Raw genomic sequence first — 68,282 nt, 5'->3', positions numbered from 1 at the left:
CATAATGAGGCCGGTGATTCTGGAACTGCTCCAAAAAGGTTTGAAGGATAAAGAGGATAACAGCCCGGGCACTCACATCGGTAATGTTGAGGTAACGCGGGTCCCCCAGTCTGCTCCTCTTGGCATAAGCAAAGCGAAATGCCTCCACAATGCGGTGATACGTCAGAGTTTTCTTCTCGGCTGTCGACACACTCGTGTCTGTGAAGTTGTACCCTGTGAAATAAGGAGTATTTACAATTCATTGATCTGATTTGTTTTGCAAGTCGTGTGAAGGCGATTGAACCCTAAGTGAATCTCGCAGCAACTTGTTTAAAAAGATATACACATTAATTGTTATCCTTATAACTAAAAGAAGCCCTTCTTGTCTGAAGCATGGCTCTTAACTGAACAGATGGCGAGTTAAACTTGGCAAGCAGAACCGAGCACAGACTCTGTTTTCAGCCTCCAAAAGCAGGCGGAGGAGTATTCCAGGGACGACCTGGGGAAACCTGATATCCTCCCTTCTGCATGACTGCACAGGCACTCGGCGAGGCCGCTCACCATCCACAATGTTGAGTATGAGTGCCAGCACAGGGCCGCTGGAGGGGGCGTCTGGGACGTGCATGGTGTATTCCCCGACGTTCAGCTTCAGAGGGCTCTCGTTCAGCACTGGCTGGTACTCCAACAAATCATCCAGGGTGATAATGCCGCCTGGAACCGGTTCAAAAGTGTCACAGCGAAGTTGAAACGAGGGATAATGATCCCATCACTGTATATCATTTCTAGTGGGATTTTCAGGGCATCCTAACTTCAGTTCTACTATATCCAATTTTTTTTTTTTTTATATATATATATATATAGGTCCCACTATTTATTCATTATTACATCGCTAAATATAAAAGTATGGAAGAAAACAGCACCACACCTGCCGCCTGGATGTCCTCAACGATGCTGCGAGCCATTGTCCCGTTATAAAACACATCAGGGCCTTCCTCTGCTATTCTTTGGTATGTTTCGGCCAGCTTTGGGAATCTAACAATGTCGTTTTCTTTCAGGATGTTTCTTTCAGAATCACAAAACACCTCACTGAAAGAAGAAAATAACTTCATTGAAAGTGAATATTGTTAATACTGCTGCCATGTTTGACCAGTAAACACGCAGCCTGAATGTGTCAAGAGAGGCAAAAATGACAAAGTTATTCAGCATCACACTTTTTCCACAATATGTTTTGCCCACAACTAAGAGGCCCAGCATAATACTGATTTTCAAATCCCATCAAAAACAATACTTAAGTTTTTAATTTTCCTCTCTCAAATATTTGAATAAGTGACTTATCAACATTTACTAACATATTAAGCTCTTGTTTGTAATGATACAAAAGTTTACAGTGTGAAAAACCTGCTGCAGCACTAGAATTTCATGTTCCACTGGTGCAACACTCTTCATACCTCAGTGCATTCATAAAGCTCCTTTCAGCAGTTTACTCTTGTTTTTCTTACATGTTACTTGGTTTTATGAACTCATTTTATCACTTGAATCATTTTTGTTCTTTTTCTATCGCTTCCACTCACATTTCTGCATTACTCTTTCTATGAAAGTGCCAACAATATTTCAACGTGATTTGAAATTTTATCTCAGTATTTTTAGAGGCTTCACATGCAGTGAACATTGAAGTGTAGAAAAGGGAATCGCCCTCACCACATGTTGGCGTCTCCTTGAATGGATTCCTTACTCTTGAAGAGGGCGTGAGCCAAGGCTTTTCCTATAGGAAAGCCATCGCGAGCCAAGGCAATGCTGGGCTCAAACAGCTCCTTCCATGGCAGCCGGCCATGTCTTTTGTGCGCCATCTCATAACCACGAATCTCCCCTGGAATCGCGATGGACAATCCACCTGTTGTGGAGCAACGGCAGTGGAAACAGCAATGGATTACCACGGTAACGTCAGCATTACCATCCCTTATCTGAAGCCGATAAGACACTATGAGGCACTCTGGATGCTGTGTTCTGACAAAAATAAAAGTGCTGCATAGAATGACTGAACAGCCTTCTAATCTAAATCCTTCCTCAGAACTGATAGCACAGTTGCAGCAACAGCTTTACCGAGTGCAAGGTCAGATCTGAATCTCTGGGGGGGGGTTCTTCATCTCACTGTGAGGTACCTGTACGAGAAAGCTTGGTATTGTTGCCAAACATGTCTTCAGTGGCGTTCATGGGTGCTGTCTCTCTCGCATCGATGGTTTCCACCTTCCCTGTAGAGCAGACACTGATGGATCCTTCTTTTTCGAAACACTGACAGGATTTAGAGGGCGGCACACACTCACCTGTAGAAGCGTTATAGATGACAAAGAAGAGCCCTCCTCCGATGCCCATGCTGTGAGCATTTAAGAGGCCGACACATAACAAGGCAGCGATGGAGGCATCCACAGCTGATCCATTTTTCTTCAGGATGTCCCTGGAAACACAGGAATGCTTTTAACCACTGGAAAGCTGACGTGCAGGTCCCAGTATGCACCTTGTTTCTCCGTCTTACCTCCCCACTTCTGAACACTTCCCGGCATCGGCAGCCACAGCGGCCTTGGAGAAGAAGTAATCTGAAGGGGGAGGCGGGTTTTTCTTCCCCAAGCCCATGAACACCCCCAGGAACAGGCTCACTGCAGCCACCAGAAGGACCACCACACCAGCAATCATGGACTTCCCAACCATTTTCCTGTCAGAGAACAACAACAACAACAAAAACCCTCGTCTTCAGACGGGAGCATTCATCTCAACAACCGAAACTCTCTTTATTGGCAATATCCCAATGAACAGCAAACACTTTCACTAAAGGCAACTTAAAATCACCTAATTTAATGCATTTTTTTTCTTCAAAGAAAGTTTTCTTACCTTGGGCTGTGATTCTTTTGACAGACTGAGAGAAAAAAACTGTGTTCGACTACACGACTGAATAAGGCAGCTGAATGTCCCACTGTTCCCTGTTCCTCAGTGTGGCCGTGAAGCTGAGGTGCTTCGTATGACAAACCTCGGTCATCAGCGATGTTTGCTCTGTGGTGGCTGACTTTCAGGTGTGACATAGAGATGTTGCACTGCTGGTGAGCAGTGCTTTCTGGATAATAAGCATGTGCGGCCTTTGCACGTGTTTTTGAAGGCAACGGGGAGAAAAACAGATGCATATTTATAGAAAAAAGAACATAAAAAAGGCAAAGATCAGGGAAGCTTTCTTCTTAGATCTTCTGTGTTGCAGCTCTTGAGAACACGAGCTACAACTTTTATTATTTGTGGTTTAATCTATCATGTTTAAAGCTAAATGTCACTTTTAAAATGATGGATGCCTCCCTCTTCTTTTTTCAGTACATTGGAGAGAAACTCTCGAGCTCGTCTTCAATAACCTTCAGTTTGACTCTGATATCTATCTGCCAGTCTTGCCAAAGTGAAGGTGCGAGTGATCTGTTTACAGATGCGGGCAGCAGTCGGCCTTCACCCAGGGCTCTGTGTGATTGGCTCAGCCGACGGCGTTGCCACGCTCAGTAACCGTGTCACAGTCTATTTGGATTATTCTGCAGACGCCCTCAGACCGATTGAGATGCCCGAGCCTTCACTCAGGAGCACAGGCCCCGGCTGGCAGTGTCGACGGCGCCGGTTTTCACAGCAGCAGATGCCGTTCGGTGGTAACTGGGCTAATCCGGCGTACAGTCCTGTTGCTGGGCCACGCTGATAAAGGAGCCCTGTGGTCTGCTGCTCCTGCTGCTGCGATCACTGTGTCCAAATCTAATCACCGCTATCCTGTTCTCCATCTCCCAGGTTCAGAGCCACCCAGCAGAGGGGAGCGTATTCAGAGGATAGAGCTGATTTATGAAAGGAGAGGACAATTATATTTCTGTTTTCTTGCAGATTACAAAAGCTTTCCGTCAGTTTTATACGTGTGTCGGCGGCTGTTTTTATGAAATATCAGCAGCAGTTTATTCTCCATCCCTCGGCGGACGGCTTGCAGGTTTCATTTTGAGTTAGCTGTGAGGGGTACTCTCACACTATCTTCAACATTTCCCTTCAATTGTTTTTGCCAAATAAAGATCCCAGCGTCTGTGTACGCATGCTGCAGCAAATCAAATCACCCGCTGCAGTTGTTCCTCAGCGTCAGGTAAACTGCAGCCTGCAGACACAGAGACGGTCACAGTGGAAACGGAGGTGACGTCATGTGTTTTCATGGGTGGCTGTGGTCCCGTTTAATGACAGGGCCTCCAAAAAAATAGGCTCTGTTAAGGGTGATGCAATGATGAGTTTGTGGCTCAGGTTAGCGGTGGGAAAATACGCCTCTGCCTTTACGTTATGGACGGCCAAATCAGGGGCGTCACTATGGAAAGGGCTTAGCCCCCAGGACATGTACAGGATGTGAGCGATCGCACGAGGGCAAAACTCCACAAACAGCTAACAAAGACTGAGAAATTATTCATTATTATTTCAGTTTGTTTTTTTCTTATACCGCACAGCGACAAATAAAGGTTTGCAGAGTAACGGTCTGTTTACAGCTGCAGTTCTCAAACTGGGGCCCCTTTACCCCCCCAGTAGTTAGCAACCCAGAGCTTGGGGGTCCATGAAAAAATGTCAAATAAACTGATAATAAATTAACAACATGCTATATTAGTTAAAAAAATGTATATCTACATGTAGGTACAAATGCACCAATAAACAAACTAATTACTCCCACAGCTATGGACTAATAAAAACTCTGGCATGATGGTTACATATCACTAAATCTGCGAATAAGCCTCTGCATCAAGTGGTGCTGAGTCTAAACCAGCAGAACTGAGGAGATATTATCTGGAGTTTGGTTTCACTGAGAACAGAGACAGAAGACCAGGATGTGTGGAGAGTCTTCAGCTGGTAGCAAATGAAGCCACCAAGTTAAAGAAGCTCCTGATTACCAAGACCCAGAGTTCAGAGACTAAACAAAGGAAAGACTGAGGAGAACATTAGTCTGAAAACAGGAATGGTGAATTTGGCTGTAACTTCAGAAAAAAGCCCAGAGGGCTTCTCGTTTAGTGGTGGAGGAGGATCTAAGTCTATTTGTCATCCATCACTCCAAGAACAGAGAAACTGTTGTGAGAAACAGACTCACCTTCTCACTAATTTAACCTGTTATGATGTGAGTGACTGAGATATGTGTGATAAGTCTAGTTACCTATATTTACTGGATGACTAGAAGTAATTATGATGTTTGTCAGTTTTCCGCCAATGATTCAAAGAAGCAATTCGAGTTGAACCACTTCAGAAGGTTTTGAGCTGTTTGTTCAGCAAACTTCACTGGGACTGTGTCGGTGTCGGTGTAACTTGAAGATGAAGGAAAGAATCTTCAGAACTCCACATTTATTTACCAAGTGCTGCAACAGAACGTCTGACTGGACACACTACCTGGTTAACTCCTTAACTTCCTGCAGCCTGCTGTAACTCCAGGACGCCACTGGAACATGTGAGCTGACCCCCGACCTGGCTGACTAGAACATAAGATCCACATTATAGCACTGGTCATGTTCTGAAAGCTGTACATTTACAATTCTAAATGCTGTGAAATGAAAATGTAGCTTCAATAAGACTTTACCTGTGTTTAAGAATAAAGAAATTGTACTGACAATACTCCAATTTGATTTAGTTAAGTTCATTTCTGCTACACACATCTTAAATATTTAGGATTGAACATTTAAAAAGGAGATAATTCACATGGCATTTGGGGTTACAAATGACAGATTGTGTTTAATTAACACGAGGATGATGAGAAGTCCTTGAAAAATGTTCTCCCCTATAAGAGGGCCCTGGGTTAAAAAAGCTTTGGGAATCCTGGTGCATAATGTTAAAACCAGGTTTTTATTTGTCAGAAAAGAAGCATTTGGTTTAATAACATGGGGCTTTCTGTTGTTAGCTCGAGCTAACTAGCTTTGACTACCAGCAGTGATCAATACTTACTTTCTTGGAAAACATTCTTATATCCATCTTTCCTCTATCCGTCCAGCTCTCCTGTTTTATTGAACTCTGTGTTTCAGCCTGCAGGTAAGGTCACTGGAAAAACCTGGACTGGATTTTCAATGATGCGCTCGTTCTCTATATGAACAAGTGGAATGGATTCACGGAAGGGCTCTCTCAGCTATGAAGTGAGGGGAAACTGACAGATTATTGATCATGTTTAAGCAAATAATCAACGCTTGTATGATTGTTCACTTAAAATCATATTCCAGCCGCTTTATGCAGAAAATGAATTTTGTAAAAAAATAAATAAATAAATAAAAAAAAAATTTTTTTTCTTAAAGAGCACCAAATTATTTGGGGGGCTTAAGAATGTTTTAGGGTGGCTTCAGACCCCTAAAATAAGCCTAACAACGCCACTGGGCCAAATAAACAAACAATTCCAAACCTCTGGGTTTATTAACTGCTGCTCTAAACGTGTACATGTTACCTTCCATCCTTTCATATTGCACAGCGGGGATGGGAAACGATCATCATTGTGAGGGCGACTAAAATCTCATCCTCACTTTCGAGCCGCAACCAAGCACACCCACCACAGGAAACATCAGAGTTATGGCTGAAAACTTCATCAGAATTTAATTCTAATATAAATAACTTCTGGTGGAATCTGTTAAAAACACAGAGCGATTGGTGGCGTACACCACTGCGAGGTCTCCAGCCCACCACAGGGCAAGTACAGGCACACAGGGTCAGCATAGGACTTTATATGTTTTCTTTGTGTGTGTTTAGGTTTTCTTCAGGTCACTCCTGTTTAATCCCATTAGCTGCTCATGTCTTTATTCAATTCAGGGTTGTGGGACACAGAAAATTGGCAAGCACAGGGTACACTCTGTACAAGTCATCACAGGCCAAAACACACACACACACACACACACACACACACAGGTAAATAACCGCAAACACAGGCTCTTTGACTGTTGGAGAGAGTTGAAAAAAAAAAAAAGCAACACAGGGAGAACATTCAAACTTCATACAAAAAAATGTCCCAGACTGGGATTCACAAACCGTTCCATACCCCTGTACCACTAAATCTCAAGGATAGAAAGAAGAGAGATCAATTTAAATAATGCAGGGCATAGAAAACAGGACTGGAGGAGCTTGAAAACAGTAATTGTGATGGCTGTAACTCTGTGTCTCATCTGTTTTGTTGAACTCTCTTGTCCTCCTTCGGCTGCCCACGCATCAGAAATCCCAGTAGAGGCGGTTTGTTGGGCACAAACTCTAACCCTCGCCACATCAAAGGTTACTGCGGTCAGCCGCAGTGGACATTATGCAGATGTTCAAAGCACACTGTAATCTATAAAGTGAGCATCATCCGTAAAAGCAATTTACCTCGCTCATCTCTAAACCGAGTGATCCCTCCTGAGGTTAAGCCCAAGGGCAAGGCTGAAATTTAATTTACATGTGATAAACAAAAAAGATTGGTCCCACAGATTTGTTCGCCTAACGTGAATACGTGCTCAAAAGATGGAGTTATATTAGCACGCAGTAGGAGAAGGAGGTTATTTTATCAGCATAGCTTGGAGAGTACAAGATCTGACTCAACCAATTAGTGGCCTGGGAGTGATGCATTAAATCAGGGATGTCACTCAATCATCGTTACAACCTCCAGGAGAATATGCAACAGGACCTGTCCAGGGAGGGCGTGCGGCCAGGGGGAGTCATTATTAGAGAGCAGATCAACTGTTGCACATCACTAAACAAGGATAAGCCCGAATCATACCAGAAAATAAGGTCAAATAAGGATCAAAGCCCTTAAACCCACACTGATGGGACTTACTAATAGGATGTGTGAGGAGGCGAGGGAGAGAAATATCAGTGAGCTGCAGTCTGGGGCTGAATGCACCCATGGCTGACCCTTTATTGACCCCCCAATGTGCCCCTTGAACGAGGTCCATGTGACAGGAAGGTACACTGGTATATTGATGCTCTTCACCAATCAATTTAGAGTTGTGACAGATGCAAACATGATTTGATGGCTCATGCATGAATGATGTAAGAGGGGTTTGTGTTTATTCGGAGTCGGTGGCAAAGTGTCACATCTGTGCAGCTTATAAAGATGGCAATCTTTTGTTTTTTAAAGATGTATTTAAAAGCTATTTCTGTCACCATTTATTCTTTTCTCCAATATTAAAGAACTTGAAGAATTTATACAAAAAATGAACTCACACACACACTGTCAGTCACATCTATGGATGCTCTTTAACATACATGTTTTGGAGGAAACACACATTCACACATATGGGGGGAGAACGTGCAAGCTTGACCTGTGAGAATCACGTGGTCTCAAACCACACCTGGATCCTTTAAAGGATTATTTCCAGGATCAAGACTGACAAATAATAATAATAATAATAATAATAATAATAATAATAATAATAATAATAATAATAATAATAATAATAATGTCAGGACAATAAAAGTACATAATAAACATAGCAATAAGCACTTTGAACTACACCCAGACTCTTGCATCTGTTCAACTGAGTCCAGATTCTCAAATAAAATAAACCAAACTGGATTATTTGACAGGTTCATTTAATTCTGTGCTTCCAAAAGGTTTTTTTTTTTTTTTTTTTTTGTTTTATATTGCACGGGTGTGTTGTTTTCGCTAAGACGTGATGAGTGTGTCGTCTGCTCTGCTGGGGGGGGGGGGGGGGGGGGGGGGGGGTTCTAGCCTCCTCCGCCCGCTGCCATTGGTCGGACGCTCCACGTTGCACGAACCTAAACAGCAGCGTAAAGCAGAGAGACGCCGGAGGATGAAGCAGCCGGCGCATCTTCATCACCAGAGCCAGGCGCACGCAGGAAAAATCAAAATAGCACAAATAAGGGGACGGTGACAGATCAGACGGATTGTGCAGGGGTGGGATTTTTGCAGCAGCGGCAGCAGACAACCCGGCGCTGTTTTCATTTTCTCCTGCCAGGAAAACACCGAGCCCCATCATGGGTTTGTCCTTCTGGTAGTCTAGCCCGAGCAGCAACGCGAACGCCGCCTGCCTCTGCAGGAAAAAGCAAAACAACACGATGGGATCCAGACTGAGCAGACAGAGCAGCCTGGACAACGAGAATTTCTCCAAGAAGCGACGCAAGCTGCAGGACGGCTCCGGGGAGGGCGACCGGGGCAGCCGGGGCGGGGGGGACTTTCTCTTCGCTCTGATGCTGAAATCTGACAAACTGCCCGGGATGCTGCGGAGGACTAACCACAGCCCCTACATGAGGAGAGTGGCGTGGATCAAGGAGATCCAGAAGCTGCTCCGTGACCGCAGGATAGATCAGGCAACAGACGTGCTGAAATTACTGAGGAAGGTAAGGAGAAGCTGCACTGTGCACATCTCTCCTCACCCAGAAGCAACAGATTTAAACACCTGGGGGCTGTCTTTGTTCAGAAATGCAGATTATTTTTTTTTATCTGTGCATATGGTGTGAAATCCAGTGCTACAGGTGCAGGCTGCGTCCTCTGACCTTTTGGCCTCTTTATGTCTCTGCATGTGTGGCCTCCCTCCTCCTTCCTGGAGCATTTGTTGTTACAGAAAGTGGGCCAGTGTACCTGTGACACACTGTTTGTGTGGCAGACACAGCATGTGAGTCACCCCAGTGCGTGTGTGGGTAAACGTGCTCTGTGTTGACATGAGATTTGAAAGGATTGCCTGCATCCTGAATGGGGGAACGGCAGAGCAACATGCTGTGTGTCATTGCATTACCCAAAATGTAATTATGTCTGAATGGGATCCAGATATTTTCACAAGCACCACGAACAAATAGAGTCCGTCCCATCGATATCTGTCCGTGTCTCTGGCTCTATAAGCCACGTCTCACCTCTCCGTAGGCTGTCCGAATGCTCCCATTAGAGTGACCTGCCCCCTCCTTTCCTCTCTACTCTTAATGTGTGTGTGTGTGTGTGTGTGTGTGTGTGTAATGGCCTGGCTCTGCAACCATGTAAACCTCAGACTGCTGGACAAAACATTATTCCTCCTCAAAAGGTTTCATTAACACATACAGTACTTCAAGGAAGAAGGTCAAAGAAAGGAAAATCTAGGCCACCGTGTTTTTTCCTCTCTGTTGTGAGTGTTTGTGTTGTCCAGTGGAAATGTTGGGGGGGGGGGGGGGGGGGGGGTTTCTATTTTTCGCATGACTTGAGACATTTTCCATCCTCTGGTGCTGATGAAATTCTTTCAAACCAGCCAAATTGCATCACGTCTGAAATGCACTGTCACCAATCCAAAATATCAAAGGGGCTTGTTCCTGTTTGGTTTTTTTGGGGGGGAAGATTGGCAAAAAAACACGTGATGACTGCACATTTCTTGCAAATATCTCACAGTTTTTGCTTCACATGGATAATAGATACAAGTCGTGCCCCAGAATATAAACTCCCCTGTACTGATTCAACACGGCTGGATCTCAGGAGGAGGTTTGTTTTCACAGCCTTTTCTCGCCTGCGACGGATATAAGACACACGTGAAAGATCATGTAGGTGCATCGAAAATGGGAGCGCATCCTCTGTGATCTCATTTGTTTGCTTGCCCTCTGGGCCCCTCGTCTGTCTTTTAGCTGTCTTCCAAGCCTGTGTTAATTACTCTGAAGCCTTGACACAGGAGAGAGTGGAACCTCCTTAATCAAACTGAGGAGATAAACTGGCGAGGCCAGGCTCCATGACAGCCACATCACAGGGGACACAGGCTCACTTCCTCCAAATGAGCTCCACTTTTATTAAATGAGCCTTACTTTATCTTTACTCGCAGCATAGCAAGCAGGCGGATATCTGAGAGATCCTGTTCTCTGAATTTAAAAGGAGTTTGTGGCGGAGTTAATTGGTGTGTAACAGTGAGCACGGCGTCAGATTGGAGAAGGATCAGAGCTTTGCTGCGTATGTGGGAAAGATTCCTGGTTCCGTGTCACGTTTGCACATGGCAATTGATCGTGTCGAGACACAAAAGAAGGGATATTTTTATACCTCCTCTCTCAGAAAGGCAACAGCAGCATCTTCCTCATTGGGCCTGTGTTTACCGGTGCCCTTGTTAAAAGGGGACCTGCTAACACGAAGCTCCCATCCTCCCCTTCCGACTGTCTATTACAATCAATGCTGATTGTGTTCAGTGTGTGTGTGTGTGTGTGTGTGTGATGTCTCAAAGGCTTCGTCTCTCATTAAAGTTACACGGGCCGTACGAGTGCTTGCTGCCGTAGTTTCCCTCATTAGGATGTTGACGATGGACGTGTTGATGAAGGCGAGTCGTACAGTTCGGCACACACTGCTGACTGCTGCTCGTCTCATTACTCCCGAAAGGTCAGCTGACATCTCGCCTCTTTTTAGGTGATTTGACTTGGTTTTGCTGAACGTCCTCCTGAATTCATCGTATTTACGAGTCAGACACGACCGCTGTGAACCGATCACATTCACGCCAACACCAAAGTCCAAATGTTTACACTGGGAAAAACTCACAGCTGCAGAATGAACTCAAACCTCCTGAAAGGTTTATTCAAAGTAGTGAACTACAGCAGAGCATGAATGGTGGCGGAGATCACCTAAAGTGGATCTATGGGTTTCATAAAAGCAGTTTTCTTTGTGCAGTTTCTGCAGTGACATGTTGGGAAAGTCGTTCACTGTCATGAAGGTGTGATCATGTTCCCCTCTCCCCTTAGATTTCACTTTCCTACTATAGAGGAAAAAGCGTCTGTCTCTTTTTATGAATATTTAAAATGAAACACTTCTTTTATCTCTCCATTTGGAGTCACGGTGCCTTGACACAGCAGAAACCTGTTTCCGTCCCTAATGCTTTTATCTCTTCTCAGGTCCAAAGTCACTCTCTTTCCCTCAAAATGGTGTGTTTTCACATTTTCACCTCTGTGCTGCTTATAATTCGCCCTATGTTGCTTACTTTGGCAGGATCTCGGTTTAGAGGGCACTTCACTCAACGACATCCTGTACAAAAACGCGGCCTTCCTCAATCTGGTGGACCCGATCTCACATGAGCTGCTGCTCAGCTTGGCTCGAGAGATGCAGTGTCCTAAGAAGGTCAGTTTGTTTTCCCTGTGTTGTTCTGGCTGCACCACTCGCACCACAGCCACATAAATCCCATCTGATGTTAGCATCTGAACAAAATAAAAGACATATCTGCCCTATAAATTTTAGGGGTGAAGAAATGGTGTCTTAGCATCAAGAAAAATCAAATTTGAAAATGTTATGAGCTTATATTTCCACTATGAGACATCTTACAGACATGAATAGCTGTTCTGTATGAATCCTGAAAAACAGTATTTTTTTTGAGGATTGTTTAATTTTTCATACCTGGATACTGAAGTGACCCAGTAATATCTGAAAAAGCCTTGAGGAATCAGTCAAATTAGCACATCAAATAGAGAAAGACTTGTTTTACGCTGAGACAAATTCATTATTCTGAAAGTTTCACAGCCACCAAACCTGAATATTGATTTGTGTGTGTCTGTGCGCGTGTGCGTGTGCGTGTGTGTGTGTGTGTGTGTGTGTGTGTGTGTGTCTGTCTGTCAGCAACTACCTGGTAAATGAACTGAAATCATCCATGTTTACCAGAGCCTGTCTCGAGTCTCCCCTCTCCGGTGTACTTCCTGTGCCCCACCTCCCGATGCGTGTTGCATGTGATTAGATTTTCTCGCTCTAGTAAAGCCGCTAAATTGTGTTTTGTTCAGGAGACGCTCAAAGCTTTAAGGGTAATAACAAATAATTTTCCCTCCGCATGTGAAAGATGTCACGGTCACAGGTTGATGGCTTTTGAGAGAATGAAGGAAGCTTTGCAGCATTTGACAGTGTCGACATTTTGATACGATCAAGGTGTTTTCTTATGCAGGAAATCTCACCCTGAAAGCTTCTGCTTCACTAATGGTGGTCTCTGTTCTGTGAGTCATTATTAACACTATATTCTGCTCTCTTTGTACAGGATGCAGACACCATAAAGTCTTCAGATAAGATTTGCAGACAGCTGATCTACCACCTGACCCCGCACTCAAAGTGGCTGAGGCAGAGCATGTCCAGGCGGAAATCCCAGGCCTGGTAAGCCCTCCGTTGCAGACATTCAATCCGTAATAAATCAGCAGCTCCACACAACAGAGAGCAGCACTCGGCTCCGTGTCCAGCGGCGGAGATTTCAATCTTTGTGGCTGACATTGAAATAGGACCGAGCGAGCCGCGGGCTGACCTGACGGGAACATCACTGGAACCACAGCTGTCACTCACGTCTTTTTAAGTGCTACAGTCTTTGCAGTGGCTGCGCGCTGCTGCTGCCAGTTTTGCAGCAATGGATTTGTCCACGTGTTTTCCAAAGTAAAGATGGGAGGTTCATGCGAAAGTGTAATTGTGCTCATTCTGATTAAAGAGCGGGTCGCTTTTGATGTGCAAATGATGAATGCCGAATGAGCTTGTGCACAGTTTGCTTCCCATGTTGCCAAGGTGTTGCTTGGTAATCCTATTCATGAACAGAAAAAGAGTATTGTGTTTCTTTCACATGTAATTGCTTATTCTACAGCTGGGTAGACACTGCAAATGATGCCTTCATTTTGCGGAGATGAAAATAATCTGGGGATTCAGAGGGAGACAAAGCCAGCTCAGTGAGATCAGTGGAGTCCATTCTGAGCCAGTCAGAGGTATCAGTGTGCAGAATCACAGGGAAGCTGAGGCATATTCTCAGGGACCTGGTGGGATCAGCCACTTCACTGTCGAGCCAAACAAGAAGGGCTTTGTTGTTGTTGCTCATGGATGTTTTATTCAGCACTGAAGAGGAAAGACACAAGATTTAACCGACACTGACAGCATCTCTGACAAATACGTTAGATGAATATGATTGCTGGATTCCTATAGCTGAAGGGCTTTTTTTTTCCCCCCTCCTTATTTTTATACTTAGTCATGTTGTTGGCTTCATGAACCTGCAGAGAGACGGTCTGACGCCGCCTGAGACAGCAGGAACAACATGAATCATTAAAAGAGAATTCCACCCTAAAACTGAAGATTACTACAGGAGGTGCTCGTGAACAAAAAGCTGTCGTTGCGAGGAAGTGAGGAGGACCAGCCTGCTGACAGCAAAGAGGAAATTTTTCCCTGAAGACCATTTTTTAGATTTGCACTAGTTTGGCACTATGTATTTAAATGAAAATCCGACCAGTGTTTGTTGTTGGGATGATTATTCTTTGTGGTTATCGTCAAGGTTGCAAACATTGGTGATGCTACACTGCAGTCAAATCTAGAGAAAAATGTTCCCATCACTTGACGTTCTCCCACAAAAGGGGTTTAATGACTATGTAACATGTTAAAAACTGAGTTATGAAGTTGTTTGCAGGCCCTGTCTGTTGGATTCTTCAAAACAGAGTAAAAGATGGTGCCGGTGTTGGTAACTTGTCTTCTGCTGCTCTGAGTTTAGTTTTTGTTTTAGTGTTTTTTGATATTTGGCACTTTAAAGGACGAGTCTCTACTGATCTATGACGGCCAGCTTCTTTTAGATCTGGCTACTTGTCACAATGGTGGGCATAAAACTTTACCCTCCACCTATTGGGAATCTGGGCTCACCTGTTCCAGGCCTCGGCTTTACCCCCCCAGTGAAGGTGTGTCCCCCGGCAGACAGGAAATGAATTACCCTGCTCCTTCATTGCGCCTTGCCGTTTCCTGGACTCCATTGATGTGTATTTGGCACCTGTTGCTACCCTGGATAACGCACTCGACCCTGTCGCCCCTCCTCTCCTCGGCTCCGCCAACGCAGAGCAAATCTCCGTCACCTCAGGACGCTGCTCCCCAGGCACCATCTCCTGCCAGGACTGGCCTGGTGAACGCCAGATCTCTGACAAGCCAAACTTTTATCCAGAGAGATTTCTTCGGCTCCTGTGCGCTGGATTTCCTCTGCATGACGCAGACATGGACCGGTATCGGGGAGTGCAGCGCCTTTAACGAACTTGTACCGGCTGGCTGCTCGTACTTCAACTCAAGAATCTTCCTCAGCTTCTCTTTGCTGTGGGATTCCACAGAGCTCAGTTTTAGGCCCACTGCTTTTTTCTTTGTACCTGTTGCCACTAGGGTCCATCTTTAGAATGCACGGTATCTTCTATTCTGATGATACCCAGCTTTATGTTCTGTTAAAAAACAACGAGCCCTTCTCACTGACACCTCACTTTAGTGTCTTGACAGTTTGAAGGCCTGGATGGCATTAGACTTTTAAAAGTTTTGATGACGAAAAGACAGAGGTGATAGTGTTTGGCCCCAGTAGTTACTGTGGACTTCCTCTTGTTGACTTGGGCCCTCTGGCTCCAACAAGCCAACAGTTTTAAACCTGGGTTTAAAGATGGACAGTGATTTTAAACTCGACTCATAAATGACCGCATTGTTTAAGTCCAGCTTCTTCCACCTTAGAAAATTGGCTAAGGGCATGTCCCTGCCTCACCTCTCTGAGCTGCTTCACTCCTACACTCCCGCTCGGTGCCTCTGGTCAGCTGATCAGCTGCTCCTGGGGGTACCGAGGTCCAGACGGAGGCTCGGAGGGGACAGAGCTTTTTCTGTCATCGCCCCTAAGTTGTGAAATAAGTTGCCACTGCTATTTTTTAAAACAGAACTTAAAACACATTTTTACTCTTTGGCTTTTAACCCAGTTTGAGACTCTACTCCTCTTTTATTGTTGCCATATATTTTTTTTTAATGTATTTCTATTGATTCTATTGCTTATGCCCCAGTTTTTAGGTTTGTTGCCTATTTATGTTCAGCACTTTGTTGCAACAGTGGTTGTTTTAAAGTGCTTGATTAATAAAGTTGAGTTGAACAGTTTATCATGCTCGACCAAAGATTTACATTCACACAGTAATTCCAGCTGTGTGATGTTTCCAATCACGGAAAAAAAGAAAAAAAAAAACGAATTTAGCTGACAGCAAAATCCATGAATTATGCAGACGACTATAAATTAATAATTGGCTCCATGATGTAACCTTAACATTGCAAATGCCAGCGCGCCTGTCTGATAGCGAGTCAACGTGCGCGCTGGTAAAAACCGCATGAACTTCCCCGTCACCCTGTCAACTGGCGGATAGCACCAGTGATCTTTTTACAATTTACCTGCCGCACCAGCCTGCAGCTCAATCCAGCTAAGACACTACATCTTGTACTGCTGTGCTTTAAGCTAAGCCAAACAGCCACATGATTATCACACAGACACGATCAGCAAAACGCAAAACAAATTTTACAAGTAATCCATGGTTTTATCTTTGCTTAGCTGCAGGAAAACTCTGAAACAATCCCACCTCTGTGTAGTTTTTCTTTGCTAAGTCTCAACAAAAACAGCTCACTCTTTTTTTTTTTCCAAGCTGCCAGATTGTTCATCCCTTCATTATCCAGCATTAGTTTTGCACGCCAGCTGCTCTAAATACTGTACACACGTTTCTGACTGAAATGCCACTGCAAATCTGAATTTCACTAATCCCTTTAATCTATCTAACTAGTTTGTTTGGGTTCGCCTCGAATTGTGGAGTTCTTCCTGCTTTTTTCACCTCTGATGGAAAAGCTTCACAGTGGGCTGAATGGAGGCAGTGACCCAGAAACTCTGCAGAGACGCGCTTACCTTAAGGGTAATTTCATGTGAGCGTGGAAATTGCCAACACTTTTGTAACCTTTTTCCACTCTTTTGATTCCACACTATCTTCCTGTTCCATCAGTCTCATTTGACCTTAAATCTGTTTTGATTCATTGTCGCCTGAACTCTCAGAAGCATAACAGCTCCAAAACTAGTTTTTCTGAACCTCGCTAACCGTATCTGGCAACATGTGCATCTCTTTATGGTTTCTTCTAGACAAGCAAAGGTGAACTGAAGAAAATACTGGAATATAGTTGGAAAGGTGGTGCTAATCTTTGAAATGTTATTTTTGTAGTATTTATTTTAATAGTCCAAAAAGCATGTTGTTAACCTCCTTTGCTTCAGGAAAACATGCCACCTGATTGATGCTTTTATCTTAAAATAATGCATATGTCCTATATATAAATGGTCCTCATAAGCGTATGGGCTAAAACCCATTTTGGGATTTTTTTTTCACAGACAAATCTTGTGGTTTTAGTCATTTTTATGCCACTTTGCAAGAAATCTGACTATATAATGGTATGATTTTATCTATCTTGATTTATTTAACAGCACCTTAAAATAAAATTGTTGAATTTGAACATATTTCAGTGAGTGCCCTACACAGTTTTCTGTTTTTTGGCTTCTTCTCAGATGCAACACTATAGATTACATTGGTTATTGCAGCATGCCGTGCACGTTAGAGCTTCCTCAAGAGAGCATCAGTCACTTTTGACTGTCAGCCTCAAGAATAAAAAACAGATCTCACAAGAAGATGACAGAGAAACTCACTGAGGTCAGTTTTTTTTCCCCCCCAACCAAAACATTCACAGCATAATAATGTGTCCTGGTGATATTTAGGAGCAGTAACTTGTCATTTTTCATACTCTGCAAACTGTGAGGTTGGAGCCAGTGCAGCATGAAGGACAATGCGGTGGTGAGACCGCGTGTGTGATAGTTAATCAGTTTTCCAGACCTCTCGATGTGCGTGTCTCGGTTGGATCCTGCAGAATAAGCATTTCGGGAAATAAGTGCGATATGTCAGTGAACTGATGTGATTAGACCGCTCATCTCAGGAAGGCTTCACCCATCAGAGGGCCGGAATGAATAATAGAGCAAAGTGTGAATGTAAATGACTCCACAGACAACAAAATTGTGTGAGCCGTGCCATGATAGCCCAGAGGAAAGCCGAGGAGAAAATGAACTCCCGAAAAAGGCCGTTTGTTAGCAGCTGCTTTTATCCACCTGCATTTAAACAGTTTTAAACAGTGTCACTTACTTTCTCATTTTTCTTTTTGAAACATCACATCAAGTCATCTCAGTTAGCACACTGACTCCTCAGATATGCATATTTACTTCTAATAAATCGAAACGGTGAGTGAGTTTACACCTACTGAATTGAAACGCTGCCTCATTATATGAGATCGCTGACACATGGAGACTGATGAGGCACACATGGAGGCGAGCGCCGCACTCCGCTTCTTCTCTTTAAGTGGGAATACTTAATGGAAGACTTCATTATTTAATCCAAATTTAATTTATTACTTAATTTTTGAATGGATATTTATTACTTTGCTTGATTGTTGATGAGGTGTGGTGGCGCTGTCACTGAAATGTTGATTTATGTTCAGAGAGATTCTGCTCTTCTCCGCTTGCTGCTTAAAATGTCCACAGAGCAATTTATATGGAAGGGGATTTGATTTATAGCCGACAACACTACACTCGTGAGCTATTTGTTTCAAACCGTGATTGTCATTTAAGCCGAGCTTCGCTATCAGCGGTTGAGCGAATGTAAAACCCAGCAAAAGGACATCTTCTCATAGTTATCAGCGACACTGTCGTTTTTCTGGTGCCCCATTAATCTGGAGGAAGGATGAAAGAGGCTCCCAGAGAGGACACCTCAGACATCCATTTTTTTTTTTCTGTTTTCTGAGCCCAGAAGGATGAGTCTGTCTGAAAAAGAAGGGAGCGTCGTGATCAAAACCTATTCACACCTGCAGGGGAGCCTCTGCCACAACCATTAGGACTCCTGTGCTTCTGGTGAAGATGAGTTTTCTGCCATATAAAGGGCTGCGAGGGCCAAACAATAGACAGAGGGAGCGCTGTGCCTCACAAGACTTTGATGAAAGTACAGCAGGCTTGACAGATGTCCTTATCCCACAGATTTCATGCTCAACAGCTGATTAAACTGAGTTTTTTATTTGCGTGAGTTCACAAGTTAGAGGTTATACTTATTCTGAGGCTGTTTTTTTTTTTTCCTTTTTCCATTTTTCTACTAATACCAACATTTCTGTTTATCATCGTCTGCTTTTCGTATGAAGCAGCCGATCCCCCATTTTCAGCGCGACCAAAAAAAAAAAAAAAAAAAAAAAAAAAGCATTTCAAAGCATCAGGAGTGACAGGTACTGCAGTGGATGTCACAGTAAGTCGCCCAGTCCCCGAGGGCGGTTTAATCCACTCTGACACCGAATCAGTGTTACAGGCCATTTCAGTAACAGCTCCAGCTAAACACACCGCATCCTTCCCGTGCAGTGGATACGAGCGCCGGCAAATGGGGTTGACTGAAAACAAAAGGGCGAAGGAGTGTGTAAATATTGCATGCAGATTTTCAGCTGCAGCAGCAAATGCTAGCAAAAAGGTCAGAGTATTTGTTGTGTTGATATTCAACCTTAAATCTTGTGTGTGTGATACCATATCCTGAAAGGACTTTTAAAAATGATATTCAAAGGGCTTTCTGTGATGCCAGTGCAAGAAAACCACCACAGCCAAAGTGCACAGCATTCATTCATCCATTTTCGATCCTGTTGTTTCCCCGTTAGGGTTGCAGGAAACTGCACTCAACCGCAGCTGACTCCAGGTGAAGGCAGGTCACGAACTGGACAAGTCACCATCCCATAACGCAGCAAATGCAGCAAGACAGACCGTTTCAGGGAGATTGAAATCACCAATTAATCCCAAACACAATTTTGAGGACTATAAGAGGAAACCCTGAGAAAACCCATGCATGTATGAGGAGAACATGTAATTTCCACTTCCAGAAAAGCCCCCAGCTGGGGATATTCTTGCTGTGAGGTGAGCAACCAACTACTACTCCACCGAGCAGCCCAAGAGTGGCTTTACATGCATTCATTTCTTATTTATATTCAATTATTTTAACAATCTGCAGCTGTTCCTACAAATGTGACAGTCTTCAAACTTAGTTCAGAAAAGTTTGCAGTATCTCTTTTTTTTAACTTCACAAGTTCAAAAATGAAGTGAATGATCGTTGTTGTTGATACTTTTCCTAAGTTTTTGCCAGATTTCACCCACATCTGCCGTCGGGTGGCATCATGCCAGCTGAACGAGGGACTCATTTCTTTCCCATCTCATAAATAAAGTATCCGTGGATGTCAGTTTCCATCCTCATTTCAAATCATTTTCTTTTATGCAGAAACATTCCAGGCTTTGTGCAGTAAGGAGCTCTGTGTTCCCGGTCTGTCCGAGCCGCTGGTTGGTTCGGATGTTTTGGCTCCTCTGTTTACTCTAGTAAATCCCCATGCTGGAGTCTCTGTGTCCGCCTTCCGCTCCAAGCCGGACCAGTCACCCCCTCTTTTATATGGCACAGGAAACACAGCAGAAACACCATGGACTTGTTCCCAAGTTATGGCGGGGGAACATATTCCAATATGCTTTCATCTCCAACTGTAATGATTTGTGTTTTTATATAAAAGATCAAATCAAGTAATAATGATGTTTTTCCTTCTGGTTCCCCAACAGTCTGAAGACGACTCTCCAGAAGAAGCTGTCCAGCGACTCAGTCGACTTGTCTGGCATTCCTCTGTCCACCCGTGACGTCCGCCAGGTCGCCTTCTACCTCCAGAACAACAGAGACAGTGTGGTGGCTGTGGACATCAGCTTCACCGAGCTCCAGGACGAGAACCTGAGGTTCCTCCTGCCTCTCCTCGGCTCACTGCCCAAACTCAGCACCCTGGCGCTCAACGGCAACCGCCTCACTCTGGCAATACTCAAAGACCTCACAGAGATGCTCAAAGACCCGAAGAAGTTCCTCAGCCTGGCCTGGATCGACCTGGGGAACAACGTGGACATTTTCACCATGCCCCAGCCGCTGCTGGTGGCATTACGCCGGCGCTGTAGCCTGAAGAGCAGCCTGCCCACCATCTACGAGTACACGGAGGGCCAGCCCTACTGCTACCACCTGGAGACGTCCATCGAGGAGCCCAGCCACTACGAGGAGGAAGAGGAGGAGGAGGAGGAGGCGGAAGACGACGAGGAGGACGTGGGGAACAAGTTTGAGCTGGAGCCGTGGGGCTTGGGGGAGAAACAGGTCTCGAAGGACTTCACCCTGCATTACTGCGAGAGGTGATGGGGTCTTTCCTCCCTGAGGCTCTTTCAGCTGTGGTTGGAAATGTTTCCCGCAGCACTCCTGTTACCTCCTTCGCCTTCTCGCCCTCACACCACGAGCCCGCTCACCCTTTGAGGCACGGGGGGGGGAGACAAGTGCCCACATTGTGAACTTCTCGTCCCGACACGGCTACCAAGCTATTCCTAACCATCTCCGAGTTAAACCCACACAAGACAGTGACAGTGACGGGACAGCCGCGGCGGCGAACTTACTGTGTTGGTGGATGGTGCTCTTGGGAACAAGGTGCGGTTTCATTGGAGGGGGGCTGGAAGTTTTAATGATCCAGTGCACTCTCTCTCTCTCTCTCTCTCTCTCTCCTTTCCTCCCTCTCTCAGTCTTTCGCTCCTTCTGTCGCTCCCTGTCTCTCCCTCTGTGATAGCGGTTGCTGAGGAGCCAGGCTTAAGGAGGTTTAGATCGGATGGAGCAGCAGCATCCCGGTCTGTGGCTGAGGTGAAACTGGAGTTTTTGTGAAAACGGTGGGTCCCTCTGGGCTCTCTGGCAGGACTGAGACTATCTCTGGCAGGCAGGGCCTAGCTCCACATTGTGTGTTCTCTGTTAATCTCTCAACAAAAGCTATGACACAAGTTCAACAGACTATACAGCCGACGAACCATCACGTGACGCCGGCAAAACTGCTAGGTCGACTCTTTGCGTGTTCCCCCCCTTTCCAAATGTCCACTTGTGAATACTCGCGCAGCTCTTGTGTAGATGTAAATGAGGACACAAAACATGGCTCTGTTGTGTTTCCACGGGCTATTTTTGTGCACTTTGGTGAACAAAGCAATCTTAGAAGACAACAGGTAGGACTTAACAATGGGTAGCTGTCACTGATTGTTTTTGTACTTGCCTAAATGCTGATATTCACCTCTTGGTAATTATTGAGCTGTTGTAGTCGTCACCACAGTGTTTCAGTACATTAATGACACTCCAGCTATCGGTTGATACGGCCCACAACGACCTTCCTACTGCCGTTTTCTCTATGAATATGTTGTCATTTCCATTTATCGATGCTGTACTTCAGTGGCTTTGTGTTTGCTATGAGACACAGCCATGACTGTTATTTATTGGTTATAGTCTGTCAACAGTAGCACATAATGATTAAGTTAGACTGAGCAGAACACTCTGATGCACTTTAAGGCACTATTCTTTTGATATTTATTTTTCACTTTTAGCATATACTCTGCGTATAATGTTTATAACTGCAAATGTTTGGAGTTGAACGGATACCTCCTCAAGGTGAAATGCTGACCAAATGGCTCTTGATTGTTAGAAAGATCATTAAATACCACCATATATATAAAATAAATGTTTAATGTCTTATATATGTGTTTGTAACAGTAAATTGTCTGTTCGCTGCAGTACTTATTTGTTATTGTTTTGGTGTTTCGTCTTTTGTCCAACTCAGTAAATATAATAACAACTCTAATGACGATGAAACTGAGTCCAGCAGGAGGTCCAGCAGGAGGTCTCCTGCTGTAGGCTCGAGCTGCAAACAACCGGCTGACAGGATTACACAATGAAACAGAAAAAAAGCTGAGTAAATGCGATTTCCAGACGGAGCGGACGCCTTATGTGTCGGAGGTTCAGTCTGAGCGACGGCGAGCGCTGTCCACTTGGTTTGGAGTTTATGTTTTCATGTGTCAATGTCAAACTCTTCTTTGTTGTATCCTGTGTGTATTTGTCTCATGTCAAACACTGACTGCCAATAAAAAAAAAAAAAAGATGAGAAAAACTGACAAGTGATGCCTGGCTTTCTTTTGGTGACCTTTACATCATGAAAAGGAAACGATCGGTACATTTGGGTCTTCGGCAGAACCCCAAGTAAACAAAAAGAGGATTTCTGTTTGTAGATTAGTCTGAAAATAGGTCAATAAACTGAATCAGTTTGGACCGAGCAGATTGGGATTGGTTGTTGGAGTGTTGTACTTCTTTCCGAGCCAGCGGATGATCTGCGCGGCTGTGTGGCGTCAGGAAAGCGCCCGAGCTGCCGCCGCTTGCCAGGGAAAGCGGGGTGGTGATCGCATGAGGCCCTACCCATGATCCACTCCTGGCAACCTTTTGTTGCTGCTGCCAGACATGGTAATGTGGCATTTGCAACAGGTGGCACCTCTAAGGTCAAGGCACAGTGTGACTGTCACACCCCCCGGAGGTCCAAATACCATGTGACAGGGCGACGCAGCCCACCTTCAAAACCACCAGGATCCCAGCATCTGACCTTTACCGTCCTGTAGCACACGTTAAACAACCATTGTCTTCTTCATTATTGGGTGAGTGGAGCGTGAGCTTGCAGGGCTTTAAAGATGACGCAGGAAGTGCATCAAACTTTGAGTTGGGACGCTGCTCTTGCATGAGTCAGTGTTTGATCTTATTATTGTGCTCCAGCTGCTCCATGCTCAGAACAAAACAATCTAAAAATGATTTTTGAAAAGCGGCACAGAAAAGTGACAAAAGCTGTTCGGAGAGCAGGATGGCACAGTCAGATGGATTTGCACAGTCTGGTTCAATAGTAGTAACCTCAGGTTAAAGGGATTGACCGACCAGCTGGGAGCCACTTTAACGCATCCAAAAACAGCTCCCTGTTAGTGACCGTTTGTGAAATTAAGCTTGCAATCAGGGTTGTTTATTCTAAGCCTTATGGTGAAGTAATTCTAATTCTATGAAAAGCAGATGGATATTCATGACAATCACTTTCTGAGACTGACTTAGCAAACACACTGAAACACATACAGCCCTGTTTTTAGCTTGAATGGACCAGTAAAATAGTGCAATAATAGCCTTTAAATCTATACTTATATTCCCAAAACTGAACGGTTATTGCCAGGAATTCTGACAATCTCAACATAAAGTCCATTTTAATGAAACCTTCTGGTGCAAAATACAGTGAAATGTCAAAACTTCTCCCATCGCTGTTGCATCAGGCATGTTTTTTAACAAATTGATCCTGATAGCTTGGCTTTGATGGCAGTCTGATAATGGTGAGGTGGCGAGCTTTCATGGCAGCGTCATTGATGTCCCAGGTCAGATTTGGGTGTTGTACTGTGTCTCCTATTCTCAAATAAAAAAAAAAAAAAAAAAATCAAGAAATTAGAGTTTCCTGCTGAAAATGTGCAACCTGAATGGCAGCTCTTATATTTAGATGAGTCACAAAGCAGTGGTGGTGGTGGTGGTGGACACAGTGGGAGGATGTGTCCAATCTGAGTTCAGCCTTCACAGCCTTTCTGTGAAGAATTTGCCTGTTCTCCCTGTGCATGCATGGCTTCCTCTCTGACAGTCCAATAACATTCATTTGTGGCTAAACTAGCGATTCTAAATTAATCTTTTCTGTGAATGTGAGCATGTGCATAATGTCCCTGTCCTCTGTCTTCACCTACAGCCAGCTGGGATCAGTTCTGGCAATTTTGCAGCCCTAAGTTGAATAAAATGCTCCAGAAGATACACATTTTAGTTGTATGACAAATTACATCCATAATTAAATGTTCATATATTTAATGACCAGAGGTAAAACAGGCCACATATAAAGGTCAGATCGCTGTAGAACTGGCACAAAGAGTTCACAGCACCCCATAATATCAAATATGCGTGGCAACAGTCATGTAGACTTACAGCACATATATATTTCAGATAATATTATGAATGAAAATTCAAGTCAGTCTGGTGATGGCACAGATAAACACAAGTCAAAAGTAACATTTTTCATACAAACAAGTAAAAAATTGAGCGAGAGACAAGGCACAAAAGAAAACAAATGTGTGCAAGAAGTCAAACGTGGATATTTGTTTCTTTTTGCAAAGCAAAATCCATCATGTCACGGTTACAGTCCGTTCTGTTGGAGACCAGGTGCTCAGCATTATTGCAGATGTGCAGCTGGAGGAGCCTGTTATTTTGTGTTTTGTTCAATGATTTTCCAGCAGGGCAAACACCATCTGCTGCACATTTTGTGGGTTCACAGCTGAAAGAAGGTCTCTGTAACCTTCGGGCTGACCTGTAAAAATCCAGAATTATTGACTCACGGGCTCAGTAACCGGCTGGTTCACCCATTTTCCTAGCATCTGACCACGCACGGATACAGCCGTCCTGTTTCTCTACAGCATTAACAACGTTGTAAAACTTCTTTGCTGCTTGATGATTGTGTCCCAGTGCTATAAGAGCCTCAATTATGTCCTGAAGGGCAAAGAAGAGAGGTGACTCAGACAAAGCCAAATCGCCAGGAAGTGTTATTTTACTGAGGCAACAAACTGAAAAGTCTTACCTTATCAAAGCTGGGCTCAAACTTAACGGCATTTTGAGGGTCGACGTAAACAACAGGAGCACTGATGGCCTCCTTAAGACTCTTCCCAAACCAAAGATGGTTCATGATCGCCTGGAAGACAAACAGAGATATTGTGTAATCTGCCACACGGCAAAGTGATGATTGCAGGAAGATTATGGACATGGTGACGACACTCCTGAAGATAGCTCTTGCTATGACAACAGTGAGGAGCATTAGAGTGCAACAATCTATCTTAATGGCACTTAGCGTGATTGCCATGGACACATACAGAGGCCATCCCCGTGGTGATCATTCCCCCGCCGGTGGATCCGATCACCAGCAGCTTTGACTGAGACTTCAGCACAGCGGGGGCCATGGAAGACGGAGGCTGCTCCCCTGCAAACACAACAAAGGATGTTGACTGACAGGACAGACAGCGACAATTCAGACGCATCAATGTGAGAGGAACATGAACAAAATGATTATAAATGCAATCAGCTCTTTGAAGGGCATCTATTCAACTCTGACATGTGCCTTTGCTTTTGTTTAATATCTGACAGACTATTGTCAGAAGACTTCTATTAAAATCCGCAGTTCTATTTCTATTCAGGAAAATTATCATTCAAATCTCATGGAAGAGCACATCAACCTATTCAGGAAGTTATGGGCTTTTTTTTTCCAGTATGACATGCTTTGTCCTCACAAAGTGGCTCAACAAAACCCCGGTCTGCAGAGGAAAAGCAGGAGAACTTTCTACTGAAAAGTTACCCAGCGTTTATCAAACTCAAAGGGAAAAGCTGTTTTTAGCCTCAATTAGTTCTTACATTTCAATGCATGAATTCAACACTGTGCAGAAAATGTGTATCTAAGAGTTTAGTGCATATTCATATGTTGCATCATGCAGTTGCAACAAATTAGTCGGTTTTATTGCATTGATATCAAAAGTGTCAAGCTGCTCTGTTTCCATTTGCATGTTGCACATTACAAACGCTGAAGATCAGCTCTGTAATATGTGAAAAATTCAAAAAGAGATACGGTTCTAACTTATCTTAATAATGAACTGCTGAGGCCATTCTGATCGACTATTCAAATGCTGCAGCAGATATTCACCTATTGTCAAGGCAACAGTTTTTCTATTCTCCAGTGAGAAGCTGCAGCCTGGGTTTCCTGCTGTCAGGAGCTTTCTGCCGTTTGGCCCCATCTGCTTCAAGGTTAAAGATTCTGTGATTTCAAGTTTTTGTCTGAGTACCTTGGTTTTTACTAGGGATCTATGGAAGATAATTTTTCTCTGTCATTTTATACCAGTAGACCTCCGGCATGAACAGGCCTTCAATACACAGAACTGGATATTTGTTTTAGGGGCTCACTCTCTTTCATCCCTATGGATGGTTGTTCATAGTTTTAAAATACTTTGATGAGCCTGACTGGCACCAACAAGCATAAAACATTCAAAAAGACCTAAATCCTCCTTTGTTCTATTTTTAGATGCTCAGTTTCAACTTCAACGGCTCACCTTTACCATATCTGAATGCGGTGAGTTTCTGCCATGTCACATAACGCAGGAGCATGTCCGTGCACAATGCAACAATAATTGAACGAATATCTCAGTCATATCCAGCTTTCATCTGGAAACAACATGAGCTGAGTAAATTGTTTCAGAGAAGCGTGCGATCCACAATCTATTCAGCAATAGGACGAGGACTGCAAAGCAACAGCAAGATTACCGAGAGATGAAAAAGACATAAGCTGGAAGAAGAGCAGAGTGTTCTGATGATATGAAGGGACAAAGCACAAGAAACTAAAAGCTTGAATTCACACACACAAAAGAAACAGTAAAAAAAAACACCTGAATAAGCTCACACTTCAGGGGCTGATTGTCTTAACATTTTAACATGCTCAGCAGGAAAAATACAGCAATTATGCAGTTACTTAATTTGATCTAATATACTGTTATGGTTTCTAGATGCCACAACTTCGATCAATATGTTTTTGCAATTTTAGCCTTTAATTTATATCACCTGGCTAAATGAAGGTGAGCGAAGCACAACAAACTCATGAGAAATAGTGTCTGAAGCGATGCGGTGGTGTAGAGATTACTGCTCTTTCCTCACAGCAAAAACAACAAAGTTTGAGTCTGGTTGGTCACATTTCTGTGTGGAGTTTGCATGTTTCCCCTTTCCTCGTGGGTATTCCAGCTTCCTCTCACAGTCCAGAACATGTATTTGAAATTAATGGGTTGCTCTAAAATTGTAGATAGGTGTGAATGTGTGCGTTTGTCTTCTAATCATTGCCCTGTGATGGACTAAACATGTTCGGACTGGATCCTGCCGTCAGGCTTTAGCTCTCTGAGAGACCAGGTTGAATGAAGCAGAAGACGGATGGATAAATAAAGTGTTTCCCGTCACAAAGGTTTAACTTTCTCTACAGTAAAGGGTTGCTTCAGAATCCTCTACAGAAAATACAAAAAGTCGATTAGTTTACCAGGAAAGATGTTCTCAACTTTCCAACAGAAGTCATACAGCTCATTGTTGAGGATGACTCCAGTCCTTGGAGATAAGATCCTGGAGCCAAATCTGTGAAGAAAATGCATTAACTGAACCGAGTGTGGAATCAAAGTCGTTTTTATCAGCGATGCAATAGAGAGATAACACATAGAGCAACTTCAAAACCCAGAGTACTGAATGTTACTGTGATGTTACAGAAAGTGTTTGGTGGAGGATGACTGAGGTCTTACGAGGAGAGAGAATCTCTTCACAAAAACACTTGTTCCTTAATCTCTTAAAACCTTCGTAATCCGGGACTCTCAAACTGACAATAATATTTGATGTCTGGTTTCTGGTTTGTGGCTGTAAAGCGGAGCTCTTCAGATACCGACATGTGGTTGATGGTGCTGGTGACGGACACGGCCGATCCGTCCTCTGCCAGCACCGACACATGCGTGGTGCCCATGCTGTCCAGATGTGGGGTGATGTTGTAATACTGGGGATCATGAGTCGTGTTGCTGCTGATCAGGCTCCGTATGCGGCTGGCAAAGCCATCCTGGGTGAATTGTTTCGCCATCTGTGAGAGAAACACGGAGCATTTAAAAACAAAGACATGGGGGGGAAAAGGCACAGAGATTAAAAGGAAAATACTAAATCAGAACTTGAAAGGGATTTGCAGCATCCCTTACTGTCCCAGTTTTGGTTCTATTTCTGCATGCGCCCTTCTGAATCTTTTATTTTTGCTTTAAATACTACACCTATTGTTTTTCAGAGGGATCAAACTGCCATCAAGATTTAAGATCACTGTGTAGGAGGGTTTGAGTCAAAAATCAAATGACAAAATTTTTATAAAATAAAAAAGTCATGTAAATCTTTTTTTTTTATCATAATTTTACAGGAGTATTTCAAACACTAAAGTTACCTCTGCTGCAGCCAGTTTCTCTAACTTTTACAGCAGGCTGCCACGACCAAAACAGCCAGTTTTGCTCTCCAGCAGTCAAATGTAACTTTTCTGTAGCTGGAAAACCTGTTTAACCTTTGAAATGAAGTCAGGTTTTCATAAGTAGATTTGATACTGGTGCTGGATTGGTGAAATTTAAGAACACAGAAAAAAACAGCTAAAAATAGGTCCTGTTTATTTCTGTCTATGTTAAATTGAACACTTAATTCATGAAGGGTGTTGGGAGGTTAACTGTATTAATAAACCATTTATTCAGCAGTTATATTTATGACATGCTGGGTTCTTTTTTTTTTTTACTAGATTTTAATTTCCGAATGGTCAACATCTGTGTGTGATGTTTGTTTATCTGTTTGTTCTCTCCCTTCAGCTTTCAGCACCATGGACAGCGCCGCACTGCATGCTGGGGTTTGTAGTTTCTAAAAGCGTCCCTCCCTTGATCTCAGTTCATTGAATCTTTTTTAAACTACTTCCACTCCCATCGCGGCCACACATGCTCGCCAGAGCCGTCTGAGGGCTTCACACACAGCATGCTGACAGGAAGTAAGGGCTTCATTCTTCCATGATGAAAAGCTTCACTTCAAAGAGGTTTCAGAGCTTTTATTTTATCACAGCTGAAATAGCAAAAAAAATATTTATAACTAAGTCCATGTTCTACTAAGCTCTCTGTGGTTGATTATAAATATTAAAATAGATTATTAAAACAGAAGTAAATACATTATCTACGGTTGATTATTTTATACTTTTATGGTAAATCGTAAATTGTCTTTTCATTTACATATGAAAGTTTAAACTGGAAACAAACAAGAGTTGGACTTTTCTGTGTGTGTGTGTGTGTGTGTGTGTGTGTGTCGGACTGGAGCTGTGGGTTGTGTTGGAGTGTTACCAGCAGTTCAGACTGCGTACAGGACGGGTTGGAGCTCACTCAAAAGTGTTAATTCCAATTCTGCCTCAGTTGCCACGCTGGCAGAACTTATTCTTGAAGCCGCTGGAAAAGTCAGTCAGTTTTGTCTTCTCTTGGGAGCCTATGGTGTCTTTTCTGAAGATGCAATTCCCCAGACATTCATCCATGTTCTGTTAGTTGAGCAAATTTCTACTAACAGCACAGAATTCTGACAGACTCGATTACTTAGTGAGGCCTCTGTGGCGGATCGATGCACCACTCCACCTTGAAGGTTGAATTTCACCATTAATTGGCCTCAAAAATGACCAAGGACTTCATGAGAAATATGTCTGTTCTAAAAGAAGGGTCGGAATCTGAGCATGGCTCACTGTCACTTTTCGTCAAAACTGACACTCTGGACCAAATTCAAGTGCGAGATGATGAAAGATGAAGCGCCATGGGGTTGCAGACCCCTGGAATAAGGAATCAGCACCTTATCAGACCTCCCCCCACCTCAGGTGGGAGACACATCTGTGCAGCGCTCACCAGGCAAGCGGAAGAGCTCCGGTTGATTGATGTGTGGATTATTAGTGAAGAGCAGGAGTCAAAGCCTCTCATTTCTCAGTCCAAAGAGCCAGTTGTTCCACAAATACTAAACAGCCATCCATCTTCTGTGGCAGCTTTATCTAACAGAAGTTTTCAGGGGAGCTGGAGCCAGTGCAGCTGCTAAACCCTGGCAACATTCTGCAGATCTGACATACAGTATATGTGTTTGGTTTATGGGAAGAAGCCAGAAAACCACACACACACAAAGAGAACATGCTAACTCGGAACTGAACCTGGGATAGTCTCACTGCGAGGTGACAGTGCCAATCACTACACTCTTGTGTGACCCCCACATCAAATTGTTTGAATGCTTGGACTTCTAAATATCCATAGTAGAGAATGAATCCGCTTACGCTGTCCGGCAGAATCTGCACATGCATGTGATTATGGAGCCTTCATTTATATTGTAGCAAGAAAATCGTCGAATAAATAGACGCAGTATGAGAAGGGTTTTGTGACACTCACTTTTTCTGAGCTGAACTGAGGGTCCCGGACATGCTTCTTCAATCCATTGGCAAATTTAAAGGCTTCGATGTAGCGGTGATAAAACAGCGTCTTCTGGTCGTCGCTCAGGGATTCTGAATTCAAGTAAAATTCTGAAAGTAATTTCAAAAAAAGAGTGAGACTTGATTCTTGTGGACATCTCTATTTCAAATATTGATGAAGGTGTTTCTGTTCCATGAAATGAACCACAGCATATGCAACAACTAATGAAAGTTTTATTTTAAATCAGTTCAATTGGAGAAAATCAATTTGAACTGAATTATATACAACTAATCACACTGAACTCAACAGAATTAAAATGAAGCTGTTGAATTGTATTGTATGAAATTGGCTGGAATAGAACAGAACAAGATGGGGAGTCTTGTATGGGGTGTGATGGTTGCAGCTGAGCAGCAGCTCTGCAGCTCAGTGAGAACCTTTCATGATGTTGAGGATGAAGCTGAGGATGATTCCTCCTGCAGGCGGTGGGGGGATGTACATCTGGTACTCTCCCAGAGGAAAAGCCCACGCATCAGTCACTGTAACGCTGTACGACTCCAAGTCCTGCAGCGTGATGGTTCCTCCTGAGCAAAAACAGTCAAACAAATAGTCCCGCTAAGCACACGTGAGCGAAACGCATCCCCGCCCGAGATAACGGAGCCTTTTAATGCATCCAGGCAGCTCTGTGTGAGCGGGCGCTGCAGTGCTTCACAGGCCCGATTGATTTGTTCTTTTGTAATTAGATCACTGTGCCAGACAGACACCGAAAGCAGCTGGAAAAGAGGGCATGATGAGACCCGTCTGACAATACCTGCCTCCTGGATGTCACGGATTAAATCCTCGGCTATTCTCCCGGAATAAAAGGCGTCGGCCCCCTCATTTGCGATCACTTCCAAAGTGTCGGCCAGTTTCTCAAACTTCACCACGTCGCCGGTCTTCAGCAGATTCCCTTTCTCATCTGAAAATAACCTTCTGAGGAAGACGCAATGAAAGAAAGATGAAATGTAAGAGATTCGCTCCTCACACTGAATATTTCACTCATGCTGTGAGTGTGGGTGTTTTTTCATACCGCAGAGCCTGAGTCTCATTTGTGTCAGAGTATGAGATGTATCGACCTTGAATGGGAGGAATGGGAAACCCTTCTCTGGCCAGTTGGATGGTCGGCTGGAAGAGAGTGGCCCACGGCAGCTTCCCATAAAGCTTGTGTGCCATTTCATAACCTCGCAGCTCCCCCGGGACACCGGCCCACTGGGTACCTGCAAGGTTGAACTTGTCACCTTGTCATTTACTTCACCTTTTGTTTTGTTTTTTTAAAATCAGGCATTCTCATTAATGGATCATTCAGTGCCATAATGTGGCATATTTTGTGTAATATTAAGCAAATATTCAAAATATTTTGGCCTTCAGTGGATTTCATGGCGGTGTAATAATAACCACAACACATTTTATTTATAAGCGCCGTTCAGGACACCCAAGGTCACCGTGCCTGTAGCTGTGTGGCGTCGAGCAGCACTCAGAGCTCAGCTCCACTGCAATCCCAGCTCGGGGGCCTTTTCTATGTTCAGTTTCCTCCCCTTCCTAAAACAGTCCAAGAACATGTGCTTGGGCAGGTCTTAAGTGCATAAGTGCACGTGTCTGTCTTCCTGTGTTTGTCCTGTGATGAAAACCCAGATCTGTCCAAAGCGCATCTTTATTATTAATGGACTACTTAGAAAGATGCAGATGATAAATAACAGAATTTAAACGCCTGAAAGCAGCACGGTAATTTGGCGGTTGCTGCTTATCCTCACTGATGTACAGTAAATACAGAAATAAACTGCTCAGAAGGTTTTAATGTTAGCATTACTTTATCATTTTAATTTGTTGAAACTTTAATTTTGTGAAACAGAACCTCACAGTCAAAACATGGGTCATCTTGTTCTATTTTTCCACTTCGTTCTTTACATAGTTGGACTGCATTTGACAGTTTTCCAGACTGCACAGCGTTCCCCTGCTATCAGTTACAGATTGTAGTTTCCTGTTTACTTAAATAGGCTTAAGTACACGTTGCACCAAGATTAGCAGTTGTCTGTTTTCATTGTGTGTGTGTGGTCTTGGCACGGAGCTCAATACGTGGCTGTTTCTTGTTTTAGGCCTTCAGTTTACAGTCTGACGGCTGCTTGTAAACCACGATAGATATTTAGGTACAAAATATAAGGATTAATGCTTTTGTCACGGCTGGTATTAACTTTGAACTCTGTGTCCTCAGAATGCTCACATGACTGTAACTGTGTGGTATTTCAGGGTTAGAAAGTACTTTTCTGGGTCTATTTTTGCAAATTTGTCATTGTAATCATACTGACAGGGGCAATATGTAATATTTTCAATATTGTAAATGAATTCAGCCTGTTAAAAATTGAGAATGACAGAAAAAAACACTATCATCTCTATGAGAAATTTATGACACGCTGTTGGTATGAAATCCAATCCTCCTTAGTTTATTAAGACTTTTAACACAGTAATGGCTGAAGGCCACAACACATGGTTTAATCTCTGTGATAAGCAGGTATTTATCCACCATACACACCAGAGCGCAAACTCTTAAAGAGAGGGAAAAGTCACACTGGTGCTAAAGGAGCTCAACACCACCACCAACAGCAGCAGAGGCGTGATCTGCTATTAAGCGAGTGCGCTTTTAAAAATCATATTCTAAAATTCCTCTAACAGAAAATTCTGTCTTTAAATCTACATTTGCATTTGTTTTCAAACCATAGCGTCAAATGTGTGTGTGCCAGTTGAAAAGTGGAAAACCCATGTAAAAGGCCACATGGCTCTTTTTTTTTTTTTTTTTTTTTTAACTTTCTTGCACTTTATGCAACAGTAGTTCAAGTACAAGTCTTCAGCACTCACTCACTCTGCCTGGTATGCGCTAAATTCCTAACAAGCTATGAAACCTTTGACCGAGTCAAAGAGGACAGCCAGAGCCTGAAAGACAAGAAAGTCTCCCTGCAACTCAGCCCAGATGTAAACTGATCTTGGTTACCTGTCACCATCTTGAAGGCGTGGGGACATGACTTCAGCAGGTCTGGTTTCACCTTTGTGGGTGCGGTCTCTCTGGAGTTGATGACTTTCACTTTACCTTTTGAAAGAGTAGATATCAACAATTAGAGCAGGATCCACTGCAGGATTCTGGAACCTCAGTGTTGTCAAATGCCCACTGCTCTTAATAAAACACGGTAATTCCCAGTAAAAGAACTGGAAACAGTTGTTTCTGTTATGAACTGCCAGTCAGTCTCTCCTGTCTACTTTGCACGGTGATCACCGCTTAGGGCCTTCATGTTTGACATCCCTGCCCTAAATGAATGGGTGAGTGCGTTACCAGAGCTGTCCATCACGGTGAAAATGGCACCCCCTCCGAGGCCCATGCTCTGCGGGTTCATGATGGACGTGCACAGCAGCGCAGCAATGGCGCCATCTACCGCCGAGCCGCCTCTTTGGAGGATGTCTCTGAAAAGTAAACCGCGTCGGTAGATTTACGCGTGTGCGTTCCAAATCAGGGAAGCATTAGTTTACATTTAGTCAAGCCAGGACATGTAAACAGATTCATTTACAGTCTGTAGATTCTTTAATATGTCTGCGTTCCTTTCAAAGATATTTTTTTCCATAAGTAGGAAAAATACGAACTGGAAAAAGGACTTGTTCTGCTTTACGCACGAGGTGCGATTCTCCAATATGTATTAGTTTAACAGAGCAGATGTACGTCAAACTGTGTTGTTCAGTGGTTACTCCTCATCAGCCATATTATTAGACTTACTGAGTAAATTAAGTTTTTTTTTTTGATTGTTTAAAATGTCTCTCTCGCGCTTACGCGCAGCCACTTCCATTGCGTAAAATGCCACTCACCGTCCGATTTCTGAACACCTCCTAGAATCTGCAGCCACTGCTGCTCGTGAGAACGTGTCATCTGGACACTTGTGCCTCGCGAGTACAGCGACACACACAATCACAGCCACCAAGCAGAGCAGCATCAGTGCGCAACAAGTGTACACCTTCGCCTTTGACCTCGCCATGGCTGTGTCCGCTCCTCGGCCTCTCCGTCAGGAACATGAAGTTTTCATCGGATCATCATTAGCTGACTCCTCTGAATTATTTCAACTCCACCGACTGCGTGAATGAATGACCCTCAGCTGCTCCCATCAGAAGGGGAGTCCGCCCCTCAGCCTGGCTCGGCCTGGCTCCACCTCCCGCCTGGAGCGCATGGAAACACAGGAGGGGGCAAAGGAATTTGTAAACCATCGAGTTTCTGCGCCAGGCTGTTCCACCAAAACACAACAGGGGCAGAAGGTACGTTTGAGGGAAGCTGCAGTGTTTGTGCCTCTGGGCCAAACAGTGCAGGCGCGCTCCATTTATCAGAAACAAAAGATGCACAAACAAGAACATGACTGAAAAAGTCGGGGTTTTCACTTTAAGAAAAAAAAAGAGGGGTTTTTTTTTTTTGTACTTGGAAGGAAATTACTCAATTTGCACTTTCATGCGTTGGAGTATTTTGGGGGATTTTTAAGAAGTCATTGCAATTCTATCATTTGTATTATTGAAACTTTTCCATCTGTGTATTTTAGTTCATTTTTAACAGTCCTTTATATTTGTATTTGTTGAAAGTTTTTGATAAAAAAAAAAAAGTTATGGCCTAAATTGCATCAGCTTTATTGTTTTTCTGCCACACCTGTATGCCTTTTTGCTAGAGAATTATTTGCTATAAGTTGTTTCATGTGACCTGTAATCTATTTTGGTTTGTGCTGACTGAGTTGTTGTTTTGGGGAATATGTTGCTCACTTCACAGGAGACGGTTAGTCTCAAGGTCTGACCTTCTCTGGAGACAAGAAGTAACAGAGACTTCCCATCTTATCCTCAACTGGAAATCAATCTTTCTTCTCCTTAATTTAAGAAAAGCTGAGGAATCAGACAACTCCCTGAGCAGTCTCAGATTAAGTTACATTCTGTGACTTGTCTCATCTTGCAAGATTTTTAATTAAAATTTTTCTTGAAGAATTTTCCTGACAATTGTATACAGAAAACTGAATGGAGACATCATCCAGTTGCTAAAAAAATAAGTAATACTTTTAATAGTTTGTGAAAATGGTGATTTTTGACAATAGTATTTTATCAGTCCAACAATAAGTTGAATAAAGTGGTATGTAAGACAGAAGGATGGACTTTTACCAGTAATTCATGCAAAGTACTTGTAATTTGCAGGACTCTCTCTAATGATGCTTAATATCTGTTTCAAAATGCACAGACCTGCTGCATTTTACACTTCATGATCCTGAAATCAAATTAAGGATTTGAAAGTTCTGTTAATAAAGAACTGAGTGACAAATAAGCAATCAGCTTCCTCAGCTGGAATAATAAATGTTGTATTTAGCCTGGGGAACTGAGACAAGCAAACACTAAACATGTGCATCTCTTTAAAGTGTTATGAGTTTAATGCACGAGCTGAAACTGAGAGAGTCCATGCGCAGACTTCAGGACACTGGAGGGTCTCCAGGAGAGAGGACTGGAGTCCTCCAGGAAGGTTTACTCTTTCATTATTAACTGTAACCAGTGGACTCTGCCTGTGGACAGGTTGCAGTGCATGTTGGGGAATGCTGTCTGCTGACATGTCAAATGGAAGTCGATGGCGGAGCCTCGAGACATGCGGAAGAGCTCCGTTTAGACAAGTCAAAGCATCACAGAGACTACCGGAAATGACCCGGATGCAGGGAAGAACGGCCTTCAAAATACAATAACATACATTCTGCTACAAAGTCTCTTCATGCACTATTCATTTTGTTAGTAACCCAATGAAGAAATTGCTCCAGAACTTGCACAAGACTGTAAGATAATGTGTTCACTTTGTTTCATTCAACGGTCTGTCCCACGCTCTGCAGGTTTTACTGGTTTTCCTGCTTCAACATATCTGAATCTATGTAAAATGTAAAGTCAGTCAGGAGCTCTGGGTTGCAGTCAGAGGTGACAAAAATATTTGAAAATTGTCAAAAACAGATAGATTACTTCAAAAGGAACAATTATTCTGTTACAAAATGTATTTTTGTGCATTCTAATAACAGAAGTACCTAATAAATTTTTGATTGCAGCACATTTTGTGGTCTTCAAGGTGATGATTAAATTCTGTACATGAATAAGAACATCTGGAGAAAATACCAATAATATTTTCCTTCTTTGCTGATTACTCTTTAAAAGTTTAGTGTCTGGCCAGAGGCGGAGCGTGCAGTACAGAGGGGGCGGAGCATTCTCGACGGGCCCTTATGATAGTAATTTTACCATTCAAACAATCCCTCATCCTACCATCAAACAACACACTAATGCTCACTTTTATTGAGCCAAGCAAACCTATATGTCCCAGAAAGCAGAATAAAGTCACAAACCAGTTCACAAACTTGTTCTGAAGAACAAATACACATAAGCACGCACACACACACAGACAAATGCAGCCTGGCAGCTGTCAATCTCCGAGCGTCCGCTGTCCATGGTGCTGAAAATTCAGATAAAAATTCAATCTGTACCATCTTTGATACAGCTTAAATATAAAATTAACACAGCTGGTCTAAAATTACACAATCTATTCAGATAGATATAGACACAGCTATCTATATCTTTTGGAATTCACGTATATTAGAAAAAAAAATAGACTCAGCGGTCTCTTATAGTTGAGAGCAACACAAGCCACATTCAAATAGGCAGGTGTTTAAGACCACAGCATTCTGATGAAGATAATATTTTTGAAGGTTTCACTGACTCACCAGTGGCTCCGATGTTAGGTTTTGGGTAGTACCGCTAGCGTCTAGCTTAGTGTTTAGCATACTGTTTAACTTCCCTCCAAAGAGTTCAGATCAAGTGCAAAAGAAAAAAACTGGTTCATGCCGCACAGCCAATCAGCGCTGGCTTACAGCTCTGATGCATTCATGGACAGTCGTAATGTAAGAATTGGCAAATTGGAGTCCACAATCATATGCGTATACCTTCTCGCACACACTGCACATTTTATTATAATAATTAATTTACGAGTAAATGTGAACACATCACATGAAACGGGGCCCTATGACCTTGTGGGCCCTGGGGCGACCGCCCCCTTGCCCCCACTCTGGCTCCACCACAGTTTCTGACTCTTTGGTTACCAGGTGCTACATTAAATGGTCTCCAGCAGATAGGACTTTTTTTTTTATTATTATTCAAAGCAGTTTCATAATGTGCATTTAGCACACTCAGAACTGAAACCTGAAACTCAGATTCAAATTCTTAGTTTATATAATGAACAGACTTGCACATTATTCTCACCTCAATACAGTCTAAAGTACAAACAGTGAAACTGTTCCTTTCATTTGAACAAATCTTTAAATAACATTAGTGAGTTGTAATTTGAAAACCTGCTAAGATTTAAAACCTGGATCTCTTGTTTACCTGCACTTTAACCAGATAAGCCATTGCACTTCTAGAAACCGCAGGTTTTCTTAAAACTGAAACAGCTGAGTGTGGAATTTCCTGTTATTTAGAAGCATGATTAAACCTCTTTGTATGAACACTGAACCACTGACAGACAGTCAAACAGCACAGGTGAACTTAAACCACAAAGAGCATTTCACATTTAGCCAGGAAGGAAATTTGTAAAAGTTTGCTGATTTCTTACAATATAATCTGAATTTGAATGAAGAAACAAAAGTAAAGGTGCCAAGGCAATACAAACTGTACAACTTAACACAATGAAAGCTTGAGGAAAGTATTAATAGTAGCAGTAGCAGCAATGTAAGTGTTGTTCTTTATTGCTTTGTTTATGTGAAATAAAAAAAAAGTTGGTTTGAGACTGGGCTTGGGTGTATTTCTGTGTGTGCATCTGCATGTGTGTTTTCTCTGTGTATTTCAACAGTCCAGAAACAACATGAAGTGCTTTCACCCCTAACCATGAGACATCAGCTCCAGAAAACACAAGTCGGCTAAATGATGATGGGACAACTGAATATATCAAACCTCCAAAATACAATGGCGCTAGATTTAAAAGTCTTAGTATGGAAGCAGTATGGAAGCATTCATTTTCTTGAAGTCTTTCGTATATAAAGCCATCGCTTGAAAAAATATCTTGGATCTCAGTGGGACTCAGGTAAATAAAGGATGAAAAAAATAAAATATTTGACCTGTGCATTCTTTTTTTTTTTTTTTTTTTTTGAGTTTCCGTTTGTCCCAACTCTAGTTAGTCTTACAAGCAGTCTAATCCTTATTTCATCTTTTTATTTGCAGCAAAATAAAACTGTCTGTCCAGGTGCTCTTACTGGTTGGAGTTTGGAGCAGTGGGACAGGAAGGATTCATGTTCTCACCCACTCGAGCGTTATAGATTTATTTTGAAAGCCCCAGCCGGATGTGACAGCGTGTATTCCGTGCAGGATTGACGCTGGGTAGCTTCCCTGGTGGAGCCTCAGTATTTACATCAATATTAACAGAAGCTTGTCCGCGGTGCTGTCCAGCTCAGACAGACAGACAGGGAGTCCGCCCGTCGGTAGGACAGCTTTTCACTTTTTTTTAAAAAACAAAAAACAAAAAACACATCGATGTCTCTCATATGATGGGTGTCGATTGCAGTTAGGACTTCTCTTGTGCATTTCGGAGCTGTTTCCTATGATGTTGGCGAGTGATATCCGTCTGCCGTGTGCACTGCAGTGGTGCGCAGCTTCGCCTGGAGAAACACCTGTGCGCCTCTCCTCTCCACTGGCCACAGTCATGAATGTTCAATAGGTATGGACGCGAACCCTGTGCACCAAACATCCACGCTGCTTTCAACTTGGCGGCAGGAGCTTATGGGGGTGTGGGGAGGGCTTGTTTACCGAGGTTTTTACTGAGCGGTTCTTTTGCACGGCAGCCTGGCCCTGATGGTGGCGGCTCTGGCTGCTGGGTTGCACGGGAACAGAGCGCGCTGCGTGGATTTCTCTGGATTCCTTGCTGGGTGTGATGGATCCCAAAAGCAGCAGGAATGAGGGGGATGTGGGGGCGTCCTGACGCTGTCAGACAGGATGTAGGGGAGGATCTATTGGAGCAGGATTACCCGACCATTTTTGGTGAGAGCGCATCGTGGACTTCTGATCACAGTTGACGCATTGCACTCACTGCGCTTTGGCTACTGGTCCATTACCATTATATAATAACTCTCATGTAATTCGGCCTTTTATATAAATGCATATCCTTAGACAGCATACGATTACACAGACTACAGACTCCCCTTTACCCCCCCCTCCCCAGAATCCACTTCTGCAGCTCCTGCTGAGCAACCTATGAATGCCAATTATAAAGGTGGGTGGTAATCAACACTGTTTACCTTTTATATAATTCACTGTGCAGAGCAGGCAGGCGTGTGTGAGTGGTGCGCAAAAATAGGAAAAAGATAGGTTTGTGATAAATGCAGCAATGTACCCCCATGACTCATGGTTTTGCACTGTGTGTGTGTGTGTGTGTGGTAAACTAAATCCCAAATTGTGTGTGTGTGTGCAGACACGGCGCTGTCATTTTGAAGTCCTCGGTGTGTGGGTGCGTTCCAGCAGGTGTGTTTTTACATGAGCTGAGCGCCGGGTGGGAATCTGCTGTCAAACTCTGGTGGAGAGGATGTGATTCACTGTACTGATGCACATTCTCAGCGCTCAGAGTTTGGAGTATTAATTTCAAGCATCCTCCCGGAGGTCACTGACAGCATCCTCTCCTCCCCTTACACCCCTTTTCCCCCCCTTCTTTGTCTTTGTTTTTTCAGGGAACAGATAACCCTGAGGCGCGGCGTCTGTCTGCATTCGTCTGAGAGGAGCGGAGAGGGGAGCAGCACGAGCACCGCACAGCCAGACATCATGCACGGAGAAGCCTTCCCTCGCTGCAGAGCGCTGAGATGCTAGGACTGAGGAGCCAGTGTGTCAGATCGAATCAGCAGACTGTTTACATCAGGGGGGCCGATAAGAGCCGCTTGACACTCGACTCGCTAACACCCCGCGCGTGGTTCAAGACCTCTTTCACTCACAGTCAGGAAAAAGGCGTTAACTGATCCTTCATCAGCACTTTATTTTTCTGTCAGATTCAGCAATCCAGAATCAAGCCGGAATGGAGTGGTCTCTGGAGAGCGTGCGGGAGATGGTGGCCGGGGGGATGCAGTCCATAAGGGAGTGTGAGATCTGTGCTTTTGCCATCGCCATGTGTGTGCTGCTGCTCTTCATGTGGTATTGTTACAGGGTGGGCCGGGAGCACGGCTCCAGCCCGCTGAGAGGGAGGTATCTGGCCGGGTCGGGCCGGATCGGAGGGGTGGTGGGGGGCTTCATGAGTTCGGACTGTCGCGGCCGGGGGAAGGGGAAGCACGGGTCGCTGTTGGAGGAGCAGAACGGCTTCGCTTTCTGCCAGTCGTCCGAGTGCTTCCGCTGCACGAGCGCCGGGGAGAGTCTGAACCAGAGGCTGTATCACAGCCTGCAGGATTACGCCAAGCGCTATACCTGGTCGGGTATGGGGAGGGTGCACAAGGGGGTCCGGGACCAAGGCCGGTACCTGAACAGCCGACCCACCATCCAGCGGCCAGAGGTCTTCTTCCTGCCCGACCTACCGTCGGCCCCTTTCTTCTCCAGAGAAATACAGAGACATGACGTGGAGCTGCTGGAGCAGAGCTTCCCCGCCCTCCTGGCCGAGTTCGAGAGCATCTACCACCAGCCGCCGGCCCGCAGCGGCTCCTCCCTCCCGCCGGGGTGGAAAGCCAACAACACCCCTCGAGGGCAGTGGTGGACCTACTACCTGGTCAACCAGGGCACCCCGCTGGTCCTCAATGTCAGGAGGTGTCCCCGGGCGTGGAGGGTGCTGGGCCAGCTGCGCACCTTCATCGCAAACAACGTGTTTGGCAACGCCTGCTTCTCCGTGCTGACGCCCGGAGCGCTCATCACCGAGCATTACGGGCCGACAAATGTCAGGCTGCGCTGCCACCTGGGTAAGTCAGCTCAGTGAACCGACACTGAGGATATGATGATGCATTTAACTCCCCACGACAGCAGATCATTTCAGTAATAGGCATATTAAATGGAAGGAGAGGAGCAACACAGTGAATCAGAGCCGCAGAAAAATCTCCTGAGTCATGGAGGGCCACAGCTGAAATGTTGTCTCCTAAGCTAAAAATGTTATTCTCACCGCACCTGAAGTGTGAGTCTATTTCCATCAGTTCTTTGTGGGAAGAGTATAAATAGTTTATTGATATGTTGATAGGCTTCAGATTGGATTCTGTACAACGGTGTACTGTTATACCTCAGGATGATTTTGAGAACTGTGGCTAATGCGTGTGATATAACACCAAGGAACCTAAATAGAATGAGAAAATGCTCTGAAACGCGTCTGTTCTTGCAGTCACACAGGCGTGCATGTGATTTTTCTCTGGCAGGTCTCAGAGTGCCCCCCTCCTGTGAGCTCGTCGTCGGTGGAGAGCCACAGTGCTGGTCTGAGGGCAGCTGTCTGCTTTTCGACGACTCTTTCCTCCACAGGGCTTTTCACGAGGGTAAGAGGGGATTAGAAGAAATCTTTTCTCACATATTCTTAGAAAGAGGATTGACCCAAAAGGAGTGTAATCCAATATCAAACGGAAAGTGTCTTTTCCCTGTGATTCTGATCTAAGTTTAACTTAATGTAAAAACTGGACCCTTGGTTCTCATGTATCTTCTCTTTCAACGTGCAGGCGGTGCAGAGGACGGCCCCAGGGTGGTCTTCATGGTGGACCTGTGGCACCCGAACGTGGCTGCGGCAGAGAGACAAGCCTTGGACTACATTTTTACTCCCGGCCGTTTAGAGGACAAGGAGGGAAAATAGGTGTGAGTGTGAAACCATGTCGTTTAGGGAAGTGTGTGTAGGACTGGGGAGCAACTGGGTTTCTGCCTCTAGACCAGCTCTCATGTTCACTGTGTACATATTCTCCGGCTCTTACACTATTGCTCATACGTCTTCTTTAGCAGATGACGAAACATTGGGCCTCTTTTATCAGTCGTGTTTATGCCTGTATAGTTGTTTGAAATTATGCCATAATTTAAAGTGCATCCTTCTTCTTTTTTTCCAAACCTTCGGTCACAGTAGTTCACCGAGCCATTTGAATAATGTATATTACTACCATGGCAGGGACACTGTTGCTTATTTATTGCTGTTTTTTTAAACTTTGAATCATTGAATGTTTGTTTGTATAAAGATGAATGATGTGATTGAACAGTAGAAATGTTGCTCAGCAGTTAGCTTCCAACAGCTAGGTGTGTTTCCCATTTTTATCACTTCTATAGCCAACTCTTAACAATCCTAAAACAACTCATGATACATTTATTTATTAGTTAAAACAGTTCAGCAGTGTAGAGATGAATTCAAGATAGAAAGCACAGTAAATTACAGAAATATTTAACGGCTCTTAGTGAGTCAAAAGAAACAATGAGAGACTGTTCTGGGTCCAAAGGTTAAGGTTTTCTATTCTCTGTGAAGGAGCTGGAACCTTTGACTAAACATTCACGAGCCCCAACTTTCTTCCAAGCCTTAAAAAGGGTGCATGACAGCATGTGACACCGACACATATTCTGCAAAGGGCTACATAATTTGGTAATTCAACGTTTTGTATTCCAATCATATCCATTAGAATTTTTGGTTCATATACCAAGACACAGTTTTGCACAAACGTCTCTTTCTTCCAAAAGCAAACATCTTCACTTATCGGACAAACTTTAGACTGTTTACTCTGTTATGAATGACTGGACACTCTCCTGCTTACTGAATGTTGACACGCTGTCACTGATTGTAAAGCATTGCATAAAACCACAACGCCATTGATGCTCGAATGATTTGTCAGTCTGCTGTGTGAAACGGTTTTACACCTCAAGCCATGTTCACCCAGTAGTATATAATCAATTATTAGATTATGAACCGGTTGCGCAGTGTTGTGTTGCATTCTGGTTCAATTAGAAACTATTTCAAATGAACATGCATTGCATATAGTGCTGCAATAAAAAGATCCTTTGCATATCAGTATGCCGGCGATCAGTCGTATGTAGTTTGGTAACTGAGGTCCAATGTCAATCATGATTTGAATGTTTACAGACGCAGCTAATGTCTCTGTCCTGACTCCTGCCGGTGTGGTAGTTAGTCGTGCTCCCCTTCGAAAATCGGTCCCGCTCTCACAAGACATGGTTAGATAAGCACATTTTTAGCTGAATTTGTGTGAGTCGGCCTGTGCTGTAACGCCGAAGATGACGCGTTTTTGCTGAATTTACTAAACTCTTGTAATTTGGTTGCATTTGATATCGAGTTTGTATTCTTGTAAATATGGCTGAAGGCGAAGAGGAAAAAAAAAAAAAAAAAACCTGGAAAGGTTTGAGATGTTTTGGAATGATTGTCTTCAGTGCTTCAACAATTGTGTTGTCTTGATTTAAAGCTGCAGTGGCTGCATTTCATCGTCAGAACGCCCACCATGAATCCATTTTGATAGACTGAATTTGTATATTCTGTAAAATGTTTATGAAGTACTATCTCTGTTGTTCTGTGATGGGTTTTATTTAATCATTGTGTTTTAGCAGCGCCATTATTAAAGCAACAACTCCTAATTCATCAACAGCTTCCCACCGATATATAATGTCTCAAAGGTAGTGAAAATCAACCTCCAGCTGTTGCTGCTCCTCGCAAATTCAACTTAACCATCAATTCTGTTCTGATGTTTACAAAAAAGGCGATCATTTGTGAGCTGTTTACATTGGACGGCACTGACACTCACATTGAGATGTCCATGATTGGGTGGAAAATCAGGAGTGCTGTGAATTCTGAAAATGGTCATTCCCAAAGCATTTGCTTATACAGTCTTATGGTGGGGCAACCATTTGTTTACATGTGGATCAAGGATTTGTCCTTTAGCACATTCTTGTGTGGATTTTGAACAGTATTTCTGTACATTTAATAAATGGTGGAGTATCTTATTTAACCAGCCGGTGTCGGACCTTTCACTTTTACACAGACATCACAGAGCTGCTCCAGACACGGGATGCATTCACTTTGCTCCACTCTGCTGAAGAAGGCGTCTGTGGAAACACCGCTCCAGTATTGATTTTACAATCAATTTAATGCAAGCAGACAAAAGGAGATTGTGCTGCCTGTGGTGTTGTCATACTGGCACCGGCGGACGCGCCAATGCAATAATCTTGTCACTGCTTTTTGTCTCATTATAACGGCACTTATTTCCTGTCAGACCAGCAGTGTCTCTGGAGGATACCAAGCCAGACGCACTAAAAATCTGAGGTAATAACCGAATACGTGTCAAATAAAGCATTGCAAGTGTTATTTCTCTAAGGTTCATGGGTTCATAAAAGATGTATAAGTGTCTCTATCTCTACAGTCAAGGGAATTCCTCCTCTAAATCTGCTCCCTATTCGCCTCTCTCGTTTCTCTAAAGGTGCATCAGTATTCCCACATGAGCTCTGGTGATTTGAAATATAAATGTGTGTGAGGCTGATGCCCAGAACAGACGTGGAAGGATATCTGTGCTGATAAAAGCTGAGTGTTACATGAGTGGAAAGTGAGGTTGACACTTCTGTGACACCTGAACACTTCAAACCTGCAGTCCGGCCGGCTGCCACAGAAATGTCAGTTTCTCAACCACCGTCCTGACTGCTGATCCCATCTACAGCTGCTGACCAGTAGAAACACGGCAGAAACTGTGACGAACAAAACAATAATAATTACAAAACAGAATTTTGCACCGTGTCCATATTCTCAGTCTTCTTCCATTCTGAGCTTTTATTTGTATATTCGGCTTCATTCTCTGTCAGCAGTGAGGTGCAGCATCACTTTGCATGGTGGAGTCACTATTAAACCTCTCAGGTTGCTAAAGTCTGAAGGTGCCTTTTTTGTTTTTTTTCTCATCTGCATTTTTTGCTTACAAAAACCTATTTGCAAATATAATCAATTCTATTTTCATACCAAGGAGACACACTTTGAAGCCATTTAAATACAGCACCTTCGGGTGAACGAGGATCATTTACGAATCAGGACAGCAGAAGTGTCCTGAGATTATATATTATTGATAAAGTTCATTAAAGTATTTTCTTTTTCTAGTATTTTGTGATTTTTGCTGTAGAACCACCAGATGCTGGGTACCTGGCATGGATCTCTTCCTGAATCAGATGCAAAACGTCTGAATTGAGCGACTTCAGCAAAGGCGGGAGACAGAAGAACGGCCGGTTCATAATGTTTAGCAGAGCAATGCAAGAGCGACGTCTGCTCTGACGGACGGCATCGCAGCTTGGAGCACCTTATGTGAGATTTTCCACATGAAGTCTTTTTGACTATGTCTAATGTTTTGTACCTTTTGGACAAATAATATTTGTTCATAAACTGTAGTGCTTTCTTTCAAGTTGTAGAACAATAGAAGAAATCCTCAGCTTGCAGCACCCTACAAAATAACCCCAACAGCAGATGATCCACATGACGGATCCACATGCATGGTCTGTTTTTTTTTTTTGTTTTTTTTTAAGTGGTAGCTTGAATTTTGCACTATGTTCCTAATATCTGTATTAGAAGAAATGTAAAAGAAACAGACTGAAAGTCAGATTATGGCTTTTTTGTGTTAATCAAAACAACTTGACCAACAAACACATAATACAATCATTTTTCATTGTTGCATTGACATTTGTATGTAAAAAAACAAACAAAAAAAAAACTGTTAAATTTACAGAAAGTCAAAATGTAGCTCCTGGCCCCAGTTTGTTCGGAGCTGATCTAAAACACGGACTTGCGCAGGGGAGCGTTCGCTTGCAAATAGTCAGTTAGAGCAAGCCTGATTTTCTGGCCATCTGAAGAGTCCGACCCACTGTAAGAGCGCACGCCCGGCTGCGGGAGGCCGTGCTCCAGAGCCGCTGCTTCCTCTGTCCAAGAGGGACTGACCATCTCCTTCTCGTTTTCACAGAAGTTGTGCAACGCACAACAGGTCGCGATCACACTGGGTGTGAATGTGTAGTGGAAATCGCTTTTCTTGATCAACACTTTCCACCGTGACTTCAGTCTGCTGAAAGCAATCTCCATCGTTGTCCTGGCAGACCTCAGACAGTCATTAAACGATTCCTGCTGCGGGGTCACATGTGGAGAATCTGCGTAGCTTTTCATCAGCCAGTCCAAGAGTGGGTAAGCTTGGTTTCCAAGTATGAAGAGGTTGACAGAGACGCCACTGAGTTCTCTTGGTTCCTAAGAGCAAAAACACATGAAAAAATAAAAGGCGATTAGAAGAGTGTAGCAAAGCTTCTGTTTAGATTTTTGTCTCTGGAATATTTATCCAAGTGGCAGTTATGGTTGACGAGGTGCAAAATAGCTTCTAAACAATAATGAAGTATATCCAATGAGAAATATCAACATGTACAAAATACAGATTTCAAAAGACCGACTCAACTGTGACGATGTGCTTTATTCACAGAGGCTTTGTCACGTTTTGCAGAGAAGATTGAGTTGAAAACAGATCAGATTTGAAATTAATTACTGCAACATTAGATCCTACCTGGCGAGGTATGTGTGGAAATGTGAGGAACAAAAATTTGAGAAAATTTACAAACACATAACAGTGTCAGTTCTTGAACAATGCAGGTGGGAACTGAAAACAACATGTAACAGAAAAGTAGGATATAATCAGAGAGCTCAGCCAGAGATACCGTAATGTAATTCAGGGACAAGAAAAAGAGCACTGTTATTGAGAAGAAGAACTCTTAAAGCACAGAGTAAAAGCAAATAATCTACCCAATACTCCCTCTATTGATCAGAAATAATAGGGCTTTCACAATAATCAGCAATATGATGTATGAACTGTAACATAATGTACATCTGATGTCCTTCAGCCCTGATGTGAATATAGTATATATGGGCGCAATCCACCGATTGCACTGCTACTAATAATGTATTCTTATAGGGTTAGGATTAGGGAACCTTCCATCGCTGCAAAATTAATAAAATGAACAAGGTCGGTAGATTCCACAGGTACAAACTGTGCAGTTAATAGATTGCAATCATTGAATGCTAATTTCTATTGGTAAAATGAGCAATCGAAGGTTCTTTGTGCAAATAGAATCCATTATTTTCACAGTGCAATCAGTAGATGGCACAATTCGCCCAAAAGCACTTTACATATATTTTACTATTTTTGAAACTAGATGCATGAAAAATTATTGTTGGTTTTTTTTTTTTACTCTAATCACATTTTACTATGTCGAAGCTTGACATCCATAGTCGCTATCTAAGGTAAGGTTTATGTGTTTTAGAAAATTCTGAAAAAAAAACATTCATCTACAGGTGAAATGGCATGACTTCGTGCTTAAAACACATTTTGGCACAAACCAGGCGATGTGTGTAAAGAGTGAATTACCTTCGGTAAAAGCTGTGCCTGGTCAAATAACACGGACTGTCGGAGCACGCTGGCATCATGAGCACATCCTGGCATCTTGCAGTTGATGTTCCAAAACCTAAAAGTACATTCATGAGTTACTCAGACGAGCTTCGACCACGTGGGCACCCACACCCAAACACACCCTCACCGGTACGTGTCGTCCACCACGGCCTGGAGGACGTAGGAGGGCCATCCGTTGCGGTTCATGAAGTCTTTGTAGCCGTCCCTCGGTGGCAGGACGGGAATGTGAGTACTGTCGATGCATCCTACGATTTGCGGGATGCTGAACTTCTGCTCAAATCTGCGCGCAATCGCGCGCGCCTCCTCCGCCGCGGGCGCCTGGATGAGGCTGTGTATCACAGACGACACCATGCCCTTACAGAAGCTGTACACAAACTTCTTCACGGTGGATTTGTGAACGCCAAACTGATTGGCGATGACTCTGTACTCGGCACAGTTGGACAGTTTGAACAGAGCAATAGCGACCCTCATCTGCAGGGGGATCGGCGCGCGCACGGTCACGTCCTGGGGGCTCAAAGTCTGCTCCATCAAGCCGCACAGCTTATCAAAGGACCTGCGGCTCATCCGGAAATGCTCCCTCCACTCGGCGTCGGTGAACTCTTTCAGGACCACCCGCTCCCACCAGTCTTTGCTCCTCACGCGCATCCAGCACTCGCGGTAACGGGACGTCCTGGGCGCGAAGTGGAGCATCACCGCGGTGGCGGCGGAGCTGCACTCCATGAGCATCCGGCGGTGGCGCCTGCCCTCGCGCAGCAGGATGAGCAGGACGGACAGAGTGCATCGCATCTGCACGAAGAGCAGCGCCGACAGAAAGTACGCGATGGACAGATTGGCGACGTTGTCCATTGTGGCTTCTCCGAGTTGTTCACATGCCAGCTCTAGTGTTGTGGTCTGTGACGTCATGCGTAAACCGGAAATGGCCGAAGTTGCGCATGTCGCCGCCTATCGTCGTGGAGGCGACACGACAACACCAATCAATCGATTCCAGTCCACCGCATGTAAACCGGGACGGTGTCATCACAGGGAGGTGGTCTTACATGTCATTCTTCAATAAAAGTAGTGATTATTCCTAATTTATTCACAGTACAATTCAAGTTGGTCAAAATATAATTTGTAGAAATATAAATATATGTTAATATTTATGAATATACTCTTATTTTATTGCTTTAAAGCAAAGGAGAATGTTTGTAATTACTGTTTAACTCTTCAGTCAATATTAAAAATGACTCTCTGATCAGTAAATAAGCTTGATGCCCCTGAGCCAATACATCGGGGTGTCAAACATGTACCCCACCGGCCAAAACAAGACTCAAAGAAGTTTTTTCTTTTTTCACCTGACAATGTAAAAATATTATTATTATTATGGTATAGGTAGGAGAAATTAATTAAAGTAACTACTGTCACACAGTTTTATTAAGAGTAGAGGTTGCAAGGAAACACTGGCCCTGTTTCCACCTGGCATTAAAATGTATCATGAGTGATCTGAGCCCAGCGATGAGCCATGTGATGAGGTACAAAACCAAAAAATATGTTTTTGAAAAAAAGTTTAAAGGTGCTGTAGGCAGGATTTTGCTAGTCAATGCTAATTTTTCTTTGTTTTCTTTGGATTAAATGTTAGAGTATCCATTGATAATCCTTTACGAGTGAAGCATAATTGCACTACCGCGAGGGCGCAGCGTTTCCATCTGTCTCTGTTCTGAGCTGAAAAGGAATCTCACAGCTCCAGGTATCTTTGACCAATCAGAGGAGCCCATGAGGCTCTAACCGTGATTGGTCGAGGGGCGTTCGTAGCGCGCTCTTGTGGGAGGGGCTTAACTTGCGTAAGGGCGTGATGTCAGAGAAAACAGGACAGGATTGGCTGTGCTGGGTTTCAAATTGCCATCTTACATGGATCAGATGTGGAATCCTGCCTACAGCACCTTTAAGTTGAATATTGGTGTCATATCCATTCCTGTCATATCCAAATTGTTGATGTTAAAATTCATTGGATAGATACACACCATTCACATTTCAAAAGGCAATTCTCTGGCTTTTGGAGTGATGGGGTGTTTTAATACTTCAAATGTAAGGAATGGATGATGTCCCCGGAAATAAACCTGACAGAGTGAATGTAAGGGATATGAAATGTTACTAAACATTTTCCGAATTACTTTGTCAGGACTATTGATGGACATGAAGTCATAGAGGCCCACAGAGGTGTGAAATTATGATTGAACTGTATTTTCCAACATAAGAGAACTTGTTGATGAAAAAGGGAAAGTTTAACAGGTAGTCTTTGAATGGTAAAATCACATCTTAACAATAGATAGATAACTCCAAATTAGCTGAAAATTTCCCTGGGAATGTGAAACCAGACAGTGTTGCTATTTACAAGGGATTTTAACTAATTCACATTCATGAAATCAAAGTGTATGGTTTGTAAACGTACGTTTTTATATTGCTTAATCATTAGCGGCTGGTGAAAATTCTGAGGTGGGCCACTTCATCATTCTTCAATTTCAGCCAATATTCTGAGTGTTAGCTTAAATAAACATCAGGTGTCGTGACAGAGATACAGTCCTAGAGCCCTGATCATTCAAAGGCAGCTTTTAAATGGAAGTACAGATATCTATTGACATACATCTATAGTGTGTATAATGTTTAGGTGCAATAAGTAGTATTACATCATATAAAGTACCCCGACCCCCCCCCCCGCCCCCCGCTCCCCCGCTCCCCCCCATCCCCACCCCCACCCCCACCCCCAGACAGTGCACGATGCCAGTTTGAGAGACTTTGAGTTCAGAACAACTCATTTTGAAAGAAAAAAACATGATGGATATATTATTCAAAAGGAATGTTTCTTCAAAGACAGGTGAAAAATTTGTATTGTATTGATTTGAATCATTTTTAGAGTAGATTTCTTACTTATTACACATTTAATAATCGATTAAATATGATGGACTTCATTGTGTTTTGAAAAGAATAAAATAATATTGCTTTAAAACTGATACATTGTTGCTAACTCCTCAGTCAGGAATGTTCAAAATGATGTCATTGTCTGCTGCTGATTTGCATGTCTAGATGATGATGTCATTTGAAACTGATACCGTTTACAGTTTTGTTAACTTATGTCTTAATAATAAAATAAATAAGTAATTTAGATCTGGGGAAAAATACATCTATCTATCTATCTATCTATCTATCAATATGAGCTTGTTTAGTTAGTTTGACTTGTAGACAAAATAGCTTATTGTTTACACGAATTATATGTCTCCTGTGATTCATTATGTCCACAATCTGATTCTCTGCGTGAATAGTTTTTGTTGCGCTCAATGCTCACAATTTGACCATTCGTGGAGTGGAAAAAAATATGATGTGCTATTATGTATTTATGTTTCCATCAGGCGCTGCATTACTGTGGAAAATAGCTTAATTTTACCACAAAAAATTATATTTTCCCACCATCATTGCTTGTTTTTGTGATTGTGGGATGTAAATTGCTTTCAGGCTCACTTTGTCACGGGAAAGTTGGGCGGCTATTGGTGTTTCTTACTCCCGTCGACACTCACGTCACCGCCACAATGTCAGAGACGAATCCTCACATCAATGAAAAGGTGACGCGCTCCGCGGCGACGCGTGTTCGCTCCCCTGTCAGCGCGCGCTCCGGCCGCGCCGCCGCGCAGCAATCAGGTGGTGAAATGTAGCTCAACTTAACGCGGGCAGGCTCTGCTGGAGAAATATGAGCGGACGATGGAGAGTCCACCTCTAATGATGCCGATCGACAGCCCGCCGGGACCGACTCGATCCGATCAGCCGCAATGAGCGCCTCCTTCCCAAAATCTGACTCCACGACCTCCTTACTGAAATCATCTTCGAGGAGACCGACACACCTCCCCGAGCAGCCGGCGGAGAGCCGCAGAAGTCAACATCACCATCAGCATCAGCACCAGCACCAGCATCACCACCGTCCCGCCGCACTCCAGAGCAGCGGCAGCAAAGCGGAGGACTCCTTCTGGTCGGCCGACTGCGACGTCAGCGCGCGGAGACCCCTGTGCCACCCGTCCCTGGTCGGCAGCCAGGACGCCGGCAGCAACGCAGCCACTCGGGGCAAGTGCAAGTCACATGCTCCCCACAGCCAAGTTCCCGTCCAGCCGGAGCCCAACGGCGAGGCCGGCCGGGGGGTGAGGGAGCGCTGCAGGACGTCCAAACCCGCCCACCGTCACCACCACCACAGGAAGCACAACCGGGAGGACCGCGCGCCGGCGGCGGGACCGCCCGAGCCCGAGCAGCCCCGCCGCTGCCACGCGCACAGCCGCCAGGTGCCGCGGGTGCCTTCTCTGTCGGACAGCAACGACGACAGGGCCCCCCTCTGCGAGCCCCGGGGCCACAAGGGGGCCAGCGTGCTCAATAACGGCAGCGGCGGCCGGGCTCCGGTCAGCAGTCCGTCCCCGTCCTCCTGCTCCGTGGTGCCGCTGTCCAGCAGGTCCTCCCGCCGCTCCCGGAGGTCCAGCGCCGCCTCTTCTGCATCCGACATTAATTTACGCACCATCCTAAATTCACTCTTTGGGCAGGTAAGGCCCTGAAAGATAGTGTAGCAAATGAAAACAACGAGATAAGCCTGATTGTGTGAGCATGCTTTGCCTTCATTGAAATACATTTCGCTGTAAAGTGCAAAAATATCATTAAAATATCCTGACAAGCTGTGACAGACACCCCAGATTTAATTCACATATGAAACTTTCTTTGGAGAAGCCCCCCCTCTAAGCTTTTCCAGAGGGTGATTTAGGTGTTTGAATGCAGTTTTTATAGCAAAGCCTCTTTTTCTCTTCACCTGAGACAGTTTCCGTGGATCTCCTTCAGCGGAACTTATCTTGTTTGTATTTACATGTGGTTAACTGTGGTTTGTAGTTTCACTGAAGCTCCGTCTACAATCGATACAACCTAATGTGCTTTGTGAAGCTGTCTGCAAACACCGTCCTCCCTGAACAGACTATAGAGGGAAGCATCTTCTACGCACTCATTTCTTATGTAATTTGTATTTACGGCACTACCTCCTACAGACTTTCTCAATCAGGCGGCCCTTTCTTGTTGAAGTGGAGGTGCTGGAACAAGTAAAATGTTCTAGTATCACAGAGGTGCAAATCTCTGATGTGTTAATGTGGATTTGGTCAAAGGCAGAGATGTATTTGTGTATTCATGTTTCTGCATTATTCAGGCTGGAACAGTGCGGCGGCTGTGGTTTGTGTTTGAAGGAAATCATGGTTGATGCTCCTGCTGGAGATGGAGGCTCTATTTTGAGTCACAAATCTATTTATACAAAAGAAACGAGTCCAGCTTAATATGCTGGGATTCTCACAGTGCTGCAGTTCTGTCTAATTTGGGTTCTGTAAAAGCAACAAGCTTTAGTTTTTTATGCAAAAAATCTAAAACAAAAGCTCAGGCTTGGTGTTTAAACAACTGAAAGCTTCCAATATGCAGAAGCCTTTGTTGTTTTTTTCCACAGAAGCCTCAGTTTATTGACTCCATTATCTGTATTTAGTCCGATCACGAACATGGACTTGATTTATTGCTGCCGAAATGGGAAGAGCTGATATAAAGATCAGTATAGATACACAGGGGTCGTCCTTTATGGCTTCCAGAGAAGCATCTCTGAGTGGTTATAGTATGAAAGCCTTGTCTACAAATAACCTGTGAGTCAGTCCGGGAGCATTCTGTAGAAACATTAGTGTGACCTGAAAAAGGGTCTTTGATGAGACAGCGACAGTATGGAGAGGAGTTCAGTGGCGGGGAGAAATGCAACGCACAAACTGAGACACGCAAATGCTGCTTTTGGCATTCAGTCCGACAATGAATAGGAAGTAAAGAGGATTTGTGCAGCCCTGGTTGAAAAGACTGGTTTGACTGGCCAGAACAGATAAACACATGAGATGATAGTGATTAGGGAGCTATGGAGGAGAATTAAAGCCACCATATTTACATTTCTGTTTGGTTAAAACTTATATTTGTTTTATCCTGATGTCGGTATATACATATATTGAGACAAGTAGCATCATAGCAAAAATATAAACCATACAACAGCTGCATTTTGATGGGCTTTTCTTTGGTGCCGTGAGGTTGTTGGAGGTGAGAGTGACCTTGTCTTTGTCTGCTGAGGGCAGAGGATGGTGTGGCGTGGTGATGTGGGGGGTGTGCAGCAGGAAAAACAAACGGCGAGAGCAGGGAAGGCAAGTGCAATGTAATAATTTGAATGCAAGCGCAAGGTTGCAATTTGACAAATTATTCTTGCCCCGGAGCGCCAGAGTGCAGATGAAGAGGACAGCAAAACTGGAAATAGGTCATCACATAATGTTCTTTTAAAGTTGCCAGCTACAGATTTTTAAGATCCAGAAAGAGCAGACACCTCACAAGTGTGCAGCCCTGACGTGAAAGGCTGCTTTTCAAAAGGCTGTGCATTTCTTCAACAGGATTTTTTTTCTGCGGCCAGCTCGACGCTTGTGTCCCATTTCTTTTGTTTATTCTCATGTTTCTTCCTGTGACTGCGTGCTGTTGACAGAAAAACCAACAGTTTAGTTAGCGTGACAGTCGGGTGAAATATTTCTGACGTCCCATTGCCTTTCATAGGCACAATTCTGTTTCCAGCCGTGGTCCACTACTCTTTCTCATGACTTTGTCTCCCTCGCACATGTATATTTTCTCCCTCCCTTCTCTCTCGCTCTTCTCTGACTCTTCACTCTTCCCCTGTCCTTGGCGCTTCTACAAGCCATTTGCGACATACATTTAGTCCAGACAGGGCTGTGCAGGGTGGTGAGCAGTGGTCTTTCAGCTGTAGGGACAGGCGAACACCCGGTCTTCATGGGTCTTGCAGAAACCAGAGTTTGCATTCCTTTCAAAAGCCAAACTGCAAATCTAAGAGATAATAGGACCTCATGGTCCTGTTCAGTCCCCCTTTTTTCCTTTGGAATGGGAAACTGCATGGACTGGCCTCTGAGAACGGTAAGACCATCTTCAGTACGACGTAATGTTACATTTCTCAGTTTGTGGCAAATTTGAAGATAGCCTGGAGTCATGAAACGTAACACTGTTAGATCGTGTCCTCAGAAAAGTTTTATTTCTGTCCTCTCTGCTATCTAGCCATACTTGATGGAAGAGTTTGTTCCATTTGTGAGTTTTGTTGTTTGTCCACTCACTAAAACAATCACAGTCAGTTGTTTTCATGTTTATAGTCATTTTACTTTCAGGATACATTTATTCTTTTAAAACATCACTTTTGGTGTCTGGTTACGCAACAAACCCTGCTACTGCGCAGCCTGTATTTGGCTTTGGAAAGCATGTAGCTAAACTTCTGTGAGATTTATTAGTTTTTGGCTGGTGACACACACTCTTAACAGAACTGAATGTCTTGGGGAAGACAGTGTGTCCTGATGTCCTCAGAGCCTAAAATCGTTTGGTGATCACAACACGTAGCTCGTTCCTTTCAGCTTGCCTTTACTCTGCGTCCGACAGTGTTTACTGTTCCTGTGACAGTGTATAGGCGTGAGGTGCCAGTCCATACAACACCGCACATAAACTGTTATGAACGATGAGTGGAAAGTTGGCAAGATAGTGTTTTATTGATGCATTTACCTTTATGTTGTTTTCGTATTTTGGACATTGTTTCGCTAACATTGACACTTGTGCAACACACACACACACACGCCTTCTGAGCTAGTTTGCTGAGCACTGACAGTGTCTCGGCATTTGATTTACTTTCTTTTCTCAAGAACAAGTTAAGTCTACGTTGGCTTTGTTATGTAATCTCAGCGTTCCCCTCTCAACCTGTTTCTTTATTCCACTCTGCTCTGCCTCTGCTCGCCTCTGGAAAGCTGCTCCAGGATGCTGAGAAGAGACTCAGAGAGGCGCTGTCCTGTGACCAGATTGGCCAGTCAGGGTATCTTGGGCCTTATCAGGACTCCATTGTTTCCATGACACAGAACTGCGTTCTGATGAGCAACATTCTGGGACAAACCTGTGTCCTCCTCAGTACAGGCATGGAAAAGTGCAGGCAGGCTGTACGTAAGTCTGGAAAAACACACTTTTCACCCAATATTTCAGTGAAGCTAAGACTTCTGCCATGTCCACACAACAGCACCACCGTGTCAGGTCGATCTTTAATAAACAACATTATCTTCTTTGTTTTTAATCCATTGTATTGGCAGCTTTGAGTTGGGGGACAAATTTGTGTGAAAATAATTAAATTTTTGTTTATGATGATGATGCTTTGTGATGCACCTTTACTTTGTCCCTGTTGTCGCCTTTTATATATATGACTGGCCTCATTTGCACTGAATGCATAACAGTGATTGGCTATTTTGCTTTCAGAAAAATCCAGTCCAGTCCGTCTTTATTTATAAAGCACTTAAAACAGTCATAGGGACACAAAGTGCTGTACACAGAAATAATTAACACAACAAAACATTAAAGACAAAAAAAATTAAACATTTAAAAATGTTAATAAAAATTAAAAACAAGTGCACAGATACACAAACATGTGTTTTCTCTTGTAGTTTTGAGACAGTTCATACAATTCTTCTGCAACTTGAACGATAAATAAAATATTTTCGTGTCAAGACAGGCAGTGGTGCAGTGGCTAGCTGCTCCTGCCTCACAGTGAGACGTTCCACAGTTTGAGTTTAGGTTGGATCTTTCTGTGTTGAGTTTGCATTTTATCCACAATTCAATAACACGCATTTAAGGCTAATTTATAACGTTAATCTGTGTGAATGTGTTTGTCTCTGTTTGCTCCATGATGGACTGGCTGCAAGCCTTCACTCCTAGTCAGGGATCGGCTCCAGGCCTTCACCTGTGAGTTAGATAAAGGTCTGCCAAGGATGGACAGAATGCCTTAGTTGGAGTGCTACTTTCAACAGTATTGCATTTTTCACTACTTTTGTTGTTTGTTTTGTTTATCATAATATCCAGCTATGTTCCAGGTCAGTTTGATTTATTTAAATATGGTTAAATTTAAGAAAACAGTTTTTCGATCCATATCTGAACATGAAGTCTTTGGTAATTGGGGTAATTATGTTTACCTTACAACAACATGTTTGGAAGTGAGAATAGATTCTCATCTGTACCATCTGCAACAAATGAACGATTCAAGAAAACCCTGATCAGTACGGGTCAAAATCTTCAATACACCCTAATGTTCAATGGTGTAATGGTTAGCACACTCACTTCAAAAGGAGAATATCATCCTTTTGAAACATTAAAGCTCAACTGGTGAAATTGACTATAAGTATGTGAACTGAGAGTATTCACCACCATACATTGTGTAAAGTAAACAGTGGTTGGATGAACTGACAAAAAAAAGGGGTATCAAAGTTGTTCTCTCAACTGAATAAACCTCCCGTCTGTTTTTTGCTGAGGCTGAATGATTTGTGTTTACTACTGACCATGACATTGACTCCAGTTTAACATTGTAAACTCCGAGATGTGGTGTTTTACAGGTCAGACCTGGAACATGTCAGTGATGGCGGATGAGCTGACAGGCTGACAGAGGAGGTGCTGATGGGACTGGCCCCGGACTCGTGTTGGGTCAGCTGACTTTTTGGGCTCAGGTGGCTCCTGTGTGTTCGATGACCGCGGTTCCGGTCAGATCATTCTGCAGGCCTGACGTCAGCACTCAGTGTTGTGTTTAGACTTCTCACTCCTCCTGCTGTTAACCCCTGAGGGCTCTGGGATATGTCTGCCTCTCTGTCTGCCCTTTAAAGGTTTTGCTCATTGTAAGCAAGCACTGAAAAAAATAGAAACAGTCACATTCTTTTGTGAACTCCAGGTTTATGGTTCCCAGTATTGCTTCTGATAGGGATCGTCCAATTTCTGCTGGGAAGTGTTATCATCAGCATGTGAAGTAGCTTCAGCCTGCTGCGTACACCTTTTAGTGTCAGGCATCCTTTAGAGAATGGAAAAGTTTGGAGCTTTAGATTTGGGCATCAGTCGAGTCACAGCGTTGTCAGTGGTATGTCTGCACACAGCTCATTTATGGAAGAATACTGAGGAATCATGAGGGCTGTTTTTTTTGTGGAATAAATAAGATTTTGTGTTGACTCTTGATTTTATGTTATTATTTAACAGGACAGAGAGCTGCGACCAGAAGAAATGGATGGTAAGATTTGTTGTATCATAATGTCCGTTTCTTTCTCAAAGCCAATCAGTCAGATAAAATTCATTTTAAGATGATCACACAACAAAATCAAAGCACATCATAGAATTAACTTTGATTGAAAAGTAAAGAGTACAAATTAAAACACATTTCAAACAGCATGTAAATAAGGCAGAACTCTGCATATAGATTGCTAATAATTGCTATTCCTGTTCTCACAGAGTTGCGGGATGCTTTCAAAGAGTTCGACAAAGACAAAGATGGTTTCATCAGCTGTAAAGATCTGGGAAACTGCATGAGGACCATGGGATACATGCCCACTGAGATGGAGCTGATCGAGTTGAGCCAACAAATAAACATGAACTGTAAGCATATTGACTTGTGATATATGTTAGTTAATTATGTGTTATCTGTATTTGTGCTGAAATTTTGAACTTCTGTGCCGCTGACTTTTCTTTTGCTAAAGTGGGCGGTCATGTGGATTTTGACGATTTTGTGGAGCTGATGGGTCCAAAACTTCTCGCAGAAACAGCAGACATGATTGGAATAAAGGAGTTAAAAGATGCATTTAGAGAAGTAAGTTTAGTGCGGGCCTCTGCTGTATATCTGTTATATAAAGTTTACAGTTTTTTATGTTAATCCTCTGCTTGCTGTCTGCAGTTTGACACAAATGGAGATGGTGCAATAAGCACATCGGAGCTTCGGGATGCAATGAGGAAGCTACTGGGCCAACAAGTATGATTTGGGTCACAGAAAAAAACAAATATAAAAACTATTATTCAGTGATCATCAGTTTGACATGCTTCACTTCATTTCTGTTCTCCTTCACAGGTCGGTCTCAAAGAAGTAGAAGATATCCTAAGAGATGTGGACTTGAACGGTGACGGCCTTGTTGACTTTGAAGGTAAAATGTTTTTACCCACTGTGGGCTGGCGTCGGAAACTATGTGTGCTGCAAAGACTTGTTGGAAAGTGGTTAAACTTTGTCACTCTCTTCTTCTTCTCTTTTAACAGAATTTGTGCGAATGATGTCTCGCTGAAATGGTGAAAAGATCAGTCCTGAATGTGAAGCTGTGTCCTTCTCTTAACCAGACAAAGTACAACTAAGGACACACTAAATTCTTCTGAGCCATCCAAATCTGAACGACACTGGAATTAAATCTCCTTGAATGTTATGGACCGAGTAGTCACCTCACACTTTCACTCAATAAGTGTTCTTCCTGAAAAGTCTCTAGTTCAACTGAGGCAGAAATTGCTGTAGCCTAGCTGATGATTGTCTAATTTATGTTTTATTGCACTTTAATTCCCACTGAAAAAAAAAAAAAAAAAACTTCCCATGTGTACAGATCGCTGGTGTCTTGTCTCATCCTCTTTGTGGTTTAGTGTCTTGCAAGATGTCGCCTTTGATGTACAACAGCGTCACAATGAGACATTGAATGTCTTTAGAAAATACGACTGAGATCAGTGCACTGATGAATATCTCACTCTGTGTTAACGGTACGTGTTATGATAGAAGCTGTAAGTGGAGCAACCGTTGTCTGACATCGGCGCTGCACTGAGGAACCTACGTATGTGGCAATAGCACACCTGTATTGTAGCTGTGTGACTGTCTGTGATATTTCACTGTGCCTGTCCAGTTTGTTACGAGCTTCTCTGTCTGACAGGAAGATCACCGATACTAATGACAACTTAACTCTGAAATGCCTTTCATGTGTGTTATTCGCTCATCTTAGATTCAGGGCAGGGGAGATAAACAGTATATAACGACAGGATGTACAGATTTTTCAAATGTTTGAAGCCAGAGAACCAAAGTGCTCGCTCACACTAACCTGCTGTCTGCAGCAACATGGAGCATCTCCGAACTTCCAGTCATTTAATAGTCACAGGTTTGAATACCCAGAGTCTTTAATGTAGCTTTGGGAACAAGTAATGTCTATTTTTAGAAGAACCCACTTTGCCCTGTCTGAGATGAAATCGTAGGAATGACATGTGTGAACTGTGTTGACAGTGATTGTGATCACGACGTACCTGTACTGTATGTCAGTTCATTCTGATTGTCTTTGTGGGAATGTTTTACACGTCTGTGTCGTCAAAGAGATTTTTATGCATGCCAAAGAGAGACATTTATTAAATTCAGTATGCACATTTGACAAGTTAAAACAAATATTTCGCCAAGTTAACTGTAGAGAAATAAAAAAGGTGTTTACATTTGCGCCTCTTTTTATTGTGGTGATGCTGCCAAGGAAAACAGAGGCGGACAATTGTGGAAAATGGTTTTCTGTTTGCTATTTAGATAAAAATGAAAATATACATTGACTACAGTTTGTTTTGTTGTGAATTTTTTGTCTTCAACGTTTAAGGTGTCATAAGCGTACTAGTATGAGACTGAGCTGTCGCTGCATGTCATAAGGACAACCCTTAAATGATCTATTATTCATACGTACATGTCTTTGGCACGACTGCAGGCTGAGCCTGGTTTACCTGCAGCGACACTGCAGCACTGGCACTGTATCAGACCAACAAATGAGGACTGAAGTACAGGAAACCGTGCTGCATTCCTCTGTAACCTTTGGCCAATTTGTTGCACTCCAACCCTTCCTGGTTGTAAGAGGCTGTCCATTAAGTGGTTAAATAATTTGCTAAACGGTGAAGTAATGATTAACACTCTCACTGCACATCAAGCACATTCTCAGTTATCCCCCATGTTTTCACTGCGAGGGTTTTCAACAAGGACTCTGGTTTCCTCTGACAATGTAAAGACATACTTATTAAGTTATTTCGTGTTTGAACTGACACTCAGGGTGAGTGGAAAGGTGTGATTGTGTAGGCACAGTGTATCCCGACTTCCCTATGCAAAGTCATTTAGTTGAATATTGGTGATGGATGGATGGATGGATGGAGCTGACCTAAACCGACCAGCTGTGACCGAAGCCCGTTTCTGAAAACGGTTCAAGCAATTTAGTATAGAATACATCAAAATAAGAAACAGCCACACTAAAAAAAAAAAAAGCTCAAGGCAAGAAGTTTTCATCCAGAGAGATCAGAAAGATTACAAGAGTGTAGCACGTACACCAACACCCACGACTTGACTGCACTACAGGCTGCCTCCACTCCACTTGTCCTCTGCAGAAACAGAATAGCATTTAACTGCACTATGGAGACAAACAACAAATGTCTGCACTGTGCACTTTAAGCAATTTGTAGAAAATATATAAACTGCATGTATGCATTTGTCTTCCTTGACTGTAAGTGTGTTGCAAATGTTGATAAATCCCCAGCAGCCTGACCTGCTGGAGACAGCTGAACAACACTGAGCAGCTTATTGTCTTCCAAATAGGTGCTACTTCATCTCGTGGAAAGTTAAAAAAATCAATCATGAAACACCTGTCACTCGTGGTGGTATATTGCTGTTGCCGTGGCAACTATCTCCATTCATTCCTCTCAGGTCGACTCTCAAGTGCACCGTGTGCGCGTTGCGTTGGACTCTTGTGATTGGACAGGAGAGGGACTGTACCAAACCAGAGACAGGGGGGCGCTCTTAAAGAGCACGTGCTGCGAGGACGTCTTTATGAGTAAATACTACACATATTTCTATTTCCCAATCCTTCAATTAGCATGTGGGAAGTATTATCATGGAAGTGTTTGTTTTGGTCTTTTGTTGTTTATATTAGAATATTAGTGTGAGTAGGCGTGTTCTTTTTTTTTGACACTTTATATAACAAGCCTCTTTACTGCCAAATAAAATTATCTATTTTTTTAAGGTGTTTCTCAGAGTGGGTGCCTGAACCTCTGGGATTACTTTGGATTACAGATGAAGGTGTCAGGAATTTTTCAGTGTGCAGTCATGGATGATTACAGAACAAATGAATAAGGTCTTGCCTCAAACCTCATAGATAATATTCAAGATTGTTCTGATATTAGTGGTGTGTAGGATGAGGAAAGAAAGGCACTTTGCATAAAAATATACTGAGGCTGCTAAAGAGAGCCACTGATGTACCGTGTAATCGAGAAGGATGGAAATGAATTATTTCTTTAGAGCAGGCATGGATAACTGGTGACCAATTAATACATTTAACATGTAATGGTGAGTATGTGGTAATTTTGAGGAGACTTGATATTGAATCAATTGAATATATGATAAATGACTGCATTGTTGGGTTTATTGTGTATTTATTTATCTTCTGCATGCATGTTGATTAAAGTCACGAATACACAACTAGTGAGCAGAAATTCAAAGCGTGTGAGATATGCACAAACGCTATTGAGTGCTTGATTGGAGGAAATCACACATTTTTGCACTGTTCCTTTAACTGAATGACACGAATCAAAGCACTTCTGTGTGGTCTCCATTTTCTTAACCACGTGCACATTAACTTCCATTGCATTTGAAATCCCCCACATTAAAAATGATGTCCTGATCACGCTGGCTGGATTGGGGATGGGTTTTGTGGGCCGGTCGTTGCCTGACAGGTTTCACTCGGGGCAGGAAAACCCCAAAGTCCCACTTGACGTGGGGGGGAAATAGAGACAGGAGCAGCTTCGTGTCTGCCCATGTGTGTCTGCCGAGAAGGGACAGCTGTGGATCAATAAAACCACCATTAAAAGTCATTCCCACTGCTATTCTCTCAATAATACGCTGTTTGTGTGTAGTTGCAGCAGGATCTGGTTAGCGTGCGTGATATTTAACAGTGACACACGGTTTGAGGAAGCCTGCAGTCGCGCGCTGTGATTGGACGGAGCGTGCGTCAGTCACGAGTGGGAGGCGACGTAAGGCGGCTTGGCCCCGCCCCCTCCACACTGGCTGCTGGAGCTAGCAGCAGCAGCGGGGGAGCGGAGCGAGTGTGGAGGCACACATTGAATGAAAGTCAGTGACCAACACAAACTGCACACTGTCGGCACCCGGTGAGGCCGTGGCAGCTGAAACGCGCTCTCACGTTGGCAAAAGGAGAGGTCGGAGACATCCCAGGAAGAGGAAGGTGAGAGGGATTCGCATTAGCCGGGCTCTCATTCACCAAGAATTTCTGGTTAGACAGGTAGGTTAGCTAGCTAGCCCAGCTAATTGAAACCAACGTTACTCGCCGCGGTTTCTGCCTCAGTTTTGTTATTTCGTTATTTATCACAGAGGCGATGTTCCGTTAAAGTGTCATGGTGACATACGTGCGAATTGTTTTCCGGATCCGTATGTAAATGCCACTGCCGGTAACGTTAGCATTGCGGCTAACTTCAGATATCATGTTTCATGTCATCAGGACGAGCTGACTAGCTCCTGTACGCTAGCCAGCCTTATGTGCTTAATGTTGCATGTGGACGGGCCACTACTATACACTAATGCTAGTCGACACCGACGCCCTGTCTGTGTGTGTGTGTGTGTGTGTGTCTGTGTGTGGCCAGGACCGGGTGGTGAGAGGCAATGCAGCGGGTCACGGCGCCGATCGTCGCCGGGCTGGTCGCCGCGGTGCTGTCGCTGCTGTCCGAGCAGTGCTGGGCGGACGGCGGGGGCCCGAGCCTCGCTGAGCGGGTCATCTGGGCTGTGAATGCCGGGGGGGAGTCGCACGTAGACGTGCACGGTATTCACTTCAAAAAGGACCCTTTAGAAGGGAAGATTGGCAAAGGTGAGTGATCGCTGTGGGCTGCTCGCGGCTCGTGTCTTGTGTGCGTGAGGCTGTGCTTCACCTGCACGCTGCTGCTGCTGCAGCAGCTGGTGGAGAGAGTGACTTTGTGGAGGAGAAAGGTGTCGCTCAGAGTACCAGAAACCTCTGCACACTCCTCGGCTTCCGCAAGTCTCTACAAACTAATGAGGAGTCAGCATAGAGGGCTCGAGCCCCGCCCCTCTCAGCATGGAGAGGAAGCAGTGCCGATAGGACTGCATGGCCTGCACAGAGCCATATGCTCAATGCAAGAAGTGAGATTCCATCACAAAATGAGATATTGTCTGCTAACCTTGTTTTGAGTAATTTTATAAAGAATGCAAGAAATATTGTAAGGGTAGTTCAGAGGTCTTGTACCCGAAAATGCATCCTGAGACTAATATTGACGTGTCCTTTGCAGCATCTGATTATGGGGTGCGACTTCCAATACTTCGATCGAGTCCAGAGGACCAGATCCTGTACCAGACAGAGCGCTACAACGAAGACACCTTTGGATATGATATACCGATCCGTGAGGAGGGCGATTATATACTAGTAATGAAGTATGCAGAAGTTTACTTTGCTCAGTCACAGCAAAAGGTACGACTTTTCTCAATGATTTGAATGTTAAATCATCACTTTAAAGTAAAACACTGCTCCACTTCTAATAGCAAAGGGGGGGGAGGGAAACAAGCAAAGCGTCCTTGTTTGTTTTAGAACTGGACCTGAAGAGAAAGAAAACTGTACAAGTATCAAAGCAAGAAAACATCAACACCACACACCAAAGTGTTTAAACAAGTTACTGTATAATGCATGTTTAGTTGATATTTGTGCAGCCCTGCTTCTAATGTACAGTGTGTGAGCAGTTAATCATTACCGGTTTTGTAAATGTTTTGTCCGATTCCCCCCCCCACCCTCAGGTGTTTGATGTCCGTCTAAACGGCCACGTAGTGGTGAAGGACCTGGATATCTTTGATCGAGTGGGTCACAGTACTGCACATGATGAGATCGTGCCCTTCTCAATTCGACGTGGCAAGCTGAGCGTGCACGGAGAGGTGTCCACTTTCAACGGCAAACTCACCGTTGAGTTTGTGAAGGTGAGATGATTTCATCAGGTAAACAGTCGCGTTCCTATAAATAAGGCCAGTCTTTTCTTTCATCATTTGTGAGGGCTTTTTTTTTTTTTTTTTTTTTTGACTGGTGTTTCACCATTTTATTATTTTCTTTATTTATTCCATGTAATTAAAGGAATCTTTTAATAGCAGTGGGTGCCGATTAGAGCAGGGCGATATGACCCACAATTCATAACTCTGTTTTTTCCCCTCAAAATGTTCCCACAAGTGAAATTCTGGGTCAAAGTCAAACAAACTGCAAGACAGGTGATTTTATCAACCATCAGCTGTACAAAATAAACATGAAAAATGAAGGAAAAAAAGTGGCATGCATTATTAAAAAAAAACAAACAGGATTGACCATCCCAAAACTATCAACTGTCAATTATCACGTTGAAGTCCTCTTTATCAAGTTTGTGAATTTTTTTTCACTACTTTGCGACGAACACCTGCGATAAACCAGATTGATAGAAAAGCTTGTTAAAAGAAAGTGTTTTAGCAAGGCTTGTGACAAATTAATAGTTAAAAATATGAAAACATTTAATTATTGGTTGAAGAACAAATGATGCTGCCTCCTCGTCGAGTGTAGCGGCCAGCTGTCGATACGCTGCTCCTTGCTTATTCGCAAGTTTCAAATTCACACATTTCATATTTGTTTTTTGAACTACTTTAGAAGCAGAAGCCTGAAAAGTAGTTAATGTTAGGACAGAGAAGCCAATTCGACATCCCTGTGGCGCTGACGCTTGCGTGCATCACTTCCTCTTCACAGATGGGAAGCTCCGTCAACATCCAACACAATCACAGTTCGAGTCATCGGCTATAAAACTTGTCAGATCACCTTCAGAACCGTTAGAAAAGCGTCGTACAGTGAACTGGATTTCATTGGAACAATGTCCTCATGACGGCTTTCAGCTTGAAGTGCCTTGTCCGTGTCTATTGACTAATAATGGCTCATTCACAGCACAGTCACATGTTGTTTTGAGTGGTTCCTCACACATATTGATCAGCTGACTGCAGCACTTTAAACATTTTTATCTTTTTACTCTTTAAACTGTTACAAAATCGGTGGTACTGCAGTCAGTTTGTAGTCTAAATTTAAAGGTGACTTACTTCAGACTGCTCACAACTCCGACCTTTTTTTTTTTTTTCTTTGTCGCTCACTAGTCCTTGTTCTAAAAGATAAAAGTGGGACATTGTGTCTTTAAGTAATTCTTTTCAACACAATGACATTTTACTCCTTTTTTTTTTTTTAATCTCACAAGCACCGTGTGTGATACATTCAACCTAAATGTTTTACTGGAAGGATTTCCAAACAGCAGTTTGACAGTGAAACTCCTGAATATCTTGAAACACGAGTGTGACTGTGGAAAACACACGTTCCAGTGTTTTTCTGTTTACATGTGGCTCTGCTGACCTTCACTCATCTGTTGCTTATTCCAGGGTTATTACGACAACCCCAAGGTCTGTGCGCTCTACGTGATGAAGGGGACGTTAGAAGGTGAGTCTTCAGGAGAAATACTTAACTTGAAGAGCTCATATGAGTATTTCGGTCCTTTCTGTGACCAACGCCGGCCATCCAAACTCTTCTCAGATGTACCAAAACTTCAGCCTCACCCCGGCTTGGAGAAACACGAGGAAGAGGAGGAGGAAGAGGAAGACAGCGAAGGAGGCGAGGAAGGTGGGAAGAAAAAAGTCCCGGCGGGTTCCAAGTACAGGGTCCAGTCGGGCCCCCGAACACCAAACCCATATGCAGCAGACAACAGCAGCCTGATGTTCCCCATCCTCGTTGCGTTCGGGGTGTTTATCCCCACCCTGTTCTGCCTCTGCCGGCTGTGAGACAAACCCAGCAGCCGAGGAGACGCCAGGAGGACCATTAAGTGAGAGAGGAGGAGGAGGGAGGGAGGGAGAGAGAGAGAGAGAGGAGGGAGGAAAAGGGGGTCAAGGTGGCAACAGCAGCACAGGGGAGACGACGCCGGAGGAGGACGACAAGTTTTCGGGAAGCCACTGCAGGATGAAGCCAACGCCGCTGCCGAATCGGTCCGGTCACAGGCAGGAGGGAGAAGGAGGGTGTGTGTACCGCGCGCTTCTTTGTGAATGTGTCTCGCATCCACCTCTGCCGACCCTTCTCGGACAATGTTAGTCATTTTCACTCTGACGTCGGCCAGGATTCACACAAGACGCCCGTCTCCAGGGGCTGAAAAGTCACATTTCCGCAGCTTAAAGGGGGATGCTCAGGAGCCAGCGGTCCGGGCCCATTTTCTAAACTACAAGCTTTGTTTTGTACCGGGTGTCGCGAGGAAAGCACACTCTGTTTAACACTCCCGCTCAACGTCTGGTCAGACATGTTCAAATTGGAAAACGGTGCTGCTTAGAATTTGGGGGGGGAAACGAATCGGAATCAAGTTGCCGTTTGAAAGGCATTTATTTTGTGGGATTGAGTTTGAGAGTTTTGTTGATGTGCCATCATCTGCTCGCCATGACCACAACAACCTGGAGGAGGTTGGTCCTGGACCGGCTCTGTTGTTATCGGGCTCATTTGTAGTCAAAGTCAACTTGCGTTCACATAAACGTCACCGTTTTGTGGATGGGGTTTGGCGAGAGTCGACCTGATTGAGGGCTTAAATTACTGTTGAATAGTAGAAAAATTGGATAATCTTTTGAGGAAACATGTTTCTAGAGAATTGATTTTTTTTTTTTTTTTTTTTTTTAATCCATGCATTGAACCTTTAATCAGTTTTTGTTAACAAATGTGACGGGCAAAGTTTCTGCTGTGAAACGTTGAAGCTCCACTGACTGAGAATCCTTGCGTCACCATATTTTATGTAACATTGCCTCTTTTTTTTTTCTCTCTATCCATTCATTGAGTGTGCATGTTTGCCTTTCACCAAAGAATGTCTTTTTTTTTTTCTTGGTGGCCTGTTTAATTTGACCAGTAGCCTGCTAGCCGAGTTGTCTCTTTGTTGACATACACTCTGCTCTTCTCAAACTTCAGATGTTTCATTGCTTTGCAGAGCAGTTTTTCAAAAGGAGGGTGGTGGTTTGAGTTTTTCTTTTCCCCTCGCTTTGCTTATTGTAAACTTTGTGTTTTCTATTTTAGGACTGCTTTTCTGACCTATGAACTCCAGTCCTTTGTCAGTGCTTCGGAAAACAGGAAGCTGCACCTCCGCGATAATCTAAATAATAGAATTAATGACTGGACTCAGTGCAGGTTGATGCACTTCATACATTTCTGTCTGCAGGTTCATCCGCCCTCAGTGAGCATTCGACAAAGCACAACTCAAGTATTTAAAGTAAAGAACGAAATGTTTACCAGATGTTGCACATCGACCTTCACGTTGGAATATTTTCCACTTTTTTTTTTTCTGCCTTTTCGAGTCTGTTGTCTTAAAGCAT

At 43.6% G+C, this 68,282-nt stretch overlaps 7 protein-coding genes across 14 annotated transcripts in view; 4 read left to right on the top strand and 3 right to left on the bottom strand.

Moving 5' to 3' along the window:
• The window catches only part of ggt1a (gamma-glutamyltransferase 1a), a 4,322-nt gene extending 1,640 nt beyond the window's left edge, over positions 1-2,682 (bottom strand). The window contains exons 1-7 of the mRNA XM_030105126.1: positions 2,510-2,682; positions 2,301-2,431; positions 2,139-2,228; positions 1,678-1,870; positions 905-1,065; positions 541-690; positions 77-213 (exon numbers count right to left, since the gene is read on the bottom strand). Of these exons, the coding sequence (XP_029960986.1) occupies positions 77-213; positions 541-690; positions 905-1,065; positions 1,678-1,870; positions 2,139-2,228; positions 2,301-2,431; positions 2,510-2,682 (1,035 nt within the window). The remainder of the gene's footprint in view (positions 1-76; positions 214-540; positions 691-904; positions 1,066-1,677; positions 1,871-2,138; positions 2,229-2,300; positions 2,432-2,509) is intronic.
• Positions 2,683-8,744: 6,062 nt separating this feature from the next.
• lrrc75ba (leucine rich repeat containing 75Ba) lies at positions 8,745-22,676 on the top strand. Its single transcript, XM_030104029.1, has 4 exons — positions 8,745-9,297; positions 11,873-12,001; positions 12,900-13,012; positions 20,295-22,676. Exons 1-4 carry the CDS (start codon positions 9,016-9,018, stop codon positions 20,899-20,901), a joined length of 1,131 nt encoding a protein of 376 aa, XP_029959889.1. The 5' UTR covers positions 8,745-9,015; the 3' UTR covers positions 20,902-22,676.
• Positions 22,677-24,534: 1,858 nt separating this feature from the next.
• On the bottom strand, positions 24,535-34,787 carry ggt5a (gamma-glutamyltransferase 5a). Its single transcript, XM_030104028.1, has 12 exons — positions 34,485-34,787; positions 33,961-34,088; positions 33,625-33,720; positions 31,672-31,858; positions 31,414-31,574; positions 31,040-31,186; positions 30,585-30,715; positions 28,065-28,249; positions 27,671-27,762; positions 25,479-25,585; positions 25,190-25,300; positions 24,535-25,101 (listed from the first exon to the last, which is right to left on the bottom strand). Exons 1-12 carry the CDS (start codon positions 34,649-34,651, stop codon positions 24,955-24,957), a joined length of 1,659 nt encoding a protein of 552 aa, XP_029959888.1. The 5' UTR covers positions 34,652-34,787; the 3' UTR covers positions 24,535-24,954.
• Positions 34,788-39,022: 4,235 nt separating this feature from the next.
• Positions 39,023-44,569, top strand: asphd2 (aspartate beta-hydroxylase domain containing 2). Of its 7 annotated transcripts, none has more exons than XM_030104032.1 (5): positions 39,023-39,127; positions 39,289-39,363; positions 40,367-41,569; positions 42,014-42,127; positions 42,305-44,569. In XM_030104032.1, exons 3-5 carry the CDS (start codon positions 40,705-40,707, stop codon positions 42,433-42,435), a joined length of 1,110 nt encoding a protein of 369 aa, XP_029959892.1. In that variant the 5' UTR covers positions 39,023-39,127; positions 39,289-39,363; positions 40,367-40,704; the 3' UTR covers positions 42,436-44,569. The 7 variants fall into 7 exon arrangements, with proteins under 7 accessions (XP_029959892.1, XP_029959890.1, XP_029959891.1 ...); XM_030104030.1 differs by having other exon boundaries at positions 39,238-39,363; XM_030104031.1 differs by having other exon boundaries at positions 39,211-39,363.
• Positions 44,570-46,311: 1,742 nt separating this feature from the next.
• LOC115398328 (protein ALP1-like) lies at positions 46,312-48,925 on the bottom strand. Its single transcript, XM_030105034.1, has 3 exons — positions 48,159-48,925; positions 47,990-48,086; positions 46,312-46,824 (listed from the first exon to the last, which is right to left on the bottom strand). The coding sequence occupies exons 1-3, from the start codon at positions 48,875-48,877 to the stop codon at positions 46,363-46,365; spliced, it is 1,278 nt and encodes a 425-aa protein (XP_029960894.1). The 5' UTR covers positions 48,878-48,925; the 3' UTR covers positions 46,312-46,362.
• A 2,642-nt stretch (positions 48,926-51,567) lies between these two features.
• Positions 51,568-60,362, top strand: cabp1a (calcium binding protein 1a). Its single transcript, XM_030104696.1, has 7 exons — positions 51,568-52,581; positions 58,124-58,154; positions 58,373-58,516; positions 58,618-58,727; positions 58,812-58,886; positions 58,983-59,055; positions 59,165-60,362. Exons 1-7 carry the CDS (start codon positions 51,829-51,831, stop codon positions 59,188-59,190), a joined length of 1,212 nt encoding a protein of 403 aa, XP_029960556.1. The 5' UTR covers positions 51,568-51,828; the 3' UTR covers positions 59,191-60,362.
• A 2,606-nt stretch (positions 60,363-62,968) lies between these two features.
• On the top strand, positions 62,969-66,770 carry mlec (malectin). Of its 2 annotated transcripts, none has more exons than XM_030104697.1 (6): positions 62,969-63,126; positions 63,542-63,762; positions 64,199-64,377; positions 64,698-64,874; positions 66,330-66,387; positions 66,481-66,770. In XM_030104697.1, the coding sequence occupies exons 2-6, from the start codon at positions 63,561-63,563 to the stop codon at positions 66,723-66,725; spliced, it is 861 nt and encodes a 286-aa protein (XP_029960557.1). In that variant the 5' UTR covers positions 62,969-63,126; positions 63,542-63,560; the 3' UTR covers positions 66,726-66,770. The 2 variants fall into 2 exon arrangements, with proteins under 2 accessions (XP_029960557.1, XP_029960558.1); XM_030104698.1 differs by having other exon boundaries at positions 62,969-63,183.
• The last annotated feature ends 1,512 nt before the right edge of the window (positions 66,771-68,282 follow it).

Source organism: Salarias fasciatus, chromosome 12 (genome assembly GCF_902148845.1).
Source record: "Salarias fasciatus chromosome 12, fSalaFa1.1, whole genome shotgun sequence".
Classification (NCBI taxonomy): domain Eukaryota; kingdom Metazoa; phylum Chordata; class Actinopteri; order Blenniiformes; family Blenniidae; genus Salarias; species Salarias fasciatus.
Note: the sequence above shows the minus strand (reverse complement) of the source record. Positions and strands in the feature narration are given on the sequence as shown.

Excerpts from the sequence above, each read along its gene's own strand:
- cabp1a (XM_030104696.1), top strand. The coding sequence starts at position 51,829 with ATGAGCGCCTCCTTCCCAAAATCTGACTCCACGACCTCCTTACTGAAA. Across the intron at positions 58,155-58,372 it reads GCGACCAGAAGAAATGGATG|AGTTGCGGGATGCTTTCAAA; the intron begins GTAAGATTTGTT and ends CTGTTCTCACAG. Across the intron at positions 58,887-58,982 it reads GGAAGCTACTGGGCCAACAA|GTCGGTCTCAAAGAAGTAGA; the intron begins GTATGATTTGGG and ends TCTCCTTCACAG.
- ggt5a (XM_030104028.1), bottom strand. The coding sequence starts at position 34,651 with ATGGCGAGGTCAAAGGCGAAGGTGTACACTTGTTGCGCACTGATGCTG. Across the intron at positions 31,575-31,671 it reads AATGAGACTCAGGCTCTGCG|AAGGTTATTTTCAGATGAGA; the intron begins GTATGAAAAAAC and ends CGTCTTCCTCAG. Across the intron at positions 25,301-25,478 it reads TCACCACGGGGATGGCCTCT|GCGATCATGAACCATCTTTG; the intron begins GTATGTGTCCAT and ends TTTGTCTTCCAG.
- asphd2 (XM_030104036.1), top strand. The coding sequence starts at position 40,705 with ATGGAGTGGTCTCTGGAGAGCGTGCGGGAGATGGTGGCCGGGGGGATG. Across the intron at positions 41,570-42,013 it reads CAGGCTGCGCTGCCACCTGG|GTCTCAGAGTGCCCCCCTCC; the intron begins GTAAGTCAGCTC and ends TTTCTCTGGCAG. Across the intron at positions 42,128-42,304 it reads CCACAGGGCTTTTCACGAGG|GCGGTGCAGAGGACGGCCCC; the intron begins GTAAGAGGGGAT and ends TTCAACGTGCAG.
- LOC115398328 (XM_030105034.1), bottom strand. The coding sequence starts at position 48,877 with ATGGACAACGTCGCCAATCTGTCCATCGCGTACTTTCTGTCGGCGCTG. Across the intron at positions 48,087-48,158 it reads GTGGTGGACGACACGTACCG|GTTTTGGAACATCAACTGCA; the intron begins GTGAGGGTGTGT and ends ATGTACTTTTAG. Across the intron at positions 46,825-47,989 it reads AGGCACAGCTTTTACCGAAG|GAACCAAGAGAACTCAGTGG; the intron begins GTAATTCACTCT and ends TTTTGCTCTTAG.
- mlec (XM_030104697.1), top strand. The coding sequence starts at position 63,561 with ATGCAGCGGGTCACGGCGCCGATCGTCGCCGGGCTGGTCGCCGCGGTG. Across the intron at positions 63,763-64,198 it reads AGAAGGGAAGATTGGCAAAG|CATCTGATTATGGGGTGCGA; the intron begins GTGAGTGATCGC and ends TGTCCTTTGCAG. Across the intron at positions 66,388-66,480 it reads GATGAAGGGGACGTTAGAAG|ATGTACCAAAACTTCAGCCT; the intron begins GTGAGTCTTCAG and ends AACTCTTCTCAG.
- lrrc75ba (XM_030104029.1), top strand. The coding sequence starts at position 9,016 with ATGGGATCCAGACTGAGCAGACAGAGCAGCCTGGACAACGAGAATTTC. Across the intron at positions 9,298-11,872 it reads TGCTGAAATTACTGAGGAAG|GATCTCGGTTTAGAGGGCAC; the intron begins GTAAGGAGAAGC and ends TTACTTTGGCAG. Across the intron at positions 12,002-12,899 it reads AGATGCAGTGTCCTAAGAAG|GATGCAGACACCATAAAGTC; the intron begins GTCAGTTTGTTT and ends CTCTTTGTACAG.